The sequence below is a fragment of the Hibiscus syriacus genome, unplaced genomic scaffold, assembly GCF_006381635.1.
Source record: "Hibiscus syriacus cultivar Baekdansim isolate YM2019G1 unplaced genomic scaffold, ASM638163v2 tig00005974_pilon, whole genome shotgun sequence".
NCBI lineage: Eukaryota > Viridiplantae > Streptophyta > Magnoliopsida > Malvales > Malvaceae > Hibiscus > Hibiscus syriacus.
This window is the reverse complement of record NW_024062076.1, coordinates 2,753,368-2,825,456: the sequence shown is the minus strand read 5'-3', so window position 1 is coordinate 2,825,456 and position 72,089 is coordinate 2,753,368. Positions and strand designations below refer to the sequence as shown.

Here is a 72,089-nt window from a genome sequence, read left to right as displayed (position 1 = left end):
TCTAATAAAGGGGAAATGCTAAAATTGGACATGAAAAAAGCTTGTGACAGGATTGAATGGAAGTTTGTGTTTTTTATCATGGAGCAAATGGGTTTCAATGACTCTTTTATTGCATTAATTAAGAAATGCATATGTTTTGTGACTTTCCAAATCATAATTAATGGCGAACTTTTGGATTTTTTCACCTTAGATATGGAGCTTAGACAAGGGGACCCCCTATCACCGTATCTTTTTCTCTTTTATTCACTGGGACTATCAACTTTGCTCAATGATGCACATAAAAAAAGGTCCAAATCACTCATATTCTTTATACCGATGATAACTTCCTCTTTTTTTAATAACTAGTTGAAGGAAGCCAGAAGAGTGAAAAACATGCTCCATACCTATGAATAGGCCTTGGGACAGAAAATCAATTATGACTAGTCCATAATTTACTTCGACAATAATATGAGGTAGGAGCATCGGGAAAACATCCTCCGGATCTTTGGTGTTATCGACAAGGAGGACTCAGGATTGTATCTTGGTCTACCACTTTCAATTGGAAGAGGGAATATTAGCACCTTCAACTTTGTATGGAACAAAACCTCTTAAAGTATATAAGGATGGACCAATAACCTCTTTTATTTTGGTGGTCATAAGGTGTTTATTAAGTCGGTTGCTCAAGCCATCCCCACCTATACTATGACCTTCTATTTTCTTCTAGAGGGAGTCATTGAGGATATTACTTCCCAAATTCGATCCTTCTAGTGGTTGGAAAAACATGATAAAAGAGGTTAGGTTATGGTCTTGTGGGACAAGATATGTAGAGCAAAAAGAGAAAGAGGTATAGGCTTCAAATATCTCAAGCTTTTCAACTTATCCTTTCTTGATACTCATGTTTGAAAGATTCTACAAGATTCGAACTCTCTTGCAGGAAAAGTGTTGAAAGCGAAGTACTTCCCTAATAGAGAATTTCTTGATGCCAAGTTGGGGGATCGGGCGTCTCACGCTTGGGCAAGCATTTTCAAAGCCAACGAGGCTCTAAAAGAATGATACTTTTGGAAGATTAGACATGTTGGCCAGACAAGAATGTTTCTTCACTCATTGGGAGATTATTTCCCTTTTTGTTGAATGAGATCTTATTTCGACAACAAAGACAATCTAGTCAAGTGCACAGACTCCATGCTCCCTGGAGTGTCTAGATGGGATGAGGGTAAGATTAGAAGGGTTTTTTCAACTGAATATGTGAACAAAGTGGTGAGGACTCTTATTGCTCCTTCAAGAGATGACAAACTCATTTGGAAACATCATAGTTTTGGATGCTTCTCGGCTAAATCGGTATACAATTGGCTCCTTTTTAGGAAAGGAATCCTTAAACACAATGAATGAATTTGGAAGAACTTACCAAGCTTCAATATTGCTGAAAATCAAGATCTTTAGGTGATAGGTTTGTTACCATGCTATTCTAACATGAGAAAAAAACATAAATGCTCGTTTATCGGAAGAAGACTGCCCATTTTGTGGAGGTGTGACAGAAACATTGATGTACACCCTTAAAGATTGCCCAAGAACAAAGACTACTCTTCTTATCTCAAGCCTCAAACCTTTCATCATTGAGTGGCAGGGTGAATCTTGCAAAGCGTGATTGAATTGGGTTGCCTTTCAACTGAATCTCATGGGTTTGGTAAGATTACTTGTGCTACTGTGGAATATATGGAACAAGTGCAACAAGTATATCCATAGTGAAGAGCTATAGGAGGACAAAATTTTTATCATAGCTTAGAAACTCTGTTTGAAATTATTTGATGTTAAAGATGTATGGACGTACAACCAGATGACTAACTATCGTTCTCATACATGGAACCGACCCATGACTTTTATCATTAAGATCAATGTTGATGGAGCTTGCAATTTAGGCAACAACGTCATGACCATCGGAGTTGTTGCTAGAGACAATCACGGTATGGTGGTTGGTGGGATGTGCAAAAAGCTTCCTCCCCCGTTTACTACCTCGTTTACTACATAATCGACCAAAGTTGAAACGTTCACTCAGGGGGTTAAAATTTACGATAGAGAATGTTTGGAACAATGAAATCATTGGAGGCGATGCAATATACATTATTAATAGGCTCAACAATTGTAATGAAGATGTTTCCACAATCATATTGTTGCTCAACGAAGCTCGAGAGATTTTGGCCTCTAATTTTCAGCTTAAGATGTTTTATGTTAATCGAAAGGCCAACCGGGTTGCTCACTGTCTCGCTCAATGGGCTCCGTCGAATCTCAATCCGTTTTGGTTCTATTATGATGAGCCTGGCTGTATTAAAATTGTTGTAATCCATGATACAATTGGTATATAATGAAATTCACATTACTCAAAAAATAAAAATAAATTTCCAACACTGCTACAACATGCAAGGGGAGAAACTTTAATGATTTTTAGTTTAGTTTTCAGTTAAACTATACAATTCATTATTTAGCTATTTTTAATTTTAATTTTGATCACCATTTTTGAAATTTTATCAATTAAGTCATCCAACTATCTATACGTATTCAATCAAGCCACTTGCCATTAACATTTAACAGAAAAGTTGACATAACAGTTAAAAAACTTGGTATAACTACACATTTGATTATTGTTACTTACATTTTCTATCAATTTTGTCCTAATTTTAATAAATTAAAATAAATTTAACTTCTAAATTAAATCATGCCTTGTATAATGAGTGCTAAGTGTCATGATATGAGTTACCCTCTAGTGAAATGAAAAATTAGGAACATTGAAATACAAGAGTAAGGGACTTGGTTCCTTAGTTCTTAAAGTAACTATTTAACCATTGAACCAAGCAAATTATTTGACTTGAGAACATATGATTTATATAATTTAAGTTAAATTTATATAATATAAATTAATCCAAACTTAAATTCTTAATATTTTATATAATTTAAATTAAATATATATATTAAATTAAATTTACATCTTAACATTAATAACATTTTTTTGTTTTAGATATCTCAACCTCTGTGTAACACCCTCAGACCGATGCGGGTAACCCGATCCGATCTGGAGTGTCATATTAGGGCCACCGGAGCGATCCACTTTAAAAATAGTGGAAAATTTAAAACTTTTATTAAAAACATGTAACTTATAAAATGATTTATCAGTATGCAGAAATAAAACAGATTTTCAGACTCGTATATAAAACAAAATACAATTACATGCCCCCTAATCACATGTACCATTCTCTACAAGCAACGCTGGAAGAACTTCTTTACTGATGTCGATAGATGCACTGGTAAAATTCTTTTAACCTGAAAAGATGAGTAACAGAGTGAGCTTTGGAAAGCTCAGTAATACAGAACTACCAGATGATGCTGAAGAACGTGTAGATACAGATAAACATATATTTCCTTATTGGTTCCGAACATCTACATATTTTTATGCTGAGCAGAAATCCTACTGATATTTCAGGTGGTAACGGACAATGAGTTTCAGTTCAGATAAATATTTCGAATAACTGAATTCAGGAGATAAGAATAGGTTATCTAGTGTGTTCCCGTAAAACCAGTAAAAAGATACAGATCTTTTTAAAACATATTTTTTTTCCAAAAGTCCCAATAATCCCTCTAACCGCTACACATCATAATGTGTAGGTTCCCCAGAACCATAGACCCATCCGCACAGCCAGTAAGGCCCTGAGCACAAAGCCGAGGAGCCTGCATATGTACTTCCCCCAACATTAAACCCCCCCAATAAAAATTTCTCTGTCGGTAAACGGAGATATAAAAAATCAAAACATAATTCAAATTAAATATCATAACAGAATCTAGATCAGAAATCATAACAGAATTCAGGTCATGTATCAGAACATAATTCAAATCGGAAATCAGATAAAATATTCATTTGCGTAGGGAACACACTAGAGTTTCCAGATATTATTCAGAGATATTAGATAATCTTATCGGGCGGAGAAACACGGATCTTTAGTTTACCGATAGAATGTCGGAAGTTAGAATCATTATTGGAAGAGTTCATTGACTAACAGAATCATCAATTATTCAAAATATGATTTATCAGGATCATATCTTAGTCGGATATTTTTTGGAAGTTCAACGTAATCATAAGGGTATTCAGAATCCTTTACATATGAGTTACTTGTGTTTTCAGATATGCCCAGAGTGGTTTGAGCTGATAAGGTAGAACGAAGATTCAGGACCTTTACAATCTATGTCGATTGATCGGATTATCGAACAACACTTAGATGAATAGTTCCAATATCTAATACTTGTCGACTGGTCAATTAATTATCCTTCCAGGGTATTTACTTTTTAATACCAAATATTCTTATCCATAGATCATCTTCAGAATCATCGTTGAATAGATCTTAAGAAAACTAACAGAAATTCCAATGCTCTTTATTTGATTTTCACGCTTCCATGATATCATGAAATGCTGACGTTCTTGATTTGTTATTCATGACCCATAAAATCATTTCATCATGTATGTTCATTAACGTCAGTGTTTTCCGGAATAATTCAGATGTTTTCTGAATTTCGGATACATATTGTACTTTCTTTCAGTCCAATTCAGTTTGGTCTTCGTGGTTGATTTGTCGAACGAATATTCACTTCTTAGTACCGAATGCGATCTAAAGTTGATATGAGCGAGTACTTCCAAAATTATCATCGAGCCAAACTTGAGAAGACGAACACGCATTCAATTGATATCTATGTCGTTCATATACTGACATATCATTAGGGTTTATCGACTCACTTAAGTAGTGTTCTAAAACTTTTAAGGGTAGTGCAACACCCTTTGGATTCCTTAATTAATCCAATACTTTTACTTAGTCTAGGCCATAAGGGTATTTTGGTTATTTTGTTACTCAGTTTTATTCCATTCATTTCAGAGCTTGAGGATATCCAATCATTCCTGAACTTGGTGCTATTCTTGGGTCATTTCCATTCCATGGGAATTTTGGTCATTTTACAGATCTAGGGTATTTCACTCATTTCCTTCCGCCCGATCTTATTATTTAATTCAAACTTATCATTTACTTTAGTCCTTTCAGACAATTCTGACAAAAGAGCACCATCTATAAAATATTCTTCATGTACTTACTCAACTCGGAGATTTCCAGGTTAAATGCCCTCTCCAATGTTACTAACGAGTTATCATGATTTTTTTCATACAAAAATTGGATCTCAACAATTAAATAAGTAATTTATCAATTTAATATATTAATTCTCAGGGTTCTTTATCATTCAGAGTTAACTCGGACTATTTTTACCTCTCAAGGGCATTTTTGTAATTCCTCAACCAGGTAACTTCGGTATTAAAACTCTTAACAAGGATAAATAGAATTTAGAGATCCTAGAGTTAAATGCTTTTCCAAATAATCCCTGAACTTTAAATTATTCCATAACCACTTCTAATTTCTTGTACGAACCATCATAATTACATTCAATTACTGACTTTTTACCACATTCGGACCGAATATAATAATTACCTAACTATACAGATAAGACCAAAGTTTTCTTATTCAACTTCTAGAGTCAATTCTTATCTTTTTACAACATAAGGGTATTTTCATAATTTTACTTAACCGAAGTATTCTCATAAATTATCGCTTAAATCATATTCTCATAATTTATCACTTAAATCGTATTCGGTTCGAGTCCATCTATAATCAAACAGACATAATAGTGTAATCATATACATCCATACATTTTTTCAATTTTTCAACATGTTTTATAAAGCATAAAGAGATAGTAATGTATTACCTCGATTTCCGTACAATATTAATCGACCATTAAATTCCATTCAAACACCCTCGATCCTTAATTCAACTTCCAATAATTCCTCAAATACATAACAATATAAATTTCATAAAAAAATGAGCTTAATTTTGAAAAACGGATCGAATCAGATGATAAATCAGTGAAAACAGCTTACCGGTTTGAATTTGGCAAAACAGACCCCAAAAAAAGACTCAGGACATCAAAAAATGTTAGGATAGATATACCCGAAAAAATTCAATGCCCAATCAATGGTGGTCAACGACGGTCAACGGTTGACGCGGTTAACGGTCGGTTAACGGGTCAGGCAGTCGGGTCGGGTCAGACTGGTCAAACCAATCAAACCGGTTCAAAAACTACCCCAACTGTTTTCAAGCCTCCCCACGCGCAGGGGCGGGGCGTGCGACATCCCCGGAGCTCCTAAAAACCCAAAAAAAATTTATAAAAATATTTTGATGCATTGAGACACTTACCAAGCTCGGTTCATAATTTTAAATGGCAGAGAGCTTGATTCCGAAACATCGTAAACTTTGACTTTCTCACCCCTCCACGTGCCGGCGACGACAGAGACTCGGAGGACACCGGTGGACTCGAAACGATGCAAGGAACACGATGGTGTGGGAGGTGTCGAAAACAGGTGGCCGGATCGACGTGAATGGACGGAAAACCAACGAAAATTAAGTTAAAACTGATGATACTTTCGATTGAAATGAACAACGAACGATGCCGATTCACGATGAGAGGTTTGAGTGGTTTTGATCATCGGTCGAAAATGATCACGATGATGGTTTCGGTTCGTCGGACGGTGCATAGATCGGAGTTCAAATAAGGGTTGAAGGGAAGAGGAAAATGGGAAAAGCTGTAGAAACTTTGGGGAATAGGGGTTTATAATTCATCATATAAAATAATTGGGTAAATTAAGAGTTTAGCCACTAAATTTCTTGCACTTTCTAAAATGGTCTGCCACTTTTAAAATTTTATAATTTAATCCTCAATTTCTCCCAAAATACTAATTAAAATCAATACTTTATAACTTCTTAATTTTTAAACCCCTAAAATTGAGGTGTGACAATTCTCAGCTCCTTAAAAGAATTTCGTCCTCGAAATTCATTCATGTCATATAATTACAGAAATGAAACTTCCATAAGTTTTTTCATATATTTAAGTAACTTTTACAGAAGTACCAATACTCTATTATTCCTTAACTAGTTGTGAATACATTCTTATCAGAACTTTTCCTCATTTCAATAAAAGAATCCGAACGAAAATTTCCTTGAGGAATCAATTCAGTCTTGGTTACGAGAATAGGCTCACAGAGCAGTAGCATATCCCAATTTCATTTCCGGAGTCGGGTCAGAATTTCTCAGATGAGTAACTCTCACATGGCTTGTGTGGTACTTTACAGAATTTAGACAGACGTTATTGGTATTCCTTTATAAAACGATAGAGTCCTAACGGATGAAAACTTAGGTTTGCTCACTACAGATAGAGACTCAACCTTGGAGTTACGGATCAGATAAGTACGATTGTATTCTAGGGCATGTACTGATCAGACATCTTTTAAAATTTAACCGGCTGGTCTATTTGGAAAACTTTTGACTCAAACCTAAGCTCTGATACCACTAAATGTAACCCCTCAGACCGATACGGGTAACTCGATCCGATCTGGAGTGTCATATTAGGGCCACCGGAGCGATCCACTATAAAAATAGTGGAAAATTTAAAACTTTTATTAAAACATATAACTTATAAAATGATTTATCAGTATGCAGAAATAAAATATATTTTCAGACTCGTATATAAAATAAAATATAATTACATGCCCCTAATCACATGTATCATTCTCTGCAAGCAACACCGGAAGAACTTCTTTACTGATGTCGATAGATGCACTGGTACAATTCTTTTAACCTAAAAAGATGAGTAACAGAGTGAGCTATGAAAGCTCAGTAATACAGAACTACCAGATGATGCTGAAGAACGTGTAGATACATATAAACATATATTTCCTTATTGGTTCCGAACATCTACAGATTTTTATGCTGAGCGAAAATTCTACTGATATTTTAGGTGGTAACGGACAATGAGTTTCAGTTCAGATAAATATTTCGAATGATTAAATTTAGGAGATCAGAATAGGTTATCTAGTGTGTTCCCGTAAAACCAGTAAAAAGATACAGATCTTTTTAAAACATATTTTTTTTTCAAAAGTCCTAATAATCCCTCCAACTGCTACACATCATAATGTGTAGGTTCCCCAGAACCATACACCCAACCACACAGCCAGTAAGGCTCTGAGCACAAAGCCGAAGAGCCTGCAGATATACTTTCCCCAACAATAAACCCCCAATAAAATTTTCTCCGTTTGTAAACGGAGATATCAGAAATCAAAACAAAATTCAAAACAGAATTCAAATCAGATATCAGAACAGAATCCAAATCAGAAATCATAATAGAATTCAAGTCATGTATCAGAACAGGATTCAAATCGGAAATCAGATAAAATATTCATGTGAGTAGGGAACACACTAGAGTTTCCAGATATTATTCAGAGATATTGGATAATCTTATTCGGACATTTTTCCGAAGCTCGACGTAATCATAAGGGTATTCAGAATGCTTTACATATGAGTTACTTGTGTTTTCAGATATGCCCAGAGTGGTTTAAGCTGATAAGGTAGAACTAAGATTCAGGACCTTTATAATCTATGTCGATTGATCGGATTATCGAACAACTTTTAGATGAATAGATTCCAGAACTAATACTTGTCGACTGGTCAATTCATTGTCCTTTTAGGGTATTTACTTTTTAGTACCAAGTATTCTCATCCATAAATCATCTTCGGAATCATCGCTGAATAAATCTTAAGGAAACTTACAGATATTCCAATGCTCTTTATTTCATTTTCACGCTTCCACGATATCATGAAATGCTGTCGTGCTTGATTTGTAGTTCATGATCCATAAAAACATTTCATCATGTATGTTCATTAACGTTTCCAGACTCATCCAAATCACTTATTTAATCCTCAGTCATTGAGGTTACTTATTTCATTTAACAGTCAAGTCTATCCTGGTTACGTCAGAGTTTTCCAGAATAATTCGAACATTTTCTGAATTTTGGATACATATTGTACTTTCGTTCAGTCTAATTCAGTTTGATCTTCGTGGTTGATTTGTCGAATGAATATTCACTTCTTAGTACCGAATGCGATCTAGATTTGAGCTGAGCTGAGTACTTCCAAAATTATCATCGAGCCAAACTTGAGAAGACAAACGCACATTCAACTGATATCTATGCCGTTCAGATACTCACATATCATTAGGGTTAATCGGCTCACTTAAGTAGTGTTCCAAAACTTTTAAGGGTAGTGCAACACCCATGTTTATTTGGATTCTTAATTAATCCAATACTTTTACTTAGTCTAGGCCATAAGGGTATTTTGGTTATTTTATTACTCAGTTTTATTCCATTCATTTCAGAGCTTGAGGATATCCAATCATTCCTGAGCTATGTAATATTCTTGGGTCATTTCCATTTCATGAGTATTTTGGTCATTTTATAGATCTATGGTATTTCGCTCATTTCCTTCCGTCCGATCTTATTATTTAATTCAAACTTATCATTTACTTCAGTCCTTTCAGATTATTCTGACAAAAGAGCACCATCTATAAAAATATTCTTCATGTACTTTCTCAACTCAAAGATTTCCAGGTTAAATGCCCTATCTGATGTTACTAACGAGTTATCAGGAATTTTCCATACAAAAATAGGATATCAATAATTAAATAAGTAATTTATGAATTTAATGTACAAATTCTCAGGGTTCTTTCTCATACAGAGTCAACTCGGACTATTTTTACCTCTAAAGGGCATTTCCGTAATTCCTCAACTAGGTAACTTCGGTATTAAAATTCTTAACAAGGATAAATAGAATTTAGAGATCCCAGAGTTGAATGATTTTCCAAATAATCCATGAACTTTAAATTATTCCATAATAACTTCTAATTTCTTGTACGAACCATCATAATTACATTCAATTATTGACTTTTTACCACATTCGGACTGAATATAAGAATTTCCTAACTATACAGATAAGACCAAAGTTTTCTTATTCAACTCTCAGAGTCAATTCTTGTCTTTTTACAACATAAGGGTATTTTCATAATTTTACTTAACCGAAGTATTCTCATAATTTATCGCTTAAATCGTATTCGGTTCGAGTCCATCCATAATCAAACAGACATAATAGTCCAATCATATACATCCATACATTTTTCCAATTTTTCAACATGTTCTATAAAGTATAAAGAGGTAGTAATGTATTACCTCGATTTTCATGCAATACTGATCAACCATTAAATTTCATTCAAACGCCCTCGATCCTAAATTCAACTTCTAATAATTCCTCAAATACATAATAATATAAATTTTATAAAAAACGGGCTTCATTTCGAAAAAATGATCGAATCGGATGATAAATCAGTGAAAAACATCAGGATAGGTATACCCGAAAAAAGTCAACGGTCGATCAACGTCCAGTCAACTCCGGTCAAAGTTATTGTCAACGACGGTTAATGGTCAATGCGATCAACGGTCGGTCAACGGGTCGGGTCGAACCGGGTCTGGTCGGGTTGGTCAAACCTGTTCAAAAACTGTCCCAACTATTTTCAAGCCTCCCCATGCGCATAGGGTCACGTGCGATGTCCTCGGAGTCTCTAAAAATCCCGAAAAAAATTTCTAAAAATATTTTGATGCATTTTGAGACACTTACCAAGCTCAGTTCACAATTTTGAACGACGGAGAGCTCGATTCCGAAATATCGTAAACTTTGACTTCCTCACCCCTCCACGCGGCGACGACGACGGAGATACGGAGGACTGAGAATGATGCAAGGAACACGATGGTGTGGGAGGTGTCGAAAACGGGTGGCCGGATCGACGTGAATCGATGAAAAACCAACGAAAACTGAGTTAAAACGACAATACTTCCTATTGAAATTAACGACGAACGACGTCGATTCACGACAAGAGGTTTGAGGGGTTTTGTTCATCGATCGACAACGAACACGATGATGGGTTTGGTTCGTCGAACGATGGCTGGACGGTGCATAGATCGGAATTCAAAGGAGGGTTGAGGGGAAGAGGAAATGGAAAAAATCTACATAAACTTACGGGGAATGAGGGTTTATAATTCATCATATAAAATAATTTGATAAATTAGGAGTTTAGCCACTGAATTTCCTGCATTTTCTAAAATGGTTTGCCAACTTTAAAATTTTACAATTTAATCTTCAATTTCCCCCAAAATACCAATTAAAATCAATACTTTATAATTTCTTAATTTTTAGCCCTAAAATTGGGGTGTGACAATGTGCTAGGGTTTTCTTTGTTTTTTGACAGTCTTCTTTCTGCCGTCATTGGCAGCATTCTAAGTTTTCTCAGCCGTCTAGTTTTTCTATAAGTGACTTCAATTGACATTCATAGATTTCTGATGGGGGATATTGAAATTGAATTGGGCAATCTAAATATCGGGAGGATGAGGACGAGGCATTCACGCTAACGCCATCTGTTTCTTCTGATCCAATCAATTTTGATCATTGCTTTGTAGGCAGATTTCTCACAAAAGGGTTGGTTAATTGTCATGCGATGAAAGTCACCTTGGCAAATGTTTGGCACCTCATTGGGGGCATATCGATATCCAAATTGGGAGAATGATGTTTCTTGTTTCGGCTTTATCACGAGGTGGATGCGAATCTATTAGAGTCTTGGGGCAGTGGTATTTTATTTCTCATTTACTTCTTCTACATCGATTACGGTCAGAAGAAGATCCGATGGTGGTCCCACTTGAGACGACAGATTTTTGGATTCTAGTTAGTGATTTACTTGTGGGGTATATTTCAGAACAAATGGCGAAACAATTTGGGAATTTTCTTGGCTCTTTCATTTAGTACAATGCGTGTGCTATTCAATTGGTGTATAGAGGATCTATTCGAATTAGGGTGCAGATTGATGTTCGTAAACCTTTGAAGAGGAAGAAAAACTCACGTTTATAAATAGGAATTTTATCTATGCTACTTTCCAATATGAGAAGCTTCATCTTTTCTGTTTCTTATGTAAGAAGTTAGGTCATGGAGAACAATTCTGCCCTCTGTGCGTTCTTAAAGAGAAGAAGGATTTGTTTCCTCAATGGGATGTCTCCACCAGAGCTCCGCCTCGAAGGTCAGGGATTGCATCTAGTCCATGATTGCGAGAGGAACCAGCTGAGGTGGATTTTTCGGTGGAGAGTAGTGGTGACAGAGTGAGGAATCAGCCCAGGATAAAACTGTTACAACAAAACAATGGGTTGAAAAGACCTTTAAGGCCATTACAGGAAGTTCGGCACAGGGTGGGGGAGAGGATATAATTATGGTTTCAGCTGAGGAAGAAAATTCTCTTGAGAAGCTTGCAAGTATTAAACGGAATCGGAGCAGTTCGACACCTCTATTAGCAAATCTAGACAACACAGTTGGAAATAATGAGATATCGGTCGTCTGGCATCCCAGACCAACTGGAAGCAATGCAACTTCTTAGCTGGAACGTACGAGGATGGAGGAAGCCTCAGACAGTTCATCATCTCTAGAACAACTGAGAGACTTAAACCCTTTTGTAGTTTTTTTCATAGAAACAAAGTTGCAGAGTTCGCACGTGGTTAAAGTTTGATCTACGTGTGGTTTTGTGAATGGATAGAGGTAGATCCTCAAGGCACGAGAGGGGGTCTGTGTATGGCATGGAAGGAACATTGTGAGGTCGCGCTTCATTCTTATTCTACGTCGCACATTGATATGCTGATAGTGAATTATTCAGACGGTTTTACATGGAGATGTACAGGATTTTATGGTGCACCAGAGGAAAGAAATGGAATAGATTCATGAGATTTATTAAACCGATTGAATGATAACTCAAGTATTCCATCGATAATAATTGGGGACTTTAATGAGATCATGTTCTCTTTTGAAAAGAAGGGGGACTAATCTGGAGTGAGAGACAGATGAGAGCTTTTTGGGAAGTGACAGAAGTTTGTGGACTATTGGATGTAGGTTTTACGGGTCCGTGGTTCACTTGGGAATGGAGCAAACGAGTTGAAAATAATATACGGGAAAGGCTAGATCGTGGTCTAGCGAATTAAACATGGCAACGAATGTTCCCAAACTTCTCTATGTAGTATCTTTCTCATGCTTTCTATAATCATTGCTTGTTGCTACTTAATACGATGCCAACGGGGACACCTGTTAGAAGATGGCACTTTAAATTTGAAGCGTCATGGTTATTTGAAGACTCTTACAAAGAAGTGGTTCCATTGTGGAATCAAGCGGAATGTATGGTTCCGAAAAAACTTAATATTATGTGCTATGGTCTAGATTTGTGATTCAAAAATGTTTTACCGCCTGAAACGCATCACTACTGATGAACTTAATTGGAAATTGTCTCAACTGTTAGATCTTAATCAGACAGATGATGTTCTTGATGAAATTATGCATACAAGATTGCTTATAAATCTAGAGGCGGTCAAAAATGAGTTCTACTAGGAACAACGGGCCCGTGTAAATTGGCTCAAGAATGGTGATAATAACACATCGTTCTTTCATCACTATGCATCACAAAGAAAACGCCGAAAAAAATAAACTCTCTGGAATCAGAGGATGGAATTAGAATTGATTGTGAATCGGGTTTGGAAAAGTTAGCCATGGAATATTTTTCATCTCTTTTCACTTCCTCGAATCCTATGATTGATGGTAGAGTACTGAAGGAACTTTCCCCGTGTGTAACGAAATCAACTAACCTCTCTATGTTAAGGGATTTTACCTTTGCAGATGTGACACGTGCAATACAAGATATGTGCCCGTTGAAGGTGTTTGGGGAGGATGGTCTAGGGGCCATTTTTTACCAGCGTTTCTGGCATGTGATAGGTTCTGATGTGGAAGAATTTTGTATAGGACTCCTCTAAGGGTGTTTTGATATGCACTCAATCAACCATACACACATTGTTCTATTTCTGAAAGTGAATAATCAGGTCCGTTTAAGCCAATACCGCCCAATCAGCTTATGTAACGTTCTCTTCAAGATTGTGTACAAAATGGTGGTGAATCGGATGTAGTCACATCTTAGTGTGTGCAATGACGAGGCACATAGTGCTTTTGTACATGGGAGACTGATTTCAGATAACATAATTGCTGCATAAGAACTACTTCATTCATTTCAGAGAAAGCGGGAGGGCCAGACAGGTTATTTTATGTTGAAACTAGATATGAGTAAGGCGTACAACATGGTGGAATGGTCGTATCTTTGGACAATGATGAGGAAAATGGGGTTCTCTGATTAATGGGTGGAAATTATTCAGCGATGTATTTGTACAATGTCCTATTCTATTATCATTAATGGAATAGTAGGGGAATGTTTTGAACCACAATGTGGCCTACGTCAAGGTCATCCGCTTAGCCCTTATCTCTTCCTCTTGTGTAGTGAGGGCTTCTCATCCTTGTTTTGATGTGCCGACTCTTTAGAAGAGTTTAAAGGAGTCTGAATCAACAATTGGGCACTGACGATGTCCTACTTGCTTTTTACAGATGATAATCTAATATTTGGAGAAGTAACGACTCGGCTAGCTTCTCAAATAAATGATATTATGGCATGGTAGTAGTTCTTTCGGTCAGGTGATTAATTTTGACAAATCTGGGTTATTCTTTAGTTCGAATCTGATTGATGAAAATAGAAGAGATGTCAGACGTATTCTAGGTGTGATGAATACAAATAACCAGGAGAAATATCTGGGACTCCCAACAATTGTTGGTAGAAATAAATGGGGTGCGTTTGTGCAACTACTTGACAAGTTCCAAAGTTAGATACGAGGTTGGTACGTCTGCACACTCTCTCAATGAGGAAAAGAAGTGTTCATTAAATCAATATTACAAGCTCTTCCTCTTTATGCGATGAATGTCTATTTCTTTTTCATAAAGGGCTTTGTAAGGAAATGGAGGGGCTTATGGCTCGGTTTTGGTGGTAGAAGTCAGAAGGAAGGCGCGTGATCCACTGGTGCTCTTGGGACAATCTTTTTCTTCTAAAGGAAAATGGTGGTCTTGGTTTTAGAGATATGGCTAAATTCAATATCGCCCTTTTAGCCAAACAGGGAAGTAGATTGTTTTCAAATCCGTCTTCACTTGTAGGTCGTCTAGTCCGAGCAAAGTACTTCCCTTCAGGAAACTTTATGAATTCCACTCTCAGTTCATCTCTTCCTATGTATGGCAGAGCATATGGAGTGCAAAGGGACAATTGTTACGAGGTTTGCGATGGAAAGTGGGGTTGAGGTCTTTCATCTCCATTTAGAATGACTACTGGCTCCTGAGCAAATTCCTAAGATGGATAGAATCTGGCCACAATGATGCTGATGAATGTGTGGAATATTTAATTCAAGTGGATACAAGAGAGTGGAAAGAAGATCTGATAGCTGAATTGTTCAACGAGGTAGAAGCAGAGTTGATTTTGAGTATTCCGATTTCAAAGTTTGCTCAGGAAGACTGTTTGGTTTGGAGTGGTGAAAAATCGGGTCTATTTAGCGTTCGAAGTGGCTATCATTTGTTAATGGAGACTTGGAGAGATTGGAAGCAAACAATTTGATTAAAACCGTATTCAATCAATTATGGGCCTGTGTGTGTTAACGAAAGATCAAGTTGCAAGTGTAGCGTTTCACTCGTAATTTTACTCCAACTAAACAAAACTTATTTTCAAAACGTATATCAGGCAATCCTTGGGGTGGGTTGTGTTTGGGCGTGGTGGAATCGGTAATTCATATTATTAGAAACTGTCAACTAGCACGTTTAATGTGGCCTGCACTGGGTTATAATTGGCGTACTGTCTCAAATCAGAATTTTTTTGACTTGTTTCATTGGTTATTCACTCGGTACAAATTTTTTTGAACAAGAAGAAATCACAAATAAATGGACAAGAACAGCATTTTACAGAAATTGTACAAGAATAAGCATTATAGTCATCTTCTCCAAAGCATTTCCCAGTGAACAATGATAAAGAATACTAAGAGCGATACTTCAACCGCTTTTTTAATTTTAGTCCTTTGTTTTTCTCAACAACAGTAACAGCATCACCTATGGCTTGAAAGAAAGCTGCAATCTTGAATGTGAAGAATCCCAACATTGGGATCTATTGTAACTGCATGTATCCCATATTATGGAACAAGCATCCCGTTCCAACGATTATAGTTGTTAAAATGTCATAATTTAGTCCTTACTTAAATGAAAATTTGAGTTTCACTCTAAAAAAGCAATTTTGAAATAATTTTTATAAAATGTTTCGAACGTTAATTGAGTCAAAATTGAGATTTCAAAAGGATAGTACCGATACTGCCTTATCATTATCCTTATCATTATCGATACCCCAAAACATCGAATGTAAAATAGATATTGATACCCTACACGGTATCGATATCATTGCCTATAGTAGTACCGATACTATGATCACGGTACCGATACTACCTCTTTCGTTTTGACTCCGATGATCGGTATCGATACTACTATACAAAGTAGCATCGCTACTCCTTGGACAATAACAATACCATTGGGTTGTAACAGTCGAAATATTTAAATTTTTAACAGTAGTATCGATACCCCTTAGTAGAGTACCGATACACATACGCTCCCCAACAGCTTTTTGAAGTGGAAAACATACAACTTTATTAACTCAATGATCATCCCCAACGTTCAGTATTCATTCAAGACGTATTTAAACAAATCTTGAAGCCATTGGTGATTAAGTGTTGAGAAAAAATTGAAAGAGAGAAAACCTTAAACTTATTGTTTGAGCAAATCAAGCCAACATTCATTCAGTATTCATTTTGTTTTCAAGAATATCATTTGTACTCAATTGTATTTATTTTTTTAGTATTCTTTCTTTGTTATAGAATTGTACAAATAATTTTATCTTGTGAAGTTTTTCTTCTAAGTTTACAAAATTTGTAATTTTCTCTTTGAGAGAGCATGTCTCAATAATTTGAGATATAATTCTTAAGGGAGTTGTAAGGTTACTCTTTGTCATTAAAAGAAAGACAAATTAGTGAATTTGTAAAAAATACTTAGCGTGGATAGCTAAGGAAGTCGACGTAGATATTAATTGAGAAAGTCGAACCATTCTAAAACGATTTGCAAATATTTTTATTTTAGATAAATTTGCACAACAATTTTAATTACCAATTCACACCTCTTAACTATTTCATCTGATCGATTGACTCAATTTGGGCATGGTTTGCTAGGAACAAGTTTATGCATGAGGTCATAAAGCTAAGAATTGAGGAAATTATTACCTTGGTTCAAACTTAATGTCTAGATTTCATAAGAGCAAACACAAATCTTCGAGGTGCCCTGGTGCTTACTGCAGTTTGTTGGAAGCCTCCCATTTCACCGATTTTTAAAGCTAATTGCGACGCAAGTTACATGCAACAACAAAATCAATCCTGGTCAGGAGTGGTCATGCGCAACATATAGGGTTTCATAATAGGAGCATGCCGAAGGAAGGCGATAAGGGTTACCTCAATCTTTCAGGCAGAGGTGAATGTAGCTGTGCATGCTGTGGAATTTACACTTGATCTAAGACTTCAGGACGTAGCTTTTTAAGGAGGCGCCCGGTCAGTCATCGATAAACTAGCCTCATCGGAACTTGACCGATCGGTTATCAGCGCAATCTAGGACACACGAAATCGAGCTACAACACTCCGAACATGTTCTATCCGTTTCACTCCGCGTGATGGTAACCAGGCCGCCCATTTATTGGCAGCAGGCAAGGACCTGGGATCTGAAGATCGTTTATGGGTTGAAGACGCCCCCAGATGTGTCGAAAATCAAGTCGCAGCCGATCGTCGGTGGTTGGACCCGCCTTAAAGATCGATCTTCAATCTTCATTCTACTTAGGCTCTATCTCATTTCGTTTCATCCTTAGCATTCAACATTTCATATAGATATGGTGATGGTGCGAGAGAGATAGAAGCTAGCATTTTTAATTTTCTGTCGTTTATGTTTCTTGGAACACATTTCATTTAGCTTCTTTATTGTTGCACAGCTGGAAACCATTTGGGTTTTGTTTCATTGCTTTACAACTGTATCACACAATTGGTTTTATATTTGAATGGCTTGCTTTCTTTTGATTCAAAATAACATTTTTCTTATTTTAAATTATTAAACCTATTTTACTCTTATCTTAATCAAAAAAATATATTTTATTTTTATTTTAAGTTTTAAAAACATATCATATTTTTATTTTAACTTTTTACATATATCCTTAACTTAAAGTACTAAATATATTATATTCTTACCTTAAATTATCAAAAATAATTTATTCTTATTTTAACTTAAAATATATATTTTATTCTTATCTTAACTTAAGTATACATTTTATTTTAATTTAAAAATATATTTTATTCTTATCTTCATTATAAAAAAATATTTTATTTTATTTTAATTATAAAAAATATATATTTTATTTTTATCTTAATTAAAAATATATTTTATTTTTATCTTAATTAAAAAATATATTTTATTTTATCTTAGCTACAAAAATATATTTTATTTTATCTTAGCTACAAAATATCTTTTATTTTTATCTTAATTTTAAAATTTTATAAGAATAAAATATAAATCATATCTTTAAGTTAAGATAAAACTAAAATATTTTTTTAAGTTAAAATAAGAATGAAATGTATTTTTTAAGTTAAGATAAAAAATAAAATTTATTTTTAAGTTAAGATAAAAAATAAAAATATATTTAATAATTTAATACAAAAGTAAAATATATACTGTTAGGATTTCGATGAAGCTCAATGGATCAACTGAATGATTTGCCAAAAAGGGGTGAATTGAATTTTTGAGATTAAGGAGTAAAAAAGTTAGGAAAATTGGCATAATGATTTATAGTGGTTCGACTTCTCAACCAAGTCTACATCCACTACCTAAGCTCCTCACTTAGGATATTTTAACAAATTCACTAACTTATTCTTTCTTTTTTACATGACAAAGAGATAACATTTACAACTCCCTAGCTTTTCACAGGCTAAGCTAGAATCAATCCCCTTTACAAAAGGAATAAGATGTAAATAAGATAAACCTCTCAAAAGGAATGTGTTTACAAGATTTAAGCTCACAAAAACAAAACCTATGGATACAATTAAGCTCAAAACACAAATATTTACAAGAGAAATAAAAAAGTAAAGATTGAAAAACTTTTCTCTTGTGTATGATTGATTGGATAGATGATGGTAACATTCTTCAAGTGTCCTCAACTTGTTTTTATATGTTGGAATGAGTTTGTGGCCATTTTTAGTCGTTGGGGATTAATTTTATGTAAAAAAAACTGTCCAAGACAGGGAGTATCAGTACTCCTTAATGAGTATCGGTACTATATTTGTAATATTTTAATAAACTAGTCGTTAAATACCATTGGGCCTAACCAGTATCGATACTATTGTGTAAGTAATATCAGTACCCCCTTGAGTATTGGTACCTATTTTGCATTCTGGAATTTTAGCAATTTGGAAAACAACTGGTAGTATCGATACTACCTAGAGAGTATCGATACTTCTCTTACCTTTGGTATCGGTAACACATGAACAATATCGATATTGTTCATGTAGTATTGATACTATAAGACCAACATCTGTACTACTTACCAGAAAAATTATTTTGTGCTCAAATTCTAGTTTAATAGACTTTGAATTATTTTTTAAAAACTTTGAACAAATTCAATCAAGTCCAAAAACATTTTTCCTTTAATTTATTATATCAAAATATTATAAAACATGGTTAAACAATCTCCCCTTTTTGATATAACAAAACATTTGAAAAAATTATTTTTGGCAAAACTCCCCTTAATAAAATATTTAAAGAAAAATAACAATATTAGAAAATATTAAAGCTTCCTCTTTTTTCATTCTTGAAATTGAATTTTTCAAACCCATACTTCCCCTATTTTTGTTATATAAAAAATAATTCAAATTTAAAGGTAAAAAATAACAATGGAGAGTAAGTGTAAATTTTAGCATAAAATCATTTGAAAAATCAAAAGCTTCCCCTCAATAAAAGCATTCCAAACAAAAAAATTTAGATCAAAAACTTAGACACGCAAAAAAACATTGAATTTCAACAAAGTTGAACAAACAAGTTAGTAACACATGAAATTCAATATATCTAAGTCTAAGATACTTTATGCAATACCAAATGTTGAAACTAAGTACATGTTCATAAAGCTATCCAAAAATGTTATGCATTACATGCACAAACATTTAAATTAAGGTCAAAAATAAAAATTTGTAAAAACAAAACATTAAAATCAATTTTGACCAAAATTCAATATGATGAACAAACATTTATGAAAAATCATTGAAACTTTAGAAAATGTTCATCATAACATATTTTAACATACATGAGATAGAAAACATAAAATCGTTTGAAATAAAAAACTCATGCATGCTTAGAACTAAATGAGCAACCAAATATCCAAAAATTAATAGCATTAAGCTTAAAGGTTACCCATTCCTTTTCAAGTATGGCTAGAGCATTTGGATATCTTCACTTTCATCACAATTTCTCCCACACACCTACAAGAGACATTCTGTTGAGTTAATCGATCGGATGAATTGGCCAAGAGGGGGTGAATTGGCAATTAAAAATTCGGTGGAAGCTTTGATAGAAAATTGAAAAGATTTACACAGCGATTTAGAGTGGTTCGACTTTCACAACCAAAGTCTACGTCCACTACCTCAACTATCAGCACTAAGGATTTTCCACAAATTCACTAATTTGTCTTTCTTTTGAGGAAAATAGTAACCTTACAACTCTCTTAAGGATTATACCCCAAATTCTTGAGAACACTCTCTCCCAAAGAGAAAATTACAAATTTCACAAACTTTACATAAAAACCTCACAAGATAGATTGTTTACACAATTCTATAACAAGGAAAAACACTCAAAGATAAATACAATTGAGCACAAAATGTGTTCTTGAAAGCAAAATGAATATTGAATGAAAATTGGCTTGAATTTCTCAAACTTGATGTTTGATGCTTTCTCTCTTGATTCTTTCTCAATACTTATTGATCATAGACATCAGAACTTGTTTAAATACTCCTTGAATCAATTATGAACGTTGGAGATCATTGGTGAAGTCAATAGAGCCGTTGTGGTGTGAATTCTACTTCAAAAAATTGTTGGGAGCTTAGGGGTATCAATACACCTTCAAAGGGTATCGATACATCCTGTGTAAAATTCAAATATTTCCACCGTTATAAGATTAGGGGTATCGGTACCTCTCAGGGGTATCGGTACTCATATGGCATTTTATTTTTCTCGGAGCCAAAATCAACATAAGGGGTATCAGTACCTCTATGCGTAGGGGTATCCGTACCCTTTTTGCATTCGAAGTATGAGGGGTATCCCTATCAATACCTCCCGATTTAAAACTTATTTTTGGCTCGATTTTGGTTCGAAATACTTTGTAAAAATTATTTAAAAGATTTTTTGAGATTGAAACACAATTTTTCACTTAAGTAAGGAGTAAAATTGACATTTGAAAACTTAGAGTAATTATGTGATATTCGATTAATTAGATCGAATATTATTTGTGAAATTGAATATAAAATCTTAAAATTCATTAACACTTTATTTGTTATATCAAAACATCAAAATATTTTCAACAATCTCCCCCTTTTTGATATAACAAAAAAATTTAGAAATTTTAAGATTTTCTTTTAAAAAATCATTTTTGAAAAATTTACTCCCACTCCCCCTTACTATATTCTCCCCTTTTTGTTAAATCAAAAAGTCTATATTAAAAGGTTTAAAGAAGTTTTTAAAGAAAATAGCCAATTTATTTATAAAGATATAGCTGCTAAGATCAAAGTCAAGAGAAATATTAGTCATTAGTCCATAAACAATATTCAGAAATAATGTGTAATGGTAATTGGTCATAATTTAACTAAGACGTAAATGATGCAAAATCTAACATAAAAATTCAATTTAAGTTCAAAAACTAATAATCATTCAAACCATTCAAACACACAAATATCCAAACAAACAAATCCAAAAACAACCAAGTTTAAATATCCATCAAAATGTTCTAACAATACTGAGCTCAAGTTTCATCCTAAGAACACTAGCAAGTCGAGGTCAATCATCCATCGAAGGATCAGGAGGAGATAGATGTGCCCATATATTAACCATATCTCGTGTAAGCGCATCGAGTCTATCGTCCTTATCATTGAATTTATTATCCATTGCTTTGTGGTTAGCTCGAATTTCTCATTGATTCTCTAACTGTTAAGTCCCCAAAATAGTCAAGTGGGACTCTAATGATGTAAACCTCAAATCCAATGTCTCTATAAATGAGCGAAAGTATGGAGGCATCGAACTCTCTTGCTGGACTGGTTCTTCCTTGGCTAGGTTAACGGGATCATCGACATCCCGTAGAAGTTCGTCAAGCTCTAGATCATCAGTCGATGCTAGTGCAGCTTGTGAGGAGCTAGCACCTAGTGTTTTATGAGTTGAACGAACCCATTGATCCTTGTCACTACTCCATCCCAATTTACGCAAAGTTTTGAGATTGATTTGGGTGGTAAGAGGGATGACTACATAAATCTCTACCTTAATTTTGGCTTTGATAAACATGTTACTCAGAAAACAGCCGTAAACTAAAGTTTCTATTCGTTTAGAAGGGACATTGTTTACGGTTTCAACGAGTTCGGTAAAGATAATTTGTGGCAGGTTTATTTTCCTATTTTTTTGGATACAATGTATCCACCATAGGTCAAGTTATCTAAAAGTGGAGTATTTACCTCCAAATGGTCTAAACCACCAAGATATGATCAGATGAAGAAAACGTTCGTGATGATCTAGAACACTCGCACTCAATTTGTCTTTATAAGGAGTACCCACTATTTCTCGCTCATTATCTAAGCCGCTATTATATCGACCAAATACGTTAGTGATGTAGTCTGAGTTAATAGAAATGTATTGGCCTAGGAGATAAGACCTAATACTTACAGTGGTAGTTTGGGACTCGTTTTGGATGCATACCGCATTGGAGTAGAAAATGCGAACAAGTTGGTGGTAAACAAATGGTTCGAGCTGAAAAAGTTTATCAAATTTCCACACTTGGAGGGTAGAAAGATATTTAAAGTTCATATCTATCGTGGCTTGAAGAGAAGGGATACATTCTTCCCGAATTTTATAAGACTCGAAGAGGTGAACAAACCTAGTGTAGAGACCACTACGGCCAGGTTCATTAAAGCACGAGTTTCGAATCGTCATCTCGGGTTCATTTGGATTTTGTGGTGGAATAGGAGGTCGATTTGGAGGTGGGTTTGGAGGTGAGTTTGGAGGTCGGTTTGATCGACTAGACGATGTCCTAGGTCGTTTAGAGTGAGACATGGTTTACGAAAACAGAATAAAAGTACCTGCAATTTTAAAATACATGTATACAACAATTATCAATCCCAAAACTCAATATGAGTCCTCAATATTCAAGGTTCTCTAAATAATATCCTAATGGACAAAATTAGAAAACTATTTTGAAAAACTAAGTTTTGAAAATCATTATATGTATATTTTCAGTAAAAACAACATAATTAAATAAAAAACAATTTAAAAACAAAACAAATTTTTTATTTCGAAAATTAAATTATTTTTAGAAATCTTATGTTTTTGATGAAATTAGTTGTAGATTCTAGTGTAAAATCATAATATAAGCAATGCCCAATCACTAATTCAAACTAGAACTAACTAAAATTAGTCATATGTTCAAAATATTAATAAAATAGTGTTTTAAGAAAAGTTACCTTGAAAATTTCATATTTGAGTGGAACGTGTTGATGTTTGCACTAATTTGATGAATGTAGCAGGATTAGAAGTTGAAAAACAAGTGATATCCGACTTGATTTTGTTGATTTTGAGCAAATGAGAGTTTGGTGTAGAGAGAATAAGAACGACGGGAGTGTTTTATATTTGGGGGGTTTTGACAAAAATGAAGTTTTTAGGGATTTTAAGCCTAAACTCGATAGGGGGTATCGGTACCCATTGAGGGGTATCAATACACATTCAAAGAGGGTATCGATACACATTGAAGAAGTATCGATACCTAGCAAGAGGGTATCGATACCTGTTTATGGGGTATCGATACCTAGTGCACAAAAATGTCAAAAATCTGCATTTAAACACTTAGAATGCTAAATTAATGAGCTCTAGTGGTATTGACAACTCATATTTCAAAAATTAACCATGTTCAATCAATCAAAATTATGCTTAAAAAATTATTAGAACATATTATTAATTTTCACTAAAGATCGTAAACTCCCCCTAACTATTAGCATAGAAAGCATTCAAAACTGTTAATTTTATAAGCATTTTTCATTTGCTAATTAAAAGTGCTAAAATTATTTTAAACACTAAGTCAAGGTAGGTCAGTTAAACCTAATTCTCTCCTAAGTGTCTAAAATCTTTCTTTGTCTAAAGGTTTTGTAAAAATATCAGCTATTTGATGCAAAGTATCAACAAATTCTAGAACTACATCTCCTTTTGTGACATGATCTCTAATGAAATGATGTCTAATTTCAATGTGCTTAGTTCTAGAGTGTTGCATGGGATTTTTAGTGAGAAAAATAGCACTAGTATTGTCACACTTGATAGGAATGGTACCAACTTCAATTCCATAGTCTAAAAGTTGTTGTTTCATCCATAAAACTTGTGCGCAACAACTACCAGCTAAAATGTATTCCGCTTCAGTGGTAGATAATGCAACACTTTTTGGTTTCTTTGAAAACCAAGAAATCAACATATTTCCTAGGAATTGACAAGTACCGGAGGTGCTTTTCCTATCTATTTTGCATCATCCATAATCCGCATCAGAGAAGGCACGCAAGCTAAAGCTAGAGTCTCTAGAATACCAAAGTCCTAAATTAGAAGTATCCTTAAGGTATCTAAAGATTCTCTTAATGGCTTGTAGATGTGATTCCTTACAACGTGATTGAAATCTAGCACAAGCAAACACTAAACATAATGTCCGGTCTACTTGCGGTTAGATAAAGTAAAGAACCAATCATTGACCTCTAAAGTTTAACATCTACACATTTACCCCTTCATCTTTGTCAAGCTTTGTAGATGAGCTCATTGGAGTGGCTTAGGATTTGACATTTTTCAATCCAAACTTCTTGAGCATATCCTTGATGTACTTTGCTTGATTGATGAAGATGCCATCTTTTCTTTGCTTGATTTGGAGCCCCAAGAAAAATGAAAGCTCCCCCATCATGCTCGTCTCAAACTCACTCTGCATTAGCTTAGAAAATTCTTGGCAAAGAGCATAATTAGTAGAACCAAATATTATATCATCAACATAAATTTAAACTACTAATAAATTTTTACCTTTTCGCTTTAAAAACAATGTAGTGTTAACCTTCCCTTTTGAAAAACCTTTTTCAATTAAAAAGTTTGACAATCTTTCATACCAAGCTCTAAGAGCTTGTTTTAAACCATATAAATCTTTTGTCAACTTAAAAACATGATTTGGAAATTTTAAATCTTCAAAACTAGGAGGTTGTTCCACATACACTTATTCTTTTATAAAACCATTTAAAAATGCACTTTTAATATCTATTTGATAAAGTTTAAATTCATTGAAACATGTAAATTCTAATAATATTCTTATAGCTTACATCCTAGATGCGAGAGCATATGTTTCATCATAATCTATTCCTTCTTCTTGAGTATAGCCTTAAGCAACAAGTCTAGCCTTGTTTCTCACTATATTACCACTCTAATCTAGTTTGTTCCTAAACACCCATTTAGTACCTATAGTAGATTTATCACTAGGCCTTTCAACTAATGTTCATACTTTACTTCTCTCAAATTGATTTAACTCTTCTTGCATAGCCATAATCCAATTTTCATCATCTAATGCTTCTTGGATATTCTTAGGCTCTATGCATGAGATAAATGCAACATAATTACAAATTTCCCTAAGAGAAGATCGAGTAGTTACCCCTTTGGATAGATCACCTAAAATCTCACCATCCTTGACATAGTTGTATTTTCTTGGGTATGTGATTTCCCTTTCTTCAATGGTTAGATTTTTGAAGGCATCTTGAGTTTCCTCATCCTTCACTTCTTCCTTTGATGATGGTTCTCCAACGTCATTTACTTTTATAATACCTACGTCATCATCAACACAAGAATCCTTCCTCGGAAGGGGATTATCATCGAAAACAACATGAATAGACTCTTCTACCACTAAAGTTCTTTTATTAAATACCCGATAAGCTTTAGAATTTAAAGAATAACATAGAAAAATTCCTTCATCACTTTTAGCATCAAATTTGCCAAGATTGTCTTTACCGTTGTTTAAAACAAAACATTTACATCCAAAAGGATGAAAATAGCTAATGTTAGGCTTTTTATTTTTGAAAATTTCATATGGAGTTTTCTTGAAAATAGGCCTAATCATTACTCGATTAATTACATAACAAGCGATATTTGTGGCTTCCGTCCAAAAATATTTTGGCAAATTGTTTTCACAAAGCATGGTTCTAGCCATTTCTTCTAAAGTTCAATTTTTCCTCTCAACAACTTCATTTTGTTAAGGGGCTCTATATGCTAAAAAATTATGGCTAATCCCATTTGAATTACAAAAATCAGTAAATCCAAGATTTTCAAATTCAGTACCATGATCACTCCTAACACTTGAAATGGAGTAACCTTTTTCATTTTGGATTACTTTTGAAAAAGTGATAAAATGTTCTAATGCTTCATCTTTAGTACTTAAGAATAGAACTCAAGTATATCTAGAATAGTTATCTACTAATACAAAACCATATTATTTTCCACCCAAACTAATAATCCTAATTGGCCCAAAAAGATCTATATGGGTCAATTATAATACTCTACTAGTTGATACATCATTAATGGATTTAAAGGAAACTTTCTTTTGTTTTCCCTTTGAGCATGCATCACAGATTTTATCTTTATCAAATTTTATCTTTGACAACCCTCTTACTAAATCACCTTGAATTAATCTTTGTAAAACACTCATGCTTGTATGTCCTAGTCTCCTATGCCATAACCAACTATCATGTTCATCCTTGGCAACTAGGCATAAATTAGTCATATTTATTGAATCTAAATGCACAATGTAAATGTTTCCTATTCTATGACCAATGAGAATAATCTTATTAGATGCAATGTCAATAACTTAACAACCATTTGTTTCAAACATGACATTGTATCCTTATCACACAATTGACTAATACATAGTAGATTATGCTTTAACCTATTCACATAAAATACTTTTTCTATTTGTATGGAAGAGGTATTACTTATAGTACATATACCTTCAATGTAACCTTTTGAGTTGTCACCAAAGGTTACCACTCCTCTATTTTTGTCGTTAAGCTCTATAAACCGGCTCTTGTCTCCGGTCATGTGTCTTGAGCATCCACTATCAAGGAACCATGAGTTTGAACTTGTATTTTGTGCCTTGAAGCAATGCTCCTCTTTCTACAAATATAGATTAATTTTTGATTTTTTATACCCAAATTCTTTTGGGTCCATATTCATTAGTTTCTAAAATTCTAGTTCCCTTTGGTATCCATTTATTTAGGATATTTTTATCTTTAGTATTATTGAGTCCTTTAGGAACCCATATACTTATGAAGATTTTACCATTATAGGTTCTTTGGGGACCTCTATGATCGTAAGATTTAAAATTCTTTCTAATATAGTTGGATTTTGAATTTTCTCATTTTTTCAAAATGTTTTGTTCCAACTTTATTGAAAGAAGCTTTAAGATCATCATAAACTTTAGAAAGTAAGTTTTACAAATCTGAATTTTTCTTTTCAAAATCATCGATTTTGATTTGCAAATCTTTAAACTTACTTTCAAGTTCAATGATGATCTTGGATATGAGATCATTTTTTGTTTTTCAATTTTGAAATATCTTTGTTGTATTTTGAAAACAATTTCTCATAATTCGAAGCCAACCCATTATATTCCTCTAATAACTCATCAAAAGAATAATCTTCTAAATCAAATGAGTTAGAGGTTACTTGAGAATCTTCCCCGAAGGCCATCAAGCACAGGTTAACTACTTCTTGTTCCTCTTCATTTGATGATTCATCATCACTCCAAGAAGCCACGTGTGCCTTCTTCTTTGATTGACCCTTCTTCTTTAATTGTGGGCAATCGTATTTGACTTGCTCAGGCTTTTTGCATTCATAGCAAATGATAGGGTCCTTCTCATTTGATTCAGTTTTGAAGCCTTCATTTTATTTGAATTTTCTTCCTCTATTGGGCTTCATTAAGTTTTTGAACCGTTTGGCAAATAATGTCATTTCTTCATCATCGTCATCATCATCAGAATCGCTCTCATCTTTTATGGATTTGAGAACAACACCGATATTCTTCTTTTTCTCAGTCTCATTCTTTATGTCGTCTTTCTTCTCGAGGTATACCTCATCTTGAATCATAATTTCATGATTGAGGAGAGAACCAATGAGCTCATCTAGAGTTAAAGATTTTATGTCTTTAGCTTTGATAATCGCTTTCTTCTTTGATTGCCAAGCTTTTGGAAGAGAATAAATTATCTTCCTCACAAGATTCTCATTTGGAATAATTTCTACATATGCCTTAAGGTCATTGACAATAAAAAAAATCTATCCGTCATAACTTTGATGTCTTCATCCAGTTTCATCCTGAAATTTTCATAGCTATGAGTAAGAAGACTAATTTTAGATTTTTTTACTTCGTTGGTTCCTTCATGAGTGACTTATAGTTTGTCCCATATCTCTTTGGCAGCTGTATAAGATGATACTCTCCCGTATTCATCTAGTCCAAGTGCACAAAAAAGAATATGGATAGCCTTTGAGTTGAGTTGGAATAATCTCATCTCTTCTTCACTCCATAAATTTGGATTTGTGGATGGTTCAAAATATCCGTTCATAATGATTTTCCATGCTCCCATGTCACTTGCTTGAATGAAGTACCTCATCCTATTCTTCCAATAAGCATAGTTAGCTCAAACTCTTCCCAAATCTACTCAAGAGGTGGTAAAACCTTCAAATGAGTGTACCTCTGATACCAATTATTAAGTTAATTGATCAGATGAATCGGCCAGAGGGGGTGAATTAGCAATTAAAAATTCGGTGGAAGCTTTGACAGAAAATTGAAAAGATTTACACATCGATTTAGAGTGGTTCGACTTTTTCAACCAAAGTCTACGTCCACTACCTTAACTATCCACACTAAGGATTATCCAAAAATTCACTAATTTGTCTTTCTTTTGAGGACAAAGAGTAACCTTACAACTCCCTCAAGAATTATACTCCAAATTCTTGAGAACACTCTCTCCCAAAGAGAAAATTACAAATTTAGCAAACTTTACAGAAAAACCTCACAAGGTTGATTGTTTGCACAATTCTAGAACAAGAAAAGAACACTCAAAGATAAATACAATTGAGCACAAAATGTTTTCTTGAAAGCAAAATGAATATTGAATGAAAATTAGCTTGAATTTCTCAAACTTGATGTTTGATGCTTTCTCTCTTGATTCTTTCTCAATACTTATTGATCATAGGCTTCGGAACTTGTTTAAATACACCTTGAATCAATTCTGAACATTGGGGAGTATTGGTGAAGTCAATAGAGTCGTTGTGGTGTGAATTCTACTTTAAAAAACTGTTGGGAGCGTAGGGGTATCGATACACCTTTAAAGGGTATCGATACATCCTATGTAAAATTCAAATATTTCGACCGTTATAAGACTAGGGTTAACAATATTCATATGACATTCTATTTTCGAAGTATGAGGGGTATAGGTACCTCTTAAGAGGGTATCAATACCTCCCTATTTAAAACTCATTTTTGGGCTCGATTTTGGTTCGAAATACTTTGTAAAAATTATTTCAAAAATGTTTTAAGATTGAAACACAAATTTTCACTTAAGTAAGGAGTAAAATTGACATTCGAAAACTTGGAGTAATTATGTGATATTTGATTAATTGGATCGAATAAATTGAATATAAAATCTTAAAATTTATTAACACTTTATTTGTTATATCGAAACATCAAAATGTTTTCAACACATTCATTTGGATTTTGGTATCTAAATTGCTTTGGATCATTGGACGTTAGTTTCAATGCCCATTGTTCCTTTAGGAACCCATACTTGTTTAATTTTAAAAGATTTTCTTTTTCTTTATAGGGCAAGTATGGTCCAAATGACCATGAAAATGACAATGTGAGCATTTTTCCATTTTTGAACATAATGAGTTATTTCTAGAAATTAATTTTTTTTCTTTTCTTAAGCTTTCAAGCTTAACTTTCAAACCAAAATTTATTTTTCTCAAAATTTATTTTTCTAAATCATTGATTTTGATTTTTGAAAGCTCTAAATCATTTTCAAGGTTTCATTTTATTTTTCAAAATCAAATTTTGCTTTTAAAATTAAATATTTTTCAACTTTAAATTTTGAATTTAATTTCTTATATTTGGAATTCATGGTCTCAAATTCCAAATACAACTCATTATAGGCAACTTGTAACTCATTAAAAGAATAAGAATTTGATTCACTAGAGCTAGAAGTTACCATTTAATCTTCTTCGATGGCCATGAGGCATATGTTCCTACTTCATCTTCATCACTCCAAGCCGCCACAAATGTATTCTTCTTATTTGATCACTTCTTCTTTAGGAGGGGACAATCATACTTGACATGCCCCGTTCTTTGACATTCGAAGCACACCGGGGGACCCTTCTTTTTATTTGATTCATGCTTCATTTTCTTAGAAGTCATTAATCTCTTGAATCTTTTGATGAGCTTGGCCATCTATTCTGCATCATCATCATCTTTATCCACCTCTTCACTTGAATTTTGATCACTCTCATTGGTGGATTTGAAGGCAATGCCTACCTCATTCTTCTTATTGTTTTTCTTCTCTTCATCTTCTTATTCATTTACATCAACTCATGAGAGAGAAGAGAACTAATAAGCTCATCAAGAGTGAGTTACTTTAGGTTCTTAGCTTCGATAATTACCGTCTTCTTCGATTGCTGAGACTTTGGAAAAGAGTAAATCATATTCCTTACAAGATTCTCATTAGGGATCACTTCTCCAAATGCATTGAGACCTTTGACAATCACGAAAAATCTATCTGTCATAGCTTTGATGTCATCATCCAGTTTCATCTTGAAATTCTCTTAGCTATGGTTGAGAAGACTAATTTTGGTTTCCCTTACTTCGTTGGTTCCTTCATGAGTGACTTGGAGCTTGTCCTGAATCTCCTTGTCATTTGAACAAGAGGAGACTCCTCCATATTCATATGGGCCTAATGCACAAAATAGAATGTGCATAGCCTTTGCATTGTGTTGGAATTTCTTCTTCTCTCAATCACTCCAATCATCCATCTCATCGATTGGAATGAAGTATCCTTTCATAATTGAGTTCCAAACTCCTAGATCGTTAGCTTGAATGAAGAGCATCATCTTATTCTTCAAATAGGCATAATTTGCTCTATAGAAATAAGGTGGCTTGTTGACAGGTTGAGAGTCTTCAATGTAGTAAGAGCTGGAGGTCGAAGCAATCTTCTCGGTTGCTTCGGAAATTTATAGAGCTTCTTCAAGGATCGTCTCAAGGTTGTTAAACCTTCTAATGAGTTAAGACCAGATACAAATTGTTGGGATTTCGATGAAGCTTAATTAATCAATCGAATGATTTGCCAAGAAAGGGTGAATTGGCTTTTTGAGATTAGGGAGTAACGAGTAAAAAAGATAAGAAAATTGGCACAAGGATTTATAGTGGTTCGACTTCTCAACCAAGTCTACATCCACTACCTAAGCTCCTCACTTAGGAACCTATTGATACTATGCTCATGGTATCGATACTACTGTGTAAAGTAGTATCGGTACCCCTTGAGTATCGGAACCTATTTTGCATTTTGAAATTTTAGCAATTTGGAAAACAACTAGTAGTATCGATACTACCTAGAGAGCATTAATACTTCTCTTACCTTTTGTATTGGTACCACATGAACAATATCGGTATTGTTCTTGTAGTATCGATACTGTAAGAACAATATCGGTACTACTTACCCAGAAAAACTGTTTTGTGCTCAAATTCTATTTGAAAGGACTTTGAATTAATTTTGAAAAACTTTGAACAAATTCATTCAAGTCCAAAAACATTTTGCCTTTAATTTGTTATATCAAAATATTATAAAACATGGTTCAACATACACTTTTAATGTTAAGAGGTGAATGTAATTTAATATATGAATTTAAGTTAAAATATATAAAATATTAGGAATTCAAGTTTAGATTAATAAATAAAATATATACCATGTGTAGTCTATTTTAAACCAAATAATGTATTTGACTCAATGGTTAAACGACTACTTTAACGCCCAAGGAATTGATGTTTGAATCCCTTGCTCCCTCATTTCAATTAAAATAAAATAAATTTAATCTTCCAATCGGATGCGATACATGTCATGCCACTTGGCACTACTAGCATGTGACACGATCTGATTCGAATGTTTAATTATTAAAATTCGAAGGTTAAACTGCCATGTTAACTTCTTATTAAATGTTAATGACAAATGGTTTGACTGAATACATTTAAATAGTTTGATGATCTGATTGATAAAATTTCAAAAATGATGGTCAAATTAAAAAAAAGTAATAATTAAGTGGTCAATAATATAATTTATCCTTAGTTTTTAAAACAAAATCAAACTCCTATATTAATAATAATTTTCTAATCCCTTATGAAATTTTAATTTTAATTCTAATAAATTTAATGATTTATTTTGACGTGTCATATTAATAATGTGTTTTGGTACACGGAGTTTACTCTAGACTCATCTATTTTTTTTAATTGAAAATGCCGGGCTTTTAGCTCTTGCACATGCAGTTTGATTTGTTTAGCCTCTATTATTGAGATCGTGTCAATTTAAAATTATTCAATGAAAAACTTACTTTCCCTGTGGTGACCTAATCTCCAGTCTTCAGCATCACTGAATTAATATTTTGGTCTAAAAGAAAAGGTTTTGATTTATTAAGTGCTGCATGGAATTGATTGCTTCAGAAAAGGTTTAATCTTTCAGTATTGTTAAAGAATATTTAAGAATGACATGTGGTCATTCCTTCTTTTGTTACATGTGGTTATCAAAAGAAATTCTTTCTTTTTTGGTTGAGGGCAATAATGCAGTTTGATCTGATTGACCTGTAAACAAATTTGCTTCCAGGGTATGTATGAGGAGTCAATCCGATATTATGTTCGAGCACTGGCAATGAATCCCAAGGCTGATAATGCCTGGCAATATCTACGAATATCTTTGAGGTATCTTCCTGAAATAGAGAATATGTGGTCTTCTAATCATGCGAACTAGTTGCACTTATCTCAATGTATTGCTTCCATTCTTGCAGCTGCGTTTCGCGGAATGACATGATAGAAGCTTGTGATTCCAGGAATCTAGAGGTTTTACAGGAGTTCCGTCTATAATTTGAATGTGGATTCAAATTTTTAAGTGGCATGGGTATCATAACTAACTGAAACAAGGGCCACAAGTTATTATAAAAAACAATTCAAAGCAGTCAATGCCGATGTAACCCCCCCGGCCAGGTTGCAGCTAGAGCCATGCTAGTGCATGCATTCTCATTCCGAATTCCGAATAGTGTCTTATAATAAATAGTGTTTATGCCTCGACACCAGCAAGATATATTTAATGAGTAGCAGTTGTATGTAATTTTGTTAAAAGAGTTGCGGTATGATTGAAGATATAGCAAAAGAGAATGTTTTTATGAGGTGACAAGAAAGAGAAGAAAAAAAACAATAACAACTCATGATTGGCTGCAATAAGCTTATTCGGTCTCACTTGTATGTAATTGATGATGGCTGTAAATGTTATGCATCAATGAAGTAGCCTGCCTTCCCCATCAAGTGCGATTTGCATCATCTTGTACTTATTGAGCATGTTCACATCCACCCCTACTAGTTTAACTTTGTTCATGCAATGATCAAATCAACAGCAACATCCCACACCCATACAAATTATGAGCACATTGCGGTTTACATAATTACATTTGATATTGGTATCTTTTATGAAAAAAATGGAGAAAATATAAGCAAGGTCAAAGGATTTCTCTTTCCACAAGTTCAAGCATCCAATAAAAATATATTTGGTAGATTATACTCATGACTATTTACACTCATGGACTATTTAATTTTGAGATTATATTTTGACTATTGATTTTTTTAATTTTATTTATCAGATTATTTTAAGTATTTAAATGTTGACATCATTGTTCACTTGCCGGTTAACATTTAATGGAGGGATTGATGTGAGAATTGTAAAATTGATATAATATATATTCGATTTTTATTACTTACATATTTTATTATGTGATAAGGTCTAATTACATTGTGCAATTTTTTTTTAGTTTTATATAGATTTAGAGTCGTTGGATGAGTGAAAATAGATGATTGAGATTAAGTATTGTGAATGAAAAGATATTTATTGAGAAAATAAGGAGTTAATTTCAGTTATTTATTTATTTATACTCATCAAACGGTCTCAAATCTTAGTTTTATACAATGTAAGTGGATTCTAACCTTATCTATAAGTATAAATAAAATATTAGATTTGTTTTAGTGGTATAAATGCTCTTCTACTTTATAATTGGCTTAGGTTTAAATTCTCGTTCGAATGCTTTTATTTATTTATACCATTAACAATATTATGTGATAAATAAACGCTATTGTAATTTATAAATCAAATGTGTTTGATCCCCTCAAACTCAAATCTTGTTCAATTTATTTTTTCTTCAATCAATTTGTGACATGTGTTATTATATGATTAGAAAAGAAATTTTTGAATTAAATTAAAATTATGATTAAATTGATCGAATATATAAGTAGTAAAGATCAAATGTATAATTATATCAATTTTTTAATATCACTTCAATTTTTCCGTTAAATAATAATGACAAGTGTCACAGTTGATAAGATTTAATTAAAATATTAAAAGATAAGTGATCAAAATAGAATCATTTCATAACTAAATGGTTGCGTATAGTTTACCTTAATTTTACACTAAATAAATTGATAGCATTTATTTGTTGCCAAATATAGTTTGATATAAATGACAAGATGAATTCTAAGCAGGTATTTTTGGGTAGTGGAATGCCACAATTAAAAGCAACATCAATTCTAAACTTCGTCCCCGTTCCAGTTCCTTTTTACCTTGGGACCCGTTGGCCCTTCTTCCCCCAGCACTTCATTTGGCAGTCCATTAATAAACTTCTCAAATGCAGCGTTAAGCTTCCCAGGCAATATTTTCTCCACCTTCTTCACCTCATCTTCCAAGTCATAACTAATTTCCGCAACAAGCAAAAACCGCAGGCCTGTATCCATAACAATCATATTCTTGGCAGTGTCATTTCTAATCCCTATCCCACCACTTCCTTGCAGAACCATTCCGGGTTTCGAGTACATGGCATGGCCATGCAACGATGAATAGGCACAAGGCTTATTCTCCCCACCATGAAACTCTAGGTCCGATGCATCTACCCAGGAACCTGTTGAAAAAATAATTGATTAATCGAATGATATTGATGTTATTTATAATAAATAATGTCATTTGATGAATAAATTTATTAATAATAAGTGATATAACCTCCACTATGTTTGGAGAAATACACGCGATGTAATTCTCCATTGAAGTTGCTGACCCTCAATGTCACATGCTCCCAATCACCCACGTGTTTACTGTTTACGGTACAGGGTTGATTTTGTAATTATGTACCAGGATTTTCTATTATAAATAGAGATGTAACCTAGACCTAAAATATCATTGAATAAAACTTCTAGCGTCGCCTATGCACCGAGGACGTAAGCACATTGCCAAACCTCGTAAAATTCTTGTGTTCTTTTGTTTTTCTTTACCCGTTTTCGTCAACATTCACCAATCTTCCCTAATGGAATGTCGATGAGTTACACTTTTGCCTTTGCCGGTCCATTGAAGGGATGAAACACCCATATAACTATATCTGAATAGGTTGCTCCCAACATGGGTTTTACATGCAGATAAACTTGGGAGTCTTTCAAATCTCCCTTCTTTACTCTTTCCTTGCCTGCTTCGTCCACTGGAAGATCTAACCAATAGTTTCCGTCGTTTGAACCGCCTTGGGGAAGGTTTGAACCCGTTTGTTCAATGGGAACCGGGTTTGATTCTTCGCCCTTTGTGTACAGTAATGCCCCATTGACAAAAAACCAAGTGACAGACGATGGGAGATACGTTTCTTTAGGGTGGAAATAAATCCAAGGAGAGTAAGCTTGAAACAAGGCCTCGATTTGGGTTAGATTAGGCATGCAAGATAAGTTAGATTTGACGTTTTTAAGCATGGTAGAGGAGAATTTTGGGCGACAAATGTGCCCACACAAACTCCCATATCTTGTGTCCCTCTATTAACTGGCCTTGAACTGAAAAAGTTGATTTCTTTACTTGCAGGTCCCCATATCCACGTATAAGTCTCGGTTTCATCGGTGAAATCGGATCGAATGCAGCGTATTTTTGTCGAGGGAAGGCTTGTCGTTGGTGTTGGTGACGACATGACCTACTGCCTTGTACCCTTGTGGGGCAACCGGCAACCAAATATAGCCAATGCCATCTTGCTTGATTTTCAAAGACTCGCTGCTCCAAACGAGGGTGTAATCGAGGGGCTGTTGGAGTAAAGGACCATCGGAACTGTCGTCTCTGGCAGCAAAAACCCACCCGGAAAGCAACATGTTGTTGGGGTGGGCATAGAAGCCTAGCATGTAGTAACCAGCTGGTGTCAACGACGGTTCAAAAAATGATGCCCCTAGATTTTCAGGTCCCCTTCGTGTGTGGCCCATACTTTTGTTGAAGATGATATCCCACACTGGTACACTTGTATTCCACCAAGATCAATACTTCCTCTTGCAAACCCTTCCCCTGTGAACAATTCATCACGTCATTTCATTTTTTTTTGCGTACAGCCAAAATGATTAGGGGTAAATGAACCAAGTTTGAATCGACAAGATTATGTTTATATTCGTTTCTTTTTTTAAAGGTGTTCATGCTTGTTTTGTGTTTTTTTTAAATTTTTAATATCGTGTCTATGTTCGTTTATTTATTTTTAAAGGTGTTCATGTTTGTTTATTTAGGTGAACATGTTCATTTAACATTCGTGTTTGCCAACTTATTTCCAAACTAAAAAATGGTAAAACTAAGCCTCTAGTATTTAAACTACTTGAACTTCATAGTTTTAAACACCAAATTTGTCCATGGAGTTAGTTTAGTCCATATATTCATCAATATTTAAAATATTAAAAATAAAAATAAACCAACTTGTTATGAACATAAACGAACCAGTCGATAAACGAGTTTGTTCTTGAAGATAAATGAACTAAACACACCTTTATTCATATCATCTTATATTTTAAATGAGCGTAAAAAATTTGTTCATACTCATTTATTTAGCTTAACAAACAAACAAAAACAAACATTACACAAACGTTTCACGAATAGTTCACCAAACGTTCTGTTCATTTACACTTACGAGAATAATGTCAATAATATTATTAGATGTACCTGGAGGCCATTCTGGTAAGGGAGATGGAAGCCTGAAGGCGGTTTCGATCAGCAAAGCCTTCTTTGTTTTGGAGACAACATGAGGAGAAGACGATGTTAGACAATTCCCCGTAGCCGATCCTTTCAACAACTTAATTGAATATTGATCGAATGTTAAGATGTATGAGAAGAGAGAAAAGCGAGTAATATTTACACAGGAAGCATAAAGGTAGCATATTCAGTTTTGGGGTAAGGAACTTTGAAAATAATGCGAATAAGAGGACACTTGAGAGAGGCCAATTATGGATGTGACGTGCAAAGCAAGCAGCAGTTGTGGACATTGTTCCACCTATCTTGTACACCAAGGCTTTCCTTTGGCTTACCTCTATTTAATTTTGTATGCAAAAATTGACCTTTTTAGTGTAGGTTTTCCAAGTTCAAAGTCCGAACATGGATTTTACATCTTGTCTACAAAAGGTGACATTAATTGAGTAATGAATGATCTTAAAAGCTTTACGCAAAGTATCAATTGTTGGAGTTTCAGCATACATCCTCCTCATTAGGGGCGTAAATGAGCCGAGTCAAGCTCGAGTATTGCTAAGCTCGACTCGACTCGAAAACTCACGAGCTTAAATTTTTTAATCTCGACTTGAACTCAAAATCCTGAACTGAAGCTCGTGAGCAGTTCAAAAAGGCTCGAAATTAAAAAAAAAATCTTAAACTTAACTAGATTTAAGCATCAAACTCAAACCTAAACCTTAAATACATAAAAGTCTTACTATATTTTTTTAAAAAAAAACAACACATAAATATTAATATTATTAATAATTTATTTTTTAAAAATAAAATTTTAATATATTATATTTTCGAGCTGCTCACGAGCTTTTCGAGTCGAGTATCAAGTAACTGGTCGGCTCATTAAGAATTCGAGTCGAGCTCGAGTCGAATTCATTCGATCCGAATATTTATCGAGCCTTAACCAAATCGATCTCGAGTAGCTCGCGATCTATCTCATCTCATTTACAGCCCACTCCTCATGCGTAAGTCAACAAACGCTTCGTGGTAGACTCACCTCTTAAGGAAATTAATGTTCAAGATTCAAAGTTGTTAAAGCCATAAAAAAAAGGAAAATAGTTAGAATGAAAAGCTCTAATATCATAATATATTTTATTTAGATGTCTAATTATCCAAACAATTAAACTGATTAAGTTCAACTAAAATGTAATATTTTTAATACTTGAGACTGGTTGAAAATATATGAGATAATTCCCTTATGTCCTATTTCTTAAACAATATTTTATTTAAATGTTTATGTTAATTTTAGACAGTTTTATCCTTTAGGTTTATAGCTTTTTATACCTTAATTTTTAAACCAAATAAAATATTAAATAAAAAAGTTGAATCACGAATCGGACATGTAGGGATGTATAAAAATATATAGCTTAAAATATGTTATTCTACTTTAAGTTATCCTTTAAAATATTTTTCTGGGATATTTTGTTCCTTTAAATTTAAATTATTATCTTATTTTTCAAACTGTTAACTCCGTTAAAAAATATATCACCCAACTATTTTTTTAAATCATAACTAAACTTAGGTTTTTGTTTCATTTTGATCATTCAATTCAATTTGATTTATTTTTTAAATTTTTAATAGACTTAATTAGAAAATAAGTGCCAAAATTATACAATTTTTTTCAAATAGGTGCTTAAACTTTTTTCGGTTTGTTCATGTGCCTAACGTTACAAACGTTACCAATTTATGTGTCAAACTGTATCGATCATCAATTTCTGCCATTAAAAGACATGTGTCGCGTTCAAGTAATTTTGAAATTTTTATTTAAAATAAAAAGCTTAAAATTATATTTAAAAACCCAAAATTTTCTAAAATCTTAAAAAAAAACTCGAAGTTTGAAAAACTCTAAATCTAATCCCTATACCCATGCTGACTGTCGCTCTTGCCGCCGTTATCGTCGATCGAACCTCCACCCGAAGACCATTTTCCCGACAAAGAGCCACCATAACCAGAGTCAACGAGAGTTGAATTGAGTTCGTCGTTTCGTTGAGTTTATCGTTGATTTTATCTCCAAGATGTAGTTTTTCGGGTGGTTGTTCGGGGGTAAATGATCGTCGGGTGGAGGTGTGTTCGGGAGTAGGCTCGGTCGACAACAACAACAGCCAAAGTGGTGGCCGACGTGGGTATAGGATTGAAACCTAATTTCTAAAGTTTTGATTTTTTTTAATATTTATGAAAGTTGAGTTTTCTTAATAAAAAATATTTTTATTTTTTATATTTAAAAAATTTAAAATTACCAGAACATGATACGTGTCACTTAACGAATTTTTTAACGACGGTTATGGCCCGGGCACCTAAAGTGGTAACATTAGATACTTGGATGAATAAAAAAAAATGTTTAGGCACATATTTGGAAAAAAAAACAATATAACTTGAGCACTTATTTTATAATTAAGCCTTTTTAATATATAAGAATTTATTTATTTTAAATTTATTTTTAGTCGATACATAAATTTAATTTATAATAGTAAATAATATTATAACATAAATAATAAATAACATATTAAATTGTCCATACTTAGAATTTTAATAAAAGAAATATTAAATGTTAAATTATTATAAATATTTATAAGAAATAAAAAATATGAATAATGAGCAATTCATAAATATTTTAAGAAATAATACTTTTCTTGTTCCAATATTTGACTATTTCTAGGATTGAAGCTGAAAAAATGTTGCTTTATTTTCCATTAGATTCTATGTTGGTTAATGTTCACATTAGAAATAAGAAAAGAAGAGAATGCATAGCATATACGCACTTACGTATGGAGGAAATGCAATTGCAGCAGCAAATTCTCAATAAGCTTATCAGCCTCTAAAATGCACCTATAAACGATACAAGTATGCATAGAACAAGTTGATTTGTTTTGTGAAAAAACTGCTTATCAGCCTCTAAAATGCACCTATAAACGATACAAGTATGCATAGAACAAGTTGATTTGTTTTGTGAAAAAACTTAATAATTACCTCACAAACTCATTCAGTCTTGGTTGAAAAACTGCAGTTAAAGATGAAAGAAAAAAGCCAAGCGGTGGATAATTAAGCTTAAGCATCATCAAGAGCAAGGACTTCAGGTAGTTGTTTTCCCTCAAGAAGCTTTAAGCTAGCACCACCGCCTGTCGAGATGTGGCTCATCTTTTCAGCAAGCCCGACCTTCTCCACTGCTGCAACAGAGTCGCCTCCTCCGATGATTGTCGTCCCTCCCTTGCCACTCAACTCCGCAAGCTTCTTAGCAATTGCCTGAACAGATGATAGTACAAGAACAAATTGTTTGCAATTGAAGTTTCAAGTATTTAAAGCCCAAAAAAGGAAATTTTACTTTCAAGCTTAATAATGCAATGGAATTTGCATTAGAATCTACGACTCCGAAAACAATAGGTTGATCTTATATAATGCCGATAAAATATTGGCAAAAATAACCAAAGCAAGACTCAATTGCACATCTGAGATGCTGGCATAACCTGCAAAAATATAGACACAATTCCAAGGCTGAAACAAATTCAAATACCGGATCAACAGAAAAGGAGATGATGCAGCAATTCTATTGCTTGGTATTCCACTAACATATACTAGATGTGAAACTAATGCACCCCGCTTAACGAGTTGGGGAAGGGCACAGAGAAAATAGAGAGAACAACGTTATTTATTTGGGTGGGGTAGAACACTAAAATCAAGTCTCCGTACAGCATAGATCACATAGGTCAAACATAGTACAGATAAGCAACATAACAAACCTTGCTGTTAGCATCTGCAGCAAACTTGTCAGCAATAACGACATCAGTAGGAAGCAAGAGTGACACCCCTTTTGCCTTGGCCTTCTCAAGAAGTGATGTTTCTAGATCAAGTTTGTCTTCCTCGACAAGTGATGATCCAACTGGATATTTCTGGGCCTTGTAGAAAGTAAAGATCATTCCTCCACCCAGGAAGTGTCAACCTTGGCCAAGAGTGATTCAATCACCCCAATCTTGGTTGATACCTTAGAACCACCGACAATCGCAGCAAATGGCTTTTTGGGATTTGCCACGGCTCAACCTAGATAATCAAGATCCTAAAAAAGAAAAAGAATTTGACATGTAAAAGATACAAAACAGACTTCTCCAACATATAACTATTGCATGTTTTTATCTACATGCTTTGAAAAAAATATCATGACAGAAATTTCGGAGGACAAACTTCAGTTAGGAACAGGCCAGAGACCACCTACGAGGGTATTTATCAGAGCTCAAAACAAACTCGTCGTGATATAAAATTAGCTTGACACCACTTTCCAATAAGTAATATAACAGACAATTCCTAAACCAAACTGCTAAATTATACATATAATGCTTTAAATTCAGACTTATGATATTCAAAATACCTTCTGCATAAGAAAACCAGCAACAGAAGGCTTTAAGAACTTAGCCACACCCTCGGTGGAAGCATGAGCCCTGTGAGCAGTGCCAAATGCATCATTAACATAGACATCAGCTAGAGAAGCTAGCTTCTTTGCAAACTCAGGATCATTCTTCTCTTCCTCCTTGTAGAACCTCACATTCTCAAGAAGCAATATACCTCCATCTGGTAATTCAGCCACCAATTTCTCAACTTCAGCGCCGATACAGTCATTTTCCATCTTAACCTATCACAGGATAAATACAAATGCACAAGCAGAAGGGGGGGGGGGGCGAGCAAATAACAATGAAATGGAGAAGGTGCTAGTTCTTAAAGGACAAACCTCGACTCCAAGGAGTTCAGATAGACTTGGAACAAGAGGCTTCAAGCTGTACTTAGGAGTGACACCCTTTTGGTCGTCCCTGAAAAAGCAACCAGAAACTTATTATGAGAATTCAACCTGAGAAAGAAATGATGGGGAGAAAAAGGTTGATTAGGAAAAGATAAAAGCAAGAAAGCCTGCAGAATGGCCCATATATTGTTTCCATGATCCAGTGTTTAAAAAGGTGCAGTTGAGGCGCGCTTAGGCATTAAGGCGAGGTGAGGGTGAAGCGCCTAATTGAGTCTAGGCAAGGCAATTTCAATGAAGCGCAGCAAGGCGCATCAGGCGTGGAGGTGCATAAAGGCACGCCTGTTCGATTCTTTTTGCTTGACTATACAACTGGAAAAAACATGTATATCTTTTATTTTCAAAGAGTGCGCCTTCCTTCAATAAGTAGCTTGCCTTGCGCCTTGACTAAAAAACATCTACCTCTTTAGTGCGCTTTATGCCCTTTTTAACACTACCATGATCCTTAGATGTGCACCATGGTTATGCTAATCAGGCACTTTAGAAGGAAAATAAAAATCAAAACAGATTACAGACAACTATATGTTATCATGCCCCAAGACAACTTTCAAGAAGCTCAAAATCACTCCAAACCTCCACAACCTATCCCTCCTAATAATCCTAGCAAATCAAAGGATGCAAAAGAGATAGCAGTAACATGCTTAGCAAAAACTAAAGTAAAGTTTGGTGACATTAAGTTCCAGCCTCCATGTCATAACCATTTTTTAAGTAAACAATTAAATATTATTTTAAAAACGATTATGACTTTAATTTGGAAAATTGGTGATTTTAAATTGATTTGAATGAAATTGGATGGGGAGTCACCATCGACCTTTGAGTTAGATAGGTCGAATATCTAAAAAATTCTTTTTAAAACAATTTTAAGAAAAATCATTTTTTAAGATTCGATTAAAACGAGTTCGGGAGTCGGTTACACGTGGGGAAGGATTAGCACCCTCACAGTGCCCAAAAATTGGTACTATGTTGCTTACACATCGTTGTAAATGGTGGAAATCGTGAATTGAACGTAAAGTTAAATTATGACCATTTATCAAATATTGATTAATTTGCTTCGAATTAATTAATTAGGGAAAATTCTTTAACTTGAAAAGAAATTTCGAGATTAGCAATCCTCCGTCAGGAAAGCTATCCCGACTATTTCTTATCCGTAAAGAATATTCCCTATTCGAAAAAATGCGAATCGAATAAAAATTGACAATAAACATTTGCGTGAAATAAAATAACTTGTTATCTAGAGAAACATGCATCACGTTGTTCGATTTAAAATACGAGATTAATTAATTAACAAAATAAAATTGATTTATTTCAAGTTCACATTTTGTTAAAATGCCGTATCGGATCGCATCACTTCGACTAAGTGAAGCTTTCCACGCTCATTCTACAAATTCACGTTCTTGAAAATATCGAATACCATACACTAGATAAGAAACATAATGGAAATAAATATTAAATAAAAAGGAAATAAGATAAAATAAATAAAAACAACATACCAATGAAATAAAATAAAAAAACAACACATTTATATAATACTCATAGATAATATTTACTTAATAAAATACAATATATTGAGAAATATTTATACATGGGGGACTAGAATAATAATAATAGAAACATAAAGGACTAACATAGTAATTACAGAAAGTTAAAGAGCTAAAAAAGTAAAAACAGAAACCTCAAGGACTAAAATGAAAAAATATAATCTTAGGGACTAAACAGTAAAAAACATGAAATTAAAGTACTAAAATACCAAAAATAGAAACTTGAAGGCTCAAAACAATAATTACAGACACTTAAAGACTAAATTGTGAAAATAGGAAATTAAGGGATTACAATAGTAAAAATAAAAAGTTAAAGGACTAAAAAAGTAAATACAAATAAAATAAATCCCAGATTGCAAATATTAAATAACCTAGGTACCAGAAATGAAAATAACCTATAAATAGTATTTAGGACTAAAATAAAATAAGCCAGAAACCTAAGGGATCAAACAGTAATTAAAACAACTTCCATACGATGATTAAATTACAATACTTACAAATATCATGACCAAAATTAAATGTTAACAGAAATAACATAACAAACAATAACGGTACTAAATTATAAATTCTGAAAACTTAATGTTCGAAATCAAAGAAATTAAAACTTCATTATATGACTGAAATATGCGATTACAAAGTATAGGGGACCTAACATGTAATTAACCCACACTTTGAAAACACACATAACGTCCCCAGAATGGCATCGTTCTGTGTTTAATATATATATAACATTTAAAGGCCAAAAAGGCCATCCCTTTTCATTCGCCTCAGTTTCAAACCTAGGGAGGAAAAAGAGAGCTTTAAACGCTCTCAACTCTCTCCTCCGAAGAGAAGAAACAACTGCCACCGGCGGAGCTCACAGCGGAGCTCGTAGTGGCCGACGGTGGTTGGAGAGAGGAAACCACCTCAAAAACGTCCTCTCCTTACCTTCATCTCGAAACCCAACACCATTCCACCTAAAAGCTACCCTAGCCTCAGAGATCTACGTATTTACCTTTCGAAACCCCCAAGAAACCGATAACCTTCGGGCTTCCACACGCTCCGACCCTCGGTAAGTTTCTTCTTTTCTCTCTTTTGGGTTATGTAACTTTCGGTTTTTCTTTTTTTTGTTGGCTTCCCTTTTTTTTCCGAGGTTCTCTCTTCCCCACTTTTTTTTATCCCTTTTGGCATTTTTTTCTAAAAACCCGAATGCCTCTTCATCTGTCTTCCCCATCTTCTTTTATCTTGATGCATGTAATGGATTTGATTTGATATGTTCATTACCGAGGAGATAAGCCTCGGGATAGTGGGGATTTGCTTTGATATTTTGTTGATTTTATATTATTTTTCTCTGTCTGATTTTTGACTGATTGATGGATTCAGTCACTGTTTGACGATAATATTAGCGTCTGATGCTGTGGGAGAGGGGAGGCTTGGCTTGAGCGGCGGTTGGAAGCTGGGAGAAGCCGGCGGTGGTTGAAGATATTTTAGGGTTTAAAACCCTAACCCTTAATTATTTAGACTATTAATTTTGGGTCTAGATCCAACAGTTGGAACAAAGACGGTTAGTAGCTAAAAAGAAGAAACCCTAGAGGGTTTGGGTGTTGGGCCGGTTCTGGTTGATGGGATATTGGATCGGGTCACTAAGTGGATCAGTTTGAGTTCCAACTGCTGGGCCAAGATGGCTTGTTGGGCTTATTGGGTATTAAGCCTGCAAAAAGTTGTAATATGTAATTTGAATAATAATAATAATAATAATAAATTAAAATAAAATTAAATAAAAAAGACCCAGACAAAAAAGGTGTCTACAACTGCCCCTCTTTGCACATTCTTGTGTTAACAAAAATAGGGCAAAGACGACAAGACTGCACGTTTTTGTCTGGTTCTCTTTCTTTCTCCTATAAATTTGAAAATGTTTGTTGTTGGGGACGACACTGCTCATATGTAATGAAGAGGTCTAGTCGTCTAATGTTTGGGACGACACTGCTCATATGTGATGAAGAGGTCTAGTCGTCTAAAGGCGACACGTCTCATACGCGATGAGGAGATCTGGTCGGGGATGACACGGCTCATATGTGATGAAGAGTTTTGGCCATCTTTAGGAATGGTGATAACTTGGTTCCTATGCGATGAGGACGGTTGGTTATCCAGGGGTGACATGGCTCCTGCGTGATGAGAAGCTCAGGTCGGGGGATGACACGGTTTCTACGTGATGAGGACGACTGGCCATCTTTAAGAGTGGTGATAACTCAGTTCCTACGTGATGAGGACGTTTGGTTATCTAGGGGTGACACGACTCCTACGTGATGAGGAGGTTTAGTCGGGAGATGACACGGTTCCTACTTGATGAGGATGGTTGGCCATCTTTAGGGATTATGGTTTCAAGAGAAATTGACTCAAAGATTTGTTTCAAATGAAACAGACTCAACGATTTGTTTCAAAAGTAACTGTCTCAAAAGAGACAAAACTCGTTTCAAGGGAAACGACTCAAAGATGACGTTTAAAGGAAACTCTCAAACGAGACAAAATTTGTTTTTAAGGGAAACGTTCTCAATGATTGGTGTTTCATGGGAAACTGTCTCAAACGAGGCAAAATTCGTTTCAAGGGAAACGATCTCAAAGATGTTTGTTTTGTTTCAAGGGAAACATACTCAAAGATGGTTAATTTTGTTTCCAAAGAAACATACTCAAATATTTTTCTCAAAAGAAATTGTCTTAAGAGAGAAAATTTTGTTTAAAAAAGAAATAGACTCAAAGATCTTTTGTTTCAAGAGAAACGACTCAAAGATGATGGTTTGTTTCCAGTGAAACACATTCATAATTGGGAAAATTGTCTCAAGTGAGACAACATTTGTTTTTAGAGAAATTGTCTCAAGCGAGAAAAAGTTAGTTTTTGAGAAAACGATCTCAAGTGAGATCAACTTTGTTGCATGTGAAACAAATTCAAAATTTGTATCTCAAAGGAAAAATGTCTTAAGCGAGTCGAAATTTGTTTTGAAAGAAATCGTCTCAAGCAAGACAAAATTTATTTTTAGAAAACTGTCTCAAGCGAGACAAAATTTGTTTTTCAAAAGAAGCTGTCTCTAGCGAGATGACATTTTGTTTCGAGAGGAACAACATCAAAGGATATTGATAGTCTGATTGTTCTTGCTGGTGGAGGAAATGCCTTCAGAAGATCTGATCGTTTATATCATGATGTTGAATCCCCAAAGATGCCCTAACATTCGATGTTGATTGCTTCTAAGATGCCCCAATATTCGATGTTGATTCCTTTAGCACTGACTATAAACATGAGCTTTGTGTCTGAAAACCACATGTCAACTACCAAGATCCACTCTAGAAAGATTGTCTTGTTTGCAAACATTTTTCTTCTTCTTGTATTTTCCAAAGTTTAAAAATATCAATTAAAAGAGTTTTGAAAAATGTTTAATCACAAGTTTGAAAATATTACCCCTTTCGAGGTTTCACAATTGATAAATCATAAAACAAAAGTTCATTGGATATTAAAGATTAATTACACTGTTAATCCTTCAATAAATTATATATATTTGACAAGTGTCAAGATCAATGCTATCTTTGAGGTATGGTTAAATAAATAAAGGATAAAAAGTCTCAGGTTATTGTGTTTGGTCAAAGGTACGGTGTTCTCATTTATTTTCTATTCACTGATCTGATGGAGTAGCTTCTGTACTCATTTATTGGAAGTGTTCTCCGACTCCCAGCTCTCATGATCTCATTCGGATTGTGCGATGCCTCATCAAGGGATTTGTACGATCGCCTCTTATGCAATAGTTATGTAGTCTTCATATTCGAGCCACCTTTTCAGGTTTTCAACTCGATTCCTCCTTTGGTTTCAAGACGTTATTCAGAATTTACGTCTTGAACCCCTATTTGTTATTTTTTTCAGCTATCATGCATTAAAGATTTTAGAAAACCTTTTGCAAATAAAAGATTAATCTTGACGAGCGGGATGAAAACTGAAGATAGTCTCTTCTGTTTAGAAATCATGTATGATTAGAAGGGACTTCTAAGGTACGTAATGTAGGCCATGGTTCAGGGTTATGAAAGAAATAGATAAAAGGCCCAAACAAGTGTTTGCGGGTAATTAAACCAAGGATCAATTCATTCTGATACCTTCGATTTTGTCTTGCTCAATTTTTATCTGCTCGTATGTGTCCTTTATGATCTTCTGGTGAACTGATTATTTGATTGTGTTTGATCAATCTCATGGTTTGAAGCTCGATGCGTCATTTTAGTCGAGAGACTCTTTGCGTGTGCTTCTTGTATTTTTTTTCTTTGATTTTTCCTTCTTTTCTATTTGTTTTTTTCTTTTTTTTCCTCTTTGTTTTGATTGGTTCTTCCCATTTGACATTTGGTTCACCTTTCGATATCTTATCAGGATCAATAGTCTTCACTCATGCGAGCATATTTTATCCACCTTGCCTCCCAGTGTGGAGGGTGATCCTTGGTTAGGGTTGAATCAGAAGATAAATATGATTTAAGCTCAAAGGGGACACAAGGAATATATTTTCTCCTTTTATGAAGGGATAATGAAAAAAATGCCGTTCATCATTTCATACGTAGAAGTCTTTGCAGAAGAGGTATCCCCAGGTGGATAGATTTTTAGGAATAATTTTTATTCACATGAAAAAATGTAATTAATGCATGATAGAATTATTTCAAATTATTTCTATTTTTTCTTTTTGTTTCTTGCTCTTAGCATGTCTCAATTGCTCATGCTCGTCTTCAGAAAATTGATGCTAGATGTCCCACGTTGTCTTATTGTATGAAGGATCATGTTCAAGCGAACATCTTGTACTCAATGCCTTCTGGTTTTATTGGTAGAAGAAAATGTCGGTTTTGCGTCTAAGAAGACGATGATGTTACTTGATTGGCTCAATGAAATATAAGGGTATGATTTTTTTTCAAAAATATAAAGGCAATGTTTTAAGGTCTCAAAGAGATGAAATGTCAAAATTTTAATCTTTTGGTAGTGACCATGAATTATTTCGAGTAAAGAATCAAGAGATTTTATTTCTGGGGTTTTGGACAAGATAAGAAAGGTATAATCTTGTCATATGTCAAAAATCCATAATTCATGAAGAATTAAAAGAATCTGTAATTCATTTGATATTCAAAGAACTAAAGATTAAAACACGTTCAATTATTCAACCTTAGAAGGTAGCATAAGTTCAATCATTAAGATTAAAAGTATTTAAGAAAATATTAAAGACAAAGCAAAAACGAGTTCAAACAAAATAATCTCTATGGATGCCAATGGTAGATGTACTGCCCCCATCCTTCTTCGATTTTCCATTCCCCAGAATCCATCAGGTTCTTGATCTTGCAGGAAACAAAGATTCTTTTATTGGATCATACTAGAAGGCCCAATCCTACAACCAGCTGAATATACTTTCACTGTACTGATTTATTCGAATCTTGCTTCTATGTGGTGTCACATGGTTATGTTCACTTCATCGACTCCTCCACTGATTAATTCCATGTTTTTATGAATGATGAAATGCATAGGAAAAATGAAAAAAATGCAAATGCAGATGTAATAATGTTGATCCCAATGATGAATATCTTAGAATATTTTTTACCAGAAATAAAAGCTTTCACATTACAAGACAATCCACTTTACAGACATGCCTTCGCTTAGACGTTGAGTCTGAAGATGATCACTGCTTCGTCTCGGATCTTCGTCCTCAAAAATGATACCCCTCAATGCTCTATAACCTAACTCGGTTAATGCCCCTGCGGTGGTAAAGTCGGTGTGTCGCTTCTTGATAACTAGCGATGAAATGATTGTAGATGAGAATCTATTGCTGGATTACTCTTTGGCTCAATAGATCATCGTTTCAGTCTCGAATGTTGCATGATCTTGGAGCAATTCTCATTCTTGTACTCTTTGAATTTCTTTTAGCCTTCGGTGCATATCTGTGTACGCGACTACTTGATTGAAAACTTTTATCTCTTCTTGTGAAGAGTTTCTCATGAGTATCCCCTTGCGAATCAATACTCTTGCATTATGTCATGACAACACATTGCAATGCAAAAAAATGACAGACAAAAGAGACGAAATAAGTTAGTGTACACAAACAAAAGAAAAGAAATTAGTTAGTAAGGTAAGACATTCGATATAGATAAAAATGTTATTCAAAGATGAATATAATACCTACCCCGTCATGATATCTACCCGAACATGCTTTAAATAAATAGTAATCCTACCCGGACATGCTTTCTACCCACAATGATTTATTTCAAGAAAATGATCCTAACCGCATGATATCTAGTTCGTATGCTGTTATTCAACATAATTTAAAGCAAAAAGGAAAGTTCAGAAACTCTCATCCTTTGTGTACACTTATTTCGGGTACCTACTTACAGAAAAAGGTTCGGTATGACTATACCTCGGGTGACCGTTATACGGTTCACTATATGCATGGTTTCGGCTCTAACAGGAAAATGGTACTGGAATTGTCTTTGATTTCGGTGCCCCCTTGGGCTACCAAACCCTCGATCCTCACCCATTATAGATTTCAAGTGGAACGAGTTCAATTCAAGAGGATTCAATGCCTTATACCCATGCGAGGAATAAATCCCTACGAAGGTATAAGGTATGTATCCCATGGGTTATTTGAAAAAACTCATACGAAGAATAAATTCTTACGAGAGTAAAGCATTAACCCAACTAATTTGGATCGAAGCTCGTGTCTAGAACTTATGACATGTAAATGAACGTGATGTGTGTGAGGAGGAACGTACCTACCTTTGACTCAAAAGGAAAACGAAACAAGAAAAAAACTTGACAAAACCTCGACAAAGCTGAAAGCAAAAATTAAAATGTTAGTATGACAATTTAAAAACGAAGTAATTAAAATCTTCAATAAATGAATCATAAGTTAACTAAAGACTCGAACTCACAATTTCCATCACTACGACAATGTGTAAGCGACCTACAGTCTGACTCTCTAAAAAAGGTCCCCAGAGGAGTCGTCAAGCTGACATAACCAATTTTTAAGTAAACAATTAAATATTATTTTAAAAATGATTATGACTTTAATTTGGAAAATTGGTGATTTTAAATTGATTTGAATGAAATTGGATGGGGAGTCGCCATCGACCTTTGATTTAGGTAGGTCGAATACCTAAAAATGTCTTTTTAAAACAATTTTAAGAAAAATTGTTTTTAAGATGAAAACTGGTATGCGCTTACCAAAGATTCGATTAAAACGAGTTCGAGAGTCGGTTAAGCATGGGGAAGGATTAGTACCCCCACAACACCCAAATTTGGTATTGTGTTGCTTACACATCGTTGTAAATTGTAGAAATCGTGAATCGAACGTAAAGTTAAATTTTGATCCATTTATCAAATATTGATTAATTTGCTTTGAATTAATTAATTAGAGAAAATATTTTAACTTGAAAAGAAATCTTGAGATTAGCAATCCTCCGTCGGGAAAGCTATGTCGACTATTTCTTATCCATAAAGAATATTCCCTATTTGATAAAATGCGAATCGAATAAAAAATGACAATTAACATTTGTGTGAAATAAAATAACTTGTTATCTAGATAAACATGCATCACGTTGTTCAATTTAAAATACAAGATGAATTAATTAAGAAACTAAAATTGATTTATTTCAAGTTCACATTTTGTTAAAATGCCGTATCGGATCGTATCACTTCGACCAAGTGAAACCTTTCCACGCTCATTCTACAAAATTCGCGTTCTTGAAAATATCGAATACCATACCCTAGATAAGAAACATAATGAAAATAAATATTAAATTAAAAGGAAATAAGATAAAATAAATAAATAAAAACAACATACCAATGAATTAAAATAAAAAAACAACACATTTATTTAATACTCATAGATAATATTTACTTAATAAAATACACTATATTGAGAAATATTCATACATTGGGGACTAGAATAATAATAATAGAAACATAAAGGACTAACACAATAATTACAAAAAGTTAAAGAGCTAAAAGGTAAAAATAGAAACCTCAAGGACTAAAATGAAAAAAATAGAATTTTAGGGACTAAATAGTAAAAACATGAAATTAAAGGACTAAAATACCAAAAAAAGAAACTTGAAGGCTCAAAACAGTAATTACAAACACTTAAAAGACTAAATAGTGAAAACAAGAAATTAAGGGATTATAATAGTAAAAGTAGAAAGTTAAAGGACTAAAAAAGTAATTATAAATAAAACAAATCCAAGATTGCAAACATTAAATAACCCAGGTACCAGAAATGAAAATAACCCATAAATAGTATTTAGGACTAAATTAAAATAAGCTAGAAACATAAGGGATCAAATAATAGTTAAACCAATTTCCATACGATGACTAAATTACAATACTTACAAATATCGTGACCAAAATTAAATGTTAACATAAATAACATAATAATCAATAACAATACTAAATTATAAGTTCTGAAAACTTAATGGTTGAAATCAAAGAAATTAAAACTTCATTATATGATAGAAATATGCGATTACAAAGTATAGGGGACCTAACATGTAATTAACCCACACTCCAAAAACACGCATAATGTCCCCAGAACGACATCGTTATACGTTTAATATATATATAACATTTAAATGACATCCCTTTTCATTTGCCTCGATTTCAAACCGAGGGAGGAGAGAGAGAGCTTCAAACGCTCTTAACTCTCTCTTCAGAAGAGAAGAAACAACGACCACTGGCGGAGCTCAAGGCGGAGCTCGTGGTGGCCGGAGAGAGGAAACCACCTCAAAAGCGTCCTCTCCTTACCCTCGTCTCGAAACCCAGCACAATTCCACTTAAAAGCTACCCTATCCTAAGAGATCTACGTATTTACCTTTCGAAACCCCTAAGAAATTGATGACCTTCGGGCTTCCAGATGCTCCGACCCTCGGTAAGTTTCTCCCTTTTTCTCTTTTGGTTTATGTAACTCTCGGTTTTTTTTTGTTGTTGTTGGCTTCCCCTTTTTTACTGAGGTTCTCTCTTCCCCTTTGTTTTTTTATCCCTCCTGGCCTTTTTTCTAAAAACCTGAATGCCTCTTCATCTGTCTTCCCCATCTTCTTTTATCTGGATGCATGTAATGGATTTGATTTGATATGTTCATTACCAAGGAGATAAGCCTTGGGATAGTGGGGATTTGCTTTGATATTTTGTTGATTTTATATTATTTTCTCTATATGATTTGCTCGGATTTTTGGCTGATTGATGGATTCAGTCACTGTTCGGTGATAATATCAGCGTCAGATGCTGTCAGAGAGGGGATGCTTAACTTGAGCGGTGGCTGGAAGCTGGGAGAAGTCGGTGGCAGTTGAAGATGTTTTATGGTTCAAAACCCTAACCCTTGATGATTTGAACTATTAATTTAGGGTCCAGATCCAACAGCTAGAATAAAGGCGGCTGATAGTTGAAAAGAAGAAACCCTAGCGGTTTTGGGTGTTGGCCCGGTTCGAGTTGATGGGCTACTGGATCGGGTCACTGAGTGGATCAGTTTGAGCTGCTGGGCTAAGATGGGGCTTGTTGGGCTTATTGGGTATTAAGCCTGCAAAAAGTTGTAATATGTAATTTGAATAATAATAATAATAATAATAATAATAATAATAAAAAATTAAAATAAAATTAAATTAAAAAGACCCCATTAAAAACGGGTAAAACATGTGTCTACACTCCATTCAGCGCAATCTCAGTTTACTTTAAAAAACCACACAATAACCCTAATGAATTGACTAGCCCTGAAAAGGATGTTTTATTCCGTGTTTTAAGCCACTAAAAGGACAGTAAAACAAGCTAAAGATGAAAAGGAATATCTTATCTCGTAATAAAAAGAGGTTTAATACAGGTAAATCAAAACTAATAGAACATAAAATCAAAAAAATGCAAATAAACCCAAAAATCAAGTGAGGTAAAACAGGTAAACACTTTTTTTTAATTAAAAATAATAATAATAAAATCTGAAGTAAAGAGAAGTACCAGGTGACTGGAGAGGATGACTTTAGGGCCATGACCCATCAAATACTTGATGGTGGGAATATCAGCACGGACTCTAGTGTCATCAGTTATGTTGAAGTTATCATCCAATGGAACGTTCAGATCAACACTTACAAACACTCTTTTTCCCTTCAAATCTGCTTCCTTCAATGCCCCGACGCTTTTTTCAGTAGCCATTGAATTGTCACTTGTTCAACCAGAATGCAATATGAAGAAAATGATAAAGACCCAAATAGAGAGATTAAATGTTGCAATGAAACTGTTAACGTATAAAGACAAACAGGATACGAAGACTAAGGAAGCAGAGAGATGAGGAACGAAGCGAAGGCTTTTAAAAGGTAAAGCGGAAAGGGAAGAAGAGTCGGGCAATATTATTATTCGGTTTCCTTTGTCTTTTTTTTCCCGTGGGCTTCAACAAGTGAAATACACAGATTCCCTGCACCCGATTTTGCTTTTTTGCTTTTCGCTGCTAAAAAAAAATTAGCTGACCCTTATTCCCATATGTAATGGGGTAAGGGGGTAGGATAGTAGGCTGCCCCCAACACTAGGTTGAGAGCAGCTTCCGCAGGAGACCTCCGAATTATAAAATACCCTCCGTGGGACTCGATCCCACGACCCCAAGGATATGAAACTTGTGCTCTACCAACTGAGCTGGATGGTCATTTTACGAATAATTTAGCTAAAACATCTAACAAATAATTGTATTAGTACACAAATGGTCCGTTTGTTGAGTTATTTTCTGTTAAAAAAATTAATGAACGCTCGAGTCGAGCGATAACATATTAATTAAGATATATAAAATTATATTTTAATTATGTTTATTAGTACTACCGTTGCTTTTAAGTACTGAATCGATAATATAATATTTCAAGTACTAACTCGAAATAGTACTAACTCATTAAGTTCTTGAGTCGAGTCAACCTGAGTCAATCGTTTACTGAGTTTTGACCTAGCCGAGTTCAAACAATTCACGAGTTGTTTAACTCATTAGGCACCCCTAGTTATGATATGATGTACACCTATATACCATAAATGTACACAAATATCCGATTATAAACTTGTTTCAATTCAACTTATTCACTATTTCGAATCACACACACTCATGCACAATTATCTTCATGGAAACTTACACACACATCACACAATTTTTTTTATTTCAATTTAAGATCAATGACCTTTGTTCCAAACACAACTCACTTATTAGATAAATAGACTTCATACATCGTCTCTCTTTTAGCTGTGGACTCCCTTAGGTCCAAAACCACAGTATTCAAAGCTATGCTCAATAGCCAACCTACCACTTAATCTTCTTGGAGCTAGGCTAAACGCACCAACCTTATCAATTGTAATCCCATCATAAATAGAAAACATAAAGTGCTCTTTCATAGGCATGCCTTTCATATCCAAATGTCTCATGAAGAACAATTGGCAATTAATCCATATTCACCAAGAGTAGTTGACACAAGATGCATAGTTTAACATATTCATTTCTAAAACACAATTCAAAACACAAATCACGTTGATTGTCATGATCAATCTTAATTGGAGTAAATTTCTCACTTATCCATGGATGTAAGAGTTTTCCCACTCATCCCATTTCACATTCATATTCATAGTTTTTACAAAATAACTATGCATCAAGTGTAACAAATGCAATTCACAATTTACAATTCACATCACATATCATATGCACATTTCCAAATTCGCATCTAATATATCACATTATTCTAATGCATCATAGCCCATAAACAACATATCATAATTCACAAGCTTACATAAATCATATTCTTTCAATGTTCCATAAATCACATCACAAGATACATGCTCACTATGATCACATATTTTAATCAACACGTCATAAATTCACATAATCAATTAACAACAATAAGTAAACCAGTTCAGAACCTTAGATTTAAAGTTTACACATACTAAACCTTCATTAAACAATGAGCATATTCATCACAAGTGAATGGGCAACCACTCACCTTGATGGCATAACCACACGATTCAACCCTGAACAGTTGCTAACTTGCTACCACACTATTTTTACCTCATCATACAATCAAAAAGAACCTTAGATAGCATATTATTGAGTCATTAATGCTTCCAAAATAGAGAATAAAATTATGATTTTAAAACAAAATGAAAATCAATCAAAATATCAAAACTTCTTATCGTAGATGCGATCTAAGCCTCTTAACTCAATGTAACTACTTTCCCTTGATTAAAGTTGATAAAGAAAAATCAAAATAAGCATATAAACAAAATCAAAATCTACTAAAAAATAGCAATTGACTCAACTCCCATATTTTTGAAAAATGACAAAATCAAGCTTGTTTTAAAGAAATCGATATCCAATTCATTTGCAATCAAAATAATAATTTAATATGATCATAATCATCATGAAAATAACTTAGATTCATCAAGAATCATAAAAATTTAGATCTAGAAACCACCTTAAATAAATTTTACAAAAAAACATAATTTATTCTTTAAAAATCATAATAAAAACTAGTGATCTTTAAGATCACCTCACCTTGGATATTTTAGTCATTAAAGCATAAAAAATAGCCAAGAAAACAAGATTTTCCTTGCTGAAAAATGATAACAAAAGATAGGAGAATATGAGCTAGGATTGAAGGAAGATGAATTTTGAAGAAAACTTGAACCAACGATGATGTAGGAGGAATCAACCATAAGAAAAATAAGAAGAAGATGAAATCCATGAAGAAAATGTCTGCGAAGAAAACTTTGATGAATAGAAGAAGATTTTGGTTGAGATAGATGAAAAATATGAAGAAAATTTGTAAAATTTAGAAAGTGTTTGGTTACGGAATGAAAACAAAAGAAAAGATAGTTGAAATCAAGATGAAAAGTAGTTAAAATTAAGGGTGTTTAAAAATACCCGACTTGGATGACTCGACATGACTCGTTGATCCGATCTAAAATTATTAGGTGTTTATAGTTAAAAATACCCAAATTTTAGGCCAGGTACTCGACCCTCTATTTTTAGCGGGTATCTGAGTCGAGTCTGTAACACCCTAAACTCGAATGAGCCTAAAATGTCACATTGAGCCATCGAGGCAACCTTTGATTTTCAAAAAACTGTTTATTTTCTTTTTAAAACATACTATATGGTATCAATGATAAACATGAGTTATAAAACATTTTATAAATTGGAGCTCCACGACAAATAGTTTAAATAAAATACAAACTCTTACTTATAAATTTGAATACATGAGTAAGGTTCTGTGAATACATATGCCCACTAAGTTTCGGTACAGTATTCTGAAGGAGATACTGGAAGTCCTGCTATGACAGTGCTCCATGAACTATTCAAGCTAATGACCTGCTAATGAAAAACATCCGAAGGTCGAGCTTACAAAACCCAACATTCAGTAATCTAGAGCAACATTAAGAGTTTCATAAAAATAAGTATGCTAAATAAATGATATCAAGTAGTAGGTATATTCATGATGATGTAAGGTATTTCTACCTTTTGATTGATTGTGGATCTAGGAAGGAAGCAAAATAACCTGTATAAGTGAATGGTTCAAATAGATGGTTGGGTGGTACATGTAAAGGTGAAATGGTAGGCTATTTATGTTAAGAGAAATGATAGTGGAAGTATGTTGTTATGGCTATGGTATGGGTAATGAAACAATGAAAGGTTGTGAGGATAGTATCTTAGAAGTGACCAAGGAAGAACCAGTGCTATAGAGAGAAAAGATCCGACCTTAAAAATCCTTTCTAAGGGGTGGTAACAAGGACTTGGACCCACTATCTATATAAAGATAGGAACCACAAGTATCAAGGGAAAAGGGGTTGACGCCACAAGTAAATAAATTACTTGATAAGTCGATAAAAGTCACAAGGACTTAAGTAAGAGAATAATATCACTTTAATTGATAAGAAAGGTGTGTCTACAAATGAAATAGGACTAGCCTATTTATAGTTTTTGAAGGGACTTGGCCAAATGGGTACATGGTGGTTCAACAAACCCTTGTGTCTCTCTATAATGACATAATTTAATTAATAAATAACATGAAAAATAAGATGTTGGATCAGTTGGAATGGAGAAGTATGTCTCATGGTTGAATAGCACTTGAAGCCCTTCAAGTTGGCGTTAAATTGGAGGAGGAATGATGCTTGGCCGAATGGATAGGTGACCATTCATCTTGGCGCCTAAATGGAGTCACACGCATAGCACATGGCCAGGCTGTTCACAAGGCGTGCAGATGGCTCTCTAGGATGCTTGTGGTACAACATTTTGCATAGGATGAAGACCAAGCATGGGCAGCAGCCTTGGGTGTGAGTTGAGCTACCTTCAAGATTGCATGTGCTTAGCTAACTAACAATGTAAGGGTTGTTGGTGAATGAATCCTTAGCCGTGACCTCCCAAGTTTCATAGCAACACCGTCAGTTACATTTAGCTACATTTGATGTCACCTTTAGCAACTTATCTTCAAATAGTCCAACTAGCTGAGATTAGCTAGCCTTGAGCTCCTTCACCTGAGTTGAGTTTTCCTTAGTGTTCCAAGAGCTGCCATGATGTTTGTGAGATGATGGTGAGCTGCATATGGCTTCCAAATATTCCACCAAGCTTTCCCAATGTGTTCCATGCTCCAATATACCTACATGTGCAAAGAAAACAAGGTAATTCAATGGTATTGAGCTTGTATGAGCTAATTATCTTACTGTCGTGCATGATCATGGTCTTATGAGCCATGAATGCATGACATGAGCAACCCCCAAGGAATTATTTATGAAGTTCAGAGTTTCTTGGGACTTGTTGGTTATTATAGACAGTTTGTGAAGAACTTCTCAATGTTAGCTTTACCATTAACTAAGTTGTTACGAATGGATATGCCATTTGTCTGGACGGAGAAATGTCAAGAAAGTTTTGAAAGGCTTAAGAGAATAGTAACCGAGGCCCCAGTTCTGGTGCAACCTGAGTCAGGAAAAAACTATGTTGTTTTCAGTGATGCATCCCATAATGGACTGGGGTGTGTGCTGATGCAAGATGGAAAAGTTTTGGCTTATGCCTCAAGACAGTTGAAGAATCATGAGAAAAATTATTCGACTCATGATTTAGAATTAGTAGCCGTTGTGTTTGCATTGAAAATATGGCGTCATTATCTGTATGGGGAAATGTGCCATATATATACGGATCATAAGAGTCTAAAGTACTTGTTAACTCAGAAAGAACTGAACTTGAGACAAAAAAAATAGATCGAGCTTTTAAAGTATTATGATCTAATTATCGATTATCATCTCGGAAAGGCGAATGTGGTAGTAGATGCACTGAGCTGAAAGATTTCTGCCTCTCTACGGGCCTCGGATACACATATGTCATTAACAGAAGATGGTGCTTTGATTACTGAGCTTAAGTTAAAGCCGATGTTTTTGGATAGGATAAAAGAGCTACAAAGTCAAGATGAGAAATGCTTGGTGAGAATGGCACAAGTCGAAAAGAATGATACCAAAGACTTCGAAATAAGAGTGGATGGATGTCTATATTATCGGGGTAGACTTTGCATTCCCGATAATAATGAATTGAAGGAAGATGTTCTTTATGAAGCACATTATAGCCCTTTGACGTTGCATCCAGGTGGAAATAAGTTGTACCAGGATTTAAAAAGTTGTTATTGGTGGCCTGGTATGAAAAGAGTTGTATCGAAGTCTGTGGAAAAATGTTTAACATGTCAGCAAGTAAAAGCTAAACATCAAGTACCCTCTAGATTGCTTCAACCAATATTCATTCCTGAGTGGAAGTGGGAGTGAGTTACCATGGATTTTGTTTCAGGGTTACCTTTATCACCAGGTAAAAATGACTCCATATGGGTAATTGTAGATCGATTGACCAAGACAGCTCATTTTATTCCAGTTCGAGTAGATTAATCGATGGATAAGTATGCAGAGTATTATATAAAAGAGATAGTAAGACTGCATGGAGTGCCTATATTAATAGTGTCCGATCGAGACCCAATGTTTACTTCAAGATTTTGGAAGTCGTTACATGATGCATTGGGTACTTGATTGAACTTCAACACAGTTTTTCATCCGCAGACGGATGGGCAGTCAGAATGAGCTATTTATATACTTGAGGATATGCTAAGGGCATGTGTGATTGGATTTAAAGAGTCATGGGAAAAGTATTTGCCTTTACAGGAATTTACGTATAATAATAGTTACCAATCGAGTATTAAGATGGCCCCATATAAAGCTTTATATGGGAGAAAATGCCGAACACCATTAAATTGGTTTGAACTAAAAGACCGAGACCTAGTTAGGCCAGAGTTGATTAAAGAAATGGAAGAGAAAGTAAAGATTTTTCAGGGCATTCTAAAGACAACCTCCGATTGGCAGAAATCTTATGATGATTTGAAAAGAAAAGATATCAAATTTCAAGTGGGAGATAAAGTGTTTCTAAAGGTGTCGTATTGGAAGAAAGTTTTGAGATTTGGGCGCAAAGGAAATCTAAGTCCGAGATTCATTGGACCTTATGAGATATTAAAAAGGGTCGGACCAGTAGCATATCAATTAACTTTTCCCCGGAATATGGATATTATACATAATATTTTTCACATATCGATGCTCAGAAGATACCAATCAAATCCGTCTCACATTATCATACCAGAAAAGATAGAGATCCGATCAGATTTAACTTATTAAGAAGAACTAGTGCGGATCCTGGCTAGAGAATTCAAATAATTGCGCAACAAAAAGATTCCTTTAGTTAAAGTACTCTTGCAAAATCATAAGGTTGAAGAAGCTACTTGGGAAAGAGAGGAGGACATGAGAATGCAGTTTCCATACCTCTTCGCTTCAGGTATTTAATTAAATTCGAGGATGAATTTTCTTAAGGGGAGAATTGTAATACCCAAATATCATATCAGGGACCATATTGAAAAGATTTGAAAATTTAAGATTTATTTGAATAAGTGGTAAAAGATGAGAAAATGATTTGGAATAATGTTTAGACTAATTTTATCTATAGATAAATTAAGAGGGAACTTTGGTCTTTTAAGAGGGAAAATGAAATTTTAATATATATATATATATTCCCTTATTAGGGATTTTAAAAAGGGGAAAAAAGAGGAAAGTAGCCATTTCTATTCTTCTTCTTTTTCACGTGGGTAGTGCTATCCTCTCTCGCATAAGGTAAACTTCCATTAGCTAGCTCTTCCTTTAAATTATGGGTTGTTTTGGTAACATTAAGTGATAATGTAAACTAAGTGGTGGATGTTTTATAGGAGATTTAAAGAAATGTGTTTTTGAATGATATGTTGATATATGTCTTTTTATTAAGGTTTATTAGTAGAACATGCTTGTCAAAGGATTGAATAAGAGATTAGAAGTATGACATATGATTAAAAACATGTTTAGGAAAATGATATGATTCTTGAGTTGAGATGTTCCATGAAGATGTTAGATGTTAATGGTGGCAAAATGAAGTAAAGTTAGTTGGGTTAAGTAAAGATGAGTTAAATAATATTGTTGGAGGTAAAAGTATAAGATTAGAGGGGAAAATTAAGTGAAAATCGAGTTGAAAAATGATAAATCTGGGCAATGGTATCGGTACTGATAGAACAATATCGATACTATAGGTGTAAATAGGTAGAAATTGGATGAACAATATCGGTATCGATGCAAGTGGTATCGATACTGATGGGGTATCGATACTAACAAAGGGAAGTATCGATACCATGGATCCATAATGTCAAAATGGTATCGATACTGAAAGGGAGTATTGGTACCATAGTATAGTAGTATCGATACTGAGAAAATGTTATCGATACCATGCAACACAGAATATAGAAATGGTATCGATATTAAAAGGGGGTATCGATACCATAGTATAGAAGTATCGATACCAGGGTAGTAGTACCGATACTAATGAGCTTGAAACTATAAGATAGATTGAAATTGTTATAGAAATTGAAAGAATGGTACTTTTAAGTATTCAAGTATAAATGTTAGGGAATATACTAACATTTGGAATGATATATGTCTTGAATGGATGATTGTGTAGATTATAACCAAGCTCCTGAATCTAGCAAGAAAATGGGGGAAAATAAAGTTGCTAATTAGCTAGACATCTCTACATCTTAGTAGCAGGGATTATCAGGTGAGTACATTATTGTAATTATTTGAGATGAAGAAGATGCAAATTAGAATGTTTAAATTTATGTATGTTTTATAGTATTGATTATGTTATCATTATATGCATGGAAAGAGTATTATGAATGATTTTTAGAGTATGAACTGCTCTAAACTGAATTCATAACTAAAAATGCATGAAAGGATGCATTAAGGCATGAAAGGATGCATTAAGGCATGAAAGGATACCATAACTAAAAATGCATGAAAGAATGCCATAACTAAAAATGCATGAAAGGATGCATTAAGGCATGAAAGGATGCCATAACTAAAAATGCATGAAAGGATCCATTAAGGTATGAAATGATGCCATAACTAAAAATGCATGAAAGGATGACATAACTAAAAATACATGAAAGGATGCATTAAGGCATGAAAGGATGCCATAACTAAAAATGCTTGAACGGATGCATTAAGGGATGAAATGATTCCATAACTAAAAATGCTTGAACGAATGCATTAAGGCATGAAAGGATTCCATAACTAAAAATGCATGAACGGATGTATTAAGGCATGAAAGGATGCCATAACTAAAAATGCATGAAAGGATGAATTAAGGCATGAAAGGATGCCATAATTAAAATACATGAACATATACTTTAAAGCATGAAAGTATGTCATAACTAAAAATGAATGAACATATATATTAAGGCATGAAAAGTGGTCATAACTGAAATTAAAGTATATAAAAAAATAAGGTAAAAGAAAGAAAGGTATGTCGGACATATAAAGGAGGTTATGAAAATAGTACGAATGAAGTTTGGTTTCATAAAAAGGGACTTAGCTAATCCTTATGGATAATACGAATTAGTTTGAAATCAAATAACTATGATATACTTATGTACACCTTAATGTTCTTTACAATGCTATGTCTCACTAAGTAAATGCTTAACGTGTGTTGCTTCCACGCTTAGGTAAAGACAGAGATTAACTGAGTAAGGAGTGCAGCTGTAGCAGCAGTGATCATCAATTCATGTTGACTAATCAGTGACAAAGGGGCAATCTAGATATTTTGTAAAAACGTATTTGACATGTAATTAAAGTATTAAAAGTGCTCTGAATTTTAATTAAGTAGAATTTTGTAACAGATTACAATCAATGTATTGCTTTATATTAAAATGTTATGTTTTAAGAAATCGAAATTTTTGTTACTGGGTTTTCAAATATGGAACTATTTTAAAAGTGATGTGACATTTGTATCTCGTGTACGGAAAGGTATACGAGAGATGGGTGTTACAGTCTTGACCGTTTCCCGAGTGTTACACACAAATGCTAGTTTTATGACATCATACCTATTACTGTGTCAAGTTATTCTAAATTATTACTGATCTCGTTTACTGGTCTACCTAGTTGTTATCTTAGTCGTTCTCTTATTAGAACGTTAATCGATGACTTATTAGTCTTTTACTACTGATAATATGTGTTGATATTATTGTTCGTTAATTAAGGGCATTTTAGTCACTAATCTTACTCTAGAGAAATCTCTACCCATTCGTGACTTCACGATGAATACTATGTTTATGTTTACTGACTGTGATACTGGCTGGCCCGATACCTGACTCGGGTTTATTTTTGGGTAGCAATAATCTATTTGTTCTTACTACGCTTTCCCTTAATTTATTCTTGAATTAAAGGGACAATTTTGCGTCCATCACTCTATGTCGTTCTTTTGCTGCACGCTTCTAATGTTTCATAATTTGGATTCTTGGGTCGCACTACTTGTTGGTACACTCTCTATGTAAGGACCCTTCATTTTTAGACATCCTCTACATGCTCAATTGAAGATACTTGGACGCATTACGCATTCGATGGTTATTTTGGTTGTAACCTACTCCTACGACCTTAATCACATCGAAACTGATCATCCAAGGTGGGTAGTATTGATACTCTACTTGTAGTATCGATACCCTGGGGTCAAGTATCGATACCCAAATGAGTATCGATACTAAAATTGCATTTTGTTGCTAAAATTGTAGCCCGGTCTCGAGACCATGACTCTTGTTCTCGATACTAAAGGGGCAGTATCAATACTCTCACAACAATATCGATAGTCCCTACATGAAATCCCTAATTCTTTTACCCAAAATCATCTAGTATCGATACTCGAACCTATAAATAATTTATTTAGGCTCAGGAAAATGCCTAAAATCACTCTAAATGCCATAGTTTGATTTCTATTCGTGTGCTGAAAATTTAGGGAGTTAATTAGGGCCATAAAGTGTCTTAAAAACACATGTTTTACATCAAATTCATCATATATGGCTTAAATCAAGGTTGAAACCCTAAAAGCTCAAATACTCAAATCCTAGCAAATCATCATGTTTATGAAAGCCTTAACACTCCAAAGGATTAGAAATACACTACATTGATGTTTAAATCCCGAAATGAAGCTTCTTGCTTAGCCACGCTCCTTCCCTTTTTGTTTTGGATGAAAATCTCACACTTTTTGTTGCAACCAAAGAACCCAAAGCTTTGATTCATTAAAAAGATCTTGCTGGAGGGATTTAGAATGAAAATAAAGTATGAAAGAGGCAAGAAATGGCTCAAAAGACTCACCCTTGGATTTTGGAGCTTGCAGAGAGAAGTGGGAGAAAATAGAAATGAAATGATGAATATGAAATGAGAGATATAAAAGCTCTCATCCTCTAAAATGGGGTAATTGTGCTTTTGGTCATTTATCATCTTTCTACCATTCAAAAATATAATCTTAAGACTAATTGGTCCCAATTTCAACCTAATTAAGCCTAACGACTTGAATTATAAATTCTATGAGGTCCACTTATCTCTCGGATAAACCCAAAACTACTAACCTGGAATTTGGAGTGTTACAGAGTCTGGATCGTAAAATAATGCTTAATCGGGTACTCGCTGACCCGATATTAGTTTCTTATATATATATATATATATTATTTTATTTTTATATTATATTTTTTATTTCTAATTCTCAAATAATTTCATCCTAATATTCTAAATTCTTAATTTATTAAATTATTTCACACAACATTCTAAATTATTAATCTCTTAAATTATTTCACTCTATCAATCTAAAATATTTCTCAAATTATTTCTTTTAACTTAAAAATATTTTAAATTTAATTATATTTTTTAATTTTATATATAATAATTTTTATTTTTAAATATGTTATTAAACTTTTAAATTTTATGACTGAACTATGTATTCTATACCTTTAAATTTTAAAAAATTTTATATTTATTTTTTAAATAATATAAATTAAAATATATAAATATAAATTAAGTACATGTGACTCGAAATTGCATGTACCTAAATTTGAAGAGTACTTGAATTACAGAGTACCTCTGACATTTTAGATCAATTAAAATAAAATTGAAATCAAAGGGAGATGAAGAGGAGATTCACGATAAGACATTGGAAAATAAAAATTGGTAAAAGTTTTATAGATTTCGATATTTTGATCATTTTATAATTTAGTAATTAAAATTTCAATTTTAAAAAAATAAATTTAGTCACTTAATAAAATCAAAATAAAATTATATTTAATATTATAAAATTATATTTTAATATTTTAAAAATATTGTCAACATGTAGTTTCTTTATAAGAAATCACGAAAATTACCATATTATCGACCCGAAACTACTGACCCAGATTTTAGGATATTACAACTCTCTCCTAAAAATAATATCACCCTCAAAATGAACTTAGAGAATAGAAACAACTATCACACTCGACCATATTCATAAACAATTTAGCTTGAGTTGTGGATACACCACAATAACACACCGAAAAATCTTTTCTATTCTAAAGGATTCTCTTATGCGAGCTAAACCATAATAAATCTCTAAAAAAAGAAACATAAAGACAAAACTCGATCAGATTTACAAAAAACAATCATATGAATAATCAAAATAATTTCTACTAACATTGATTTATGGCAACATCACAGATACACTTAAGCTCAAATGACTGATATAGATGTCAAGCAACAAAACCGTTATACACAACAACCTCATATGAACCAAATAACCTCTTGTCTAAGATACCACTCATGAATCACATCACTTTGTTTTACGATAAAACTTTTGGAAAATAAAAACCACTAATCTAATATGCATCCGATAATACTGCAATTCATCTCACGATTACTGACAACCAATCATAACCTTAACTAACCCAAAAAAAAAACCTTCACTTATCCTCAATCTCGCAAACCCAAACCCAAATCAAAAGCAACATCCTCACCCATTAACGCTCGATCCAACACAACAGAATACAACACTCCTGATCACACAAACCTCGAATGCAACTTCCTGAGCATTCAATCTAAACCACTAAAATTATTAATATGAACTCAAGCCCACCTTCCAACACTTTCAGCACAAAATTCTAACTAACCACCATTTGACATGATATTGATCATACCAATTTCATCCTCAAATCTAAAACTTCTTACAACTAATCCGTAAGCCTCGACATAAATGCAAATTATGATATGGAATAATTAAAATGAAACGTTATGCAAATGTAAATCTCGAATTGCACAACTTTACCCAGACTATCATGCTTTCGTCGTGCCACCTTCATAAACCTTACGAATTCTCAAATACACCTTAGCAAACGAACCACGAGCCATAAATCCAATCGTGCATCCTAAATCAAAACTATCGGGACTTTCAATTTATCACAAAAACACAAAACACCACTGACATCAAACAAAACTATCACATCTAACACTAAACATAATGCAAAGAATTCAGTCAAACCCGAACTTAGTAAATCATGCACCATTAACTGAACACTCCACTGAACAACAAAGCCTGGAACTCACTCCTTTGTCTACAACTCAAAACATCGACAACAAATCTGGCTTCCTGATGATACGAAATCGAGCACAAACAGTATTTCAACAACTCGACCACAACTAAACTAACACTATACATTGGATAATTACACTTGTAATACCTCATCCGTCTCGAACATACATGACCACTTTACCATCTAACATTAACATGCAAGAAGAACCTGAAATTGAACATCATCAAATTCACAATTCTTCCTGAACCCAACCGAAACATCAACGAAACTACAATCCATTCGAACTAAAGCTTCACAAGACTAACTTACATCACATCGATCCAATTGAACTGACACTCTTCTGTAGAAAATTTAAAAAAAAAAATAGTAATAACAGAAAACTCATCAACAACTTATTGATAACAACCAACTAACCCAAGTAAGATGCAAACCTCGATAACGTTCCTTAATGACTTCTGAATTAGCGTTCCTTAATGACTTCTGAATTCACAATAACCCGAATCTCTTTTGAACCCACACAATTACCTTCACCTACAACATCAAAATGTTGACCACTAACCTTTTTGATGGGCACACACTTTAGAAAACACTTGCCCAAAGAAAAACACGATCCAATGAATCTTGCAACCCAAACTTCATTTCTTCTAATTCCCTCTATGCCACATGATGAAAAGCAAAAAACACTAGAGCCAAATTAATAATTCTCAATGCAAAACTCAACTTTACAATCCAATGAAAACCACAGACTCTTCTGGAAACATACGTAGAAATTATCAAACGATCCAAAATCAACACAAAATAATCCGATATTCATATGCAATTTAATAATAACAACTAATTCGCACATAAAAAATCTCATAGCCTCATAATGACAATTCTGAAAAACTGACTCAATGCAAAACTCAACTTTACAATCCAATGAAAACCACAGACTCTTCTGGAAACATACGTAGAAATTATCAAACGATCCAAATCAACACAAAATAATCCGATATTCATATGCAATTTAATAATAACAACTAATTCGCACATAAAAAATCTCATAGCCTCATAATGACAATTCTGAAAAACTGACCAAAACACAACACTTAGGAATGCCTATGAAAATCTCTTATTTACCATATCAACTAAGGTACAACTACCCAATACATTAAACCAATCATAGTGACTTCACTAGACTCAACCAAACTACTCAATCAAAGAATTTAAATTTTCACATCATGTGAACTTATTGAACCTGAACCAATCAGTCCACTCATAATGTATAAGTGCATCAAATAATATAACTCCATAAATTACACATATCATGAAGACTTTTTTTTATCGAAAAGGAATGTTTTTAGGAGTCGAAAACAAAAAATATAGAAACACTCGGGAATGGTTGGAGTTGCCATTGACCTTTTGGTTTAGGTAGATCAAATACCCTAAAAAATACCTTTTAAAGAATTTTAATAAGATCTCTTAAAAGAAGGAGATGGAATGCGTTTTTTGAAATATTGGGTCTGAGAGTCAATTATGTTCAGGGAATGATTAATACCCCACAATACCCGAAATCGATACTATCAATTATAAATTATTCGTACTATTAAAAATTTAAGAATTTGATCGAATTTAATCTATGATTCTTTTATTATCCTTAAAGCGTTAAAAAATATTTAATTTTTTTTAGGGGAACACACATTATTATGGTAATTTCTATCAAAGAAGAAACTAATGTTGTAATTTCCATTAAGGCCGTTATTTCTCATTTTTAATCAAAATAATAAAATATTTTCGATTCTTAAAAATTTAGAAATTAATGAAAAACACACATTATTTATTTATTTATTTCCAATTAAAGAAGAAACTAACCCCCTAAATATCATTAAGGAATTTATTTCTTATGTTTTAATCAAAATAATAAAATATTGTCATTTTCCAAAATTTTAGAAAATATAATAAAAAATTTAATAAAAACCAAAAATAAAAATTAGGGATTTAAACTGGTAATCACATTATTTTTAAGAAAAGATAAAGGATGTTCATTTATTTAAAAGACCGAGACCCAGGCCCTAACATAAGTCAAACGACGTGGTCTCGATAATGTAAATAGATGAACAAGCCTTTTATTTACTAAAAGATTAATGAGGACCTAATTAAATTTTAGGTGATCACTGGAAAAACACTTATTTATTTAATGATATCGATATTGAACGTCCAATTGTATTAAGACTATTCTCTTTTAATAATAGGAAATAAACAAAAAAATATTTAATTCAATTATAAATTTGATAATGTGTTTCTAATTAAAGAAATTAATTTGAAAAGAATCTAAACTTAAAATGTTTAGTTTTCTAATTAAAGAACCCAAGACCAAGGTTTTAATTCAAATTCTAATTTATAATTAGAAAGCTAACTAAAAGATTCTAGAATTAAAGGATCTAATTAAAAAATATTCCAAGTGACTAAACTAAAAGATTTTAAGATCTAAACTTAATATAGGATGATTAAACATAACTAATAAGGCAAGTTTAGAATTTAAGAAATAATTGAAGCACATTTATAACTAAATTTAATCTTAATGCAATGTGGAAACAAGACATATACAAATAAACAATGACCAAAATGGAAAAATTGAAAACTTAGGCCGACACCACTATCTCCCAAAAGTCCAAGGACACATGTTCAATTTCCCCCAAAAACTATACCCAATACAAAAACCCATTTTTTTTGTGTTGGCCTCATTTTCTATTTTTTCAACACTCATTCTCTACCAATTTTCTCCCAACCGAAAATCCCATTTTTTTCATCTTCTCTCCCAAGTTCTTCCATGTTCATCACAAAATCATCTAAAAGGTTCACTTTGATCCAACACAAACACCAAACCAATATAAAATCTTGTTTCTCCAAGATCAAAACAAAGAAAAAAATACTCAAGATCTCTTCCATGTTCTTCTCATTTTTCTTTCTTTATCGAAAGTATCACCAAAATAAAAAAATTTATTTTTTTATCTAAAACAACGTAAACATCTATCTCCTCATGTTTATTCAAATCGAAACCAATGACCCAATAACATTTCTAAAAAAAGGACCTAAATGTTCTTTAACTAGTTCAAAGTCTTTCATTGATTCATAAAAACCAAAACCTTCTTCTCCACTTAAGTTATTTGAATAACTACTTTTATTCTTTTTTAATTTATTTAATTAGTTATTTTGTCTAGTTTTTTATATTGCTAAACCCATTTATTTTTTTTCTTACAATTTTCTTGGATTAGGATCAACACAATAAGATATTGGAAATTTCTAAGTCCCTGTGGATCGATCTTTTCTTCTCTATACTATGTTTTAATTTATTTCATTAGATAAAAAGGAATATTTATTTGACAATTATAACGCTTGTCAAATTAGAGCTATTGTCATTGACTTCGGTAAAGTTACTGATACAATTTGTTTTGATTTATGACTAGAAAAAATATTGGAGAACTAGTAGATTTGAACTAGAGATTGAATAGCTCGTAGAATAAATGGACAAAAACTTCGACAAAAGAGACAACAATGACAATTACAACAAGAACAATACCCAGACCTAGTACCTGATGCAACTTCTGACGTCGATACACACTTAACATACGAAGAACCAATTTTGATGGCTGATCAAACAATTCAAAAATTTGCTACTGCACCTGTCATACAACAACTGTTATGCATCGCCTTCCCTCATGGTGAAATTCCATTTGAGCTTAAAACAAGTCTTATCCACCTTTTCCCAACCTTTCAAGGATCAGAATTTCACATGTGTTATTCAAGAATGAAATCCCAGGGAGTATCCGAGGATCATATTAAGCTTTGCGATATCCCCTTTTCTTTAGCTGATTTGGCTAAGGATCAGTTATTTTACTTACCACCTAATTCTGTTACAATATGGGCTGATATGACTGGACTTTTTCTTGACAGGTTTTTCCTTGCGATGAAGGCAAGTGAATTAAGAAGAAGCATATTAGAAATCCAAAAAAATAATGCAGAGTCGTTATATGACTATTGGGAACGATTCAAGAAACTCTGTGCTAGTTGTCTAAAACACGGGTTAACAAAACAGACTCTACTCCAATACTTCTATTAAGGCTGGCTTCCTTAGAGATTACGATGGTCGACGCAGCTAGTGGAGGAGCTCTTGTGGGCATGACTCCAAATACAACTAGAAATTTAATTTATACAATGGCCGCTAACTCTTAACAATTTTTCCCTTTCAATGAACCCACTCGACGACATCATGAGATAAATACACTTTCTTTAGAAAATAAAATCGATAAGTTAACTCATGTGGTTCAATCTCTTATTACAGGAAAAACATGTGCAACTAGATTGTGCAAAATATACACCATGTTAGACCATCCTACGGATTATTGTTCGATGTTACAAGAGGATGTTACCGCTCAAGTAAACGCAGTGAGAAATTTTCCAAGACCTCCCCAAAGACCTTACAATCCTCATAAAAACACCTACAGTTTGGGATGGAGGGATCACCTGAACTACAACTATGGACAAAACCTAAGACCAAACTAGGCATATCAACGAAGGCCACCTCCACTTCAGCTATATCAACCACCGAAATCATCTTTAAATTCCATCATCGAGCAGTTGGCTTTGTCTTAGGAAAAGTTTCAAAATTGTGTCGAGGCTTATTTAAAAGAGGTAGATAAACAAACGAGTAAGTTGGCTTAAATAGTAGAGCGATTGGAGTCATAGGGAAAATTACTATCTCAAATCAAACCCACAGGAAAACGTTAGTACCATTATCCTTTGAAGTGGCACTATTGTCATACCAGAGGTCCCAGAGAAAGATGCCGCAAAATCCCAAAAGAAGAAATAATATAAAGGTCATTCCATGTCATCCCCCAAACCATCTCCATATGTCATTCCACCTCTATTTCTGTCGAGGTTTGTTAAACATGATAGGAAAGCCTAGGAAAAGGAAATTCTAGAAGTTTTTCAGAAAATAGAGATAAACATACCTCTCCTTGAGGTGATCCGAAAAGTGCCAAGGTATGCTAGATTCTTAAAAGATCCATACACAAACAAAAGTAGACTTACCAATAATGAGTAGGTAAACTTAGGTGAAAACATTTCAATTATCATTCAACTTAAGTACAAAGATTAATGTATGTTCGTGATACCTCGTAAAATTGGTAAGGTAGGAATAAAGCGTGCTATATGCGATCTTGGTGCAACTTACTTAGTGCTGAGACCTTGAAGGAATCATGAATGAAAATCCAACTCACCGATAGATCGGTCATTTATCTTGTGGGGCTCCTTGAAAATGTATTCACCAAGGTAA

The 72,089-nt window shown here is 33.7% G+C and overlaps 2 pseudogenes; both read right to left on the bottom strand.

The window, feature by feature from the left end:
• Positions 1 to 35,055: 35,055 nt before the first annotated feature.
• LOC120200418 lies at positions 35,056 to 37,676 on the bottom strand (annotated as a pseudogene).
• Positions 37,677 to 40,558: 2,882 nt separating this feature from the next.
• Positions 40,559 to 68,481, bottom strand: LOC120200417 (annotated as a pseudogene).
• Positions 68,482 to 72,089: the final 3,608 nt, after the last annotated feature.